This window comes from Oncorhynchus masou, chromosome 31 (assembly GCF_036934945.1).
Source record: "Oncorhynchus masou masou isolate Uvic2021 chromosome 31, UVic_Omas_1.1, whole genome shotgun sequence".
Classification (NCBI taxonomy): domain Eukaryota; kingdom Metazoa; phylum Chordata; class Actinopteri; order Salmoniformes; family Salmonidae; genus Oncorhynchus; species Oncorhynchus masou.
In genome coordinates this window covers 38140943-38213031 of record NC_088242.1, presented here as the reverse complement: position 1 = coordinate 38213031, position 72089 = coordinate 38140943, and the positions used below count along the sequence as shown (strand labels likewise).

At 43.6% G+C, this 72089-nt stretch overlaps 2 protein-coding genes across 2 annotated transcripts; both read left to right on the top strand.

The window, feature by feature from the left end:
* The first annotated feature begins 10667 nt into the window (after window positions 1–10667).
* Window positions 10668–18144, top strand: LOC135523920 (meteorin-like). Its single transcript, XM_064950942.1, has 4 exons — window positions 10668–11027; window positions 11739–12175; window positions 15439–15498; window positions 16013–18144. Exons 1-4 carry the CDS (start codon window positions 10927–10929, stop codon window positions 16324–16326), a joined length of 912 nt encoding a protein of 303 aa, XP_064807014.1. The 5' UTR covers window positions 10668–10926; the 3' UTR covers window positions 16327–18144.
* Window positions 18145–49211: 31067 nt separating this feature from the next.
* On the top strand, window positions 49212–66858 carry LOC135523919 (transmembrane protein 204-like). The gene is made up of 3 exons (XM_064950940.1): window positions 49212–51145; window positions 51858–52013; window positions 65537–66858. Exons 1-3 carry the CDS (start codon window positions 50857–50859, stop codon window positions 65779–65781), a joined length of 690 nt encoding a protein of 229 aa, XP_064807012.1. The 5' UTR covers window positions 49212–50856; the 3' UTR covers window positions 65782–66858.
* The last annotated feature ends 5231 nt before the right edge of the window (window positions 66859–72089 follow it).

Here is a 72089-nt window from a genome sequence, read left to right as displayed (position 1 = left end):
TGACATCGGGTGCTGTAGATGTGCTGGAGTGCAGGTAGTTTGCGTTGTGCAGACCGCACTACCGTCTGGAGAGTCTTGCGGTTGAGGGTGGTGCAGTTGCCATATCAGACGGTGATACAGCCCGACAGGATGCTCTCGATTGTGCATCTGTTGAAGTTTGTGAGTGTTTTAGGTGACAAGCCAACAAGCCAAAGAGGCGCTGTTGCACCTTCTTCACCACACTGTCTGTGTGGGTGGACCATTTCAGTTTTTCCGTGATGTGTACGCTGAGGAACTTTCCACCATCTCCGCTACTGTCCCATCGATGTGGATAGGGGGTGCTTCCTCTGCTATTTCCTGAAGTCCACGATCATCTCCTTTGTTTTGTTGACGTTGAGTGAGAGGTTATTTTCCTGACACCACACTCGGAGGTCCATCACCTCCTCCCTGTAGGCTGTCTCGTCATTGTTGGTAATCAAGCCTACCACTGTAGTGTCGTCTGCATTTTGGTCCTCCTCTCCTTCCACAAACGAGAAACGGTACAAATATAGGCTATCTCAATAAACAATCATTTTTAAAAAAAGAGAGGGGGGGGGTTCAGTGTGAGAATGGGGACCCTGGGGAAAGAAAGGTTGGGAACCCTGTGTAGAACAATATTGCTGCTTAACATCTACTGTATGTCTATGGTTTATGTTTAAGATTCTTTAAAAAAAGACAGAAGTTGTTTATTTCTAAAGTTTTAACTCCTCTACTTCTTTGAATAGAATAATTAGTGTTTTCTCTACACTCAATCTAGTTATTTGTTGTCATGTAAAGTTGCTGAAAGTAGCATGTCTTGATCCTAGAAGCGTGAAGCTGGCAGATCCCAAACTGAATGGTAATCAGATCACTGAAAGGAGTTTGACAAACGACCAGTGACAACCACTGGCCCCCAGAGGATGTGAAGGGTCACCAGATGTCAAGGCTGGGGGCCAGGGGTCAACCCATTCAGAGCCGCTCAATTATTAAATGGCATCTTTGTGCCATCTTGAAGGATCTCACGGTATGGAGCGGTTCCATTGGATTCTTCCCAGTTTCCAACAGGAAAATCAATATAATTGTTTGTGTCTATAATTGCTTTTGTCTGTGAAGCAAACCACCATTTTGAACAACCCAAATATCTTATCTATTGAAGATTTCCAATTTTCATAGTGGGCCTAACACAAAAAATATATACTGGTGTGTCATTGTGTCTATGCAATTAAATTCATGCAAAATGGAAACATTTCAATACATCCGCAAAGCCTTTTGTTGAAGAGGTCATGAACTAAATAAAAGGTGGTGTTACTGTAATATGGTCAAGGTTAGCTAATTATGCATCAAGTAAAACCTAAAACACAAAACTATTTTTACATCTCGTTGATTTTCTATGAAAACAACCTTCTAGTGTTGGACTTCACTGAAAAGAAACATGCAAAATTCTTGATGACATCTCACATTTGGGGACTTTATATTGCATTTGGTGATTTCTCGTGTTATCTCATGTGTAAAGTATGTCGTCTCTTGGGCGTTTCGATCTTTGTTGTCCTGCGCCTGCCGCCCAAATTTCCATCATAAATATTTCACCCTGGCTGACCCAGTGCCTTTCTCCCCATTGGAGGCCCCTGATGAGAACGCACACATGCATGTGCAGATAGACCCAGCCGCAAGGACAAAGTCAGTGTGTGTGTGTGTGTGTGTGTGTGTGTGTGTGTGTGTGTGTGTGTGTGTGTGTGTGTGTGTGTGTGTGTGTGTGTGCGTGTGTGTGTCAGAATTTCAAGACAAATGCATAGCATACCCCTTTTAATATGCTCTAATTATTCAACAAGCCCCCTTTCTTTCTCTTTATCCTGCATTCTCTCATCCCAATTCACTGCAGCAGACACTGTTGGCTCCAGAGTGACTAACTCTATTGAAAAGTCACTCAGTCAGAGAACAGACTGTGTTTTGTCTGCTCTCTCTCTCATTCTCTCTCTCCCTTTCTCCATCTTTTTTTGTCCTCTCCCAACCTTCTCTGTTCTACAGCATTGAGGTCAGATGCCAAAAAAGCCAAATGATCACAGAATTGTGAGATATTGATCGTTCTTGAGACGCTTTCCTGAATCCTAAATATCTATAAATTAGAAAAGCATACAGATGTCTTATCTTAATTTGATCACTCTGTTGTTGGTGAGATTTGTCCAAGTGTTGAGCTTACCGTGAAATGCTTACTTACAAGCCCTTAACCAACAGTGCAGTTCAATAAGAGTTAAGAAATGATTTACAAAATAAACTAAAGTAATCTGGGGACCCATGGGGACCCATGCCAAATCTTTTCAGTCTCCTGAGGAGGAAAAGGTTTTGTCGTTCCCTCTTCACGACTGTCTTGGTGTTTGGACCAGGATAGTTTGCTGGTGAGGTGGATACCAAGGAACTTGAAACTCTCGACCCGCTCCACTACTAGCCCTGTCGATGTTAATGGGGGCCTGTTCGGCCTGCCGTTTCCTGTAGTCCACGACCAGCTCCTTTGTCTTGCTTACATTGAGGGAGAGGTTGTTGTCCTGGCACCACACTGCCAGTTCTCTGACCGCCTCCCTATAGGTTGCTCCATCGTTGTCGGTGAGCAGGCCTACTACCACTGTTGTGTCGTCCGCAAACTTTAATGATGGTGTTGGAGTCGTGTTTGGCCACACAGTCGTGGGTAAACAGGGAGGAAAGGGCAGTGTGGAGTGCGATTTAGATTGTGTCATCTGTGGATGTGTTGGGGGAGTATACGAATTGGAGTGGGTCTAGGGTATCCAGAAGGATAATGTTGATGTGAGCCATGACCAGCTTTTCAAAGCACTTCATGGCTACCGACATGAGTGCTACAGGGCAGTAATCATTTAGGCAGGTTACTTTTGCTTTCTCGGGTGCTTTCAACCTCTCCCTGACTCGGTCAGGGAGAGGTTGAAAATGGCAGTGAAGTCACTTGCCAGGTGGTCAGCGCATGCTTTGGTAATCCGTCTGGCCCCGCTGCTTTGTGAGTGTTGCTCACATCGGCTACCGACAGCGCTATCACACAATCATCCAGAACAGCTGGTGCTCTCATGCATGCTTCAGCGTTGCTTGCCTCGAAGCGAGCATAAAAGGCATTTAGCTCATTTGGTAGGCTTGCATCACTGGGCAAATCACGTCTGGGTTTCCCTTTGGATTCCGTAATAGTTTGCCAAATGGAGGGCAGGGGAGAGCTTTGTATTCATCTCTGTGCGTGGAGTAAAGGTGGTAAAGGATTTTTTTCCCTCTGGTTGCACATGTGATACTGGTAAACATTTTATAAAAGTGATTTAAGTTTGCCTGCATTAAAGTCCCCGGCCACTAGGAGCACCGCTTCGCTTCTGGATGAGCATGTTCTTGTTTTCTTATGGCCTTATAGAGTTGGTTGAGTGAGCTCTTAGTGCCAGCATTGGCCTGTGGTGTTAAATAGACAGCTATGAATAATATATATGAGAACTCTCTTCGTAGGTAGTGTGGTCTACAGCTTACCATAAGGTACTCTACCTCAGGCGAGCAATACCTTGAGATTTCTTTAATATTAGACATCGCGCACCAGCTGTTATTGACAAAAAGACACACACCCCCACCCCTCGTATTACCAGGCGTAGCTTCTATGTTCTGCCGGTGCATGGAAAATCCCACCAGCTCTATATTATCCATGTCGTTGTTCAGCCACAACTCGGTGTAACATAAGATATTACAGTTTTTAATGTCCTGTTGTTAGGATAATCGTAATCGTAGATCATCAAATTTATTTTCCAATGATTGCATGCTAGTCAGTAGAACGGATGTCAGTGGGAGTTTACACGTTCCCCTACGGATTCTCAGAAGGCAGCCCGACCTGCGCCCCGTTTTCCTTTGTCTTTTCTTCGCGCAAATGACGAGGATTTGGGCCTGTTCCCGGGAAAGCTGTATATCCTTCTAGTCGGACTCGTTAAAGGAAAAAGCCTCTTCCAGTTAGTGGTGAGTAATTGCTGTTCTGATGTCCAGAAGTTATTTTTGGTCATAAGTAGCAGCAACATTATGTACAAAGTAAGTAAAATAATGAGTTACAAACAATGCAAAAAAACGAACAAAATAGCACAGTTGGTTAGGAGCATGTAAAATGTCAGCCATCCTCTAAAATCACAGAAAACCAACAGTCTCTTTTTCTCTCGTTCGCTCGCTCACTCAAAAGCTAAAGCAAGGACAGAATAGATGCCCTACTACTGTGGGATCTACTACTATGACATTTAAATGTACAAAAATGGATCTGAAATGTTTTATACATTTTCAAAAAATTCTGAAACCTGTTTTCACTTTGTCATTAGGGAATATTGTGTGTAGACGGATGAGGAAAACATATTATTTAATCCATTTTAGAATAAGGCTGTAACATAACATTTTTAAAAAAGGGAAGTGGTCTGAATACTTTCTGAATGTACAGTATATACAAAAGTGTGTGGACACCCCTTCAAATTAGTGGATTCGGCTATTTCCGCCACACACATTGCAGACAAGTGTATAAAATCAAGCACACAGCCATGCAATCTCCATAGACAAACATTGGCAGTAGAATGGCCTTACTGAAGTGCTCAGTGACTTTCCATGTGTAACCGTCATAGGATGCCACCTTTCGAACAAGTCTGTTTGTCAAATTTCTGCCCTGCTAGAGCTTCCCTGGTCAACTGTAAGTGCTGTTATTGTGAAGTGGAGATCGTTGTGGAAGAACTAGTTCCAACTTCAAGTGGAAAGCCTTCCCAGAAGAGTGGAGGCAGTTATAGCAGCAAAGGGGGGTCCAACTCTATATTAATGCCCATGATTTTGGAATGAGCAGGTGTCCACATACCTTTGGTCATGTAGTGTAAATTATGCACTTGTTAATTGTATTGTATATATTGTATACATCCAATAATCTTTCAGCTATAAGATTTTGATGCTGCAGTTGGTTAAGTTTAATTTTTAGTTTGGATAGCTTTCACATACAAACTCAATATATGCATATATTACAGTATGAATCAGTAGCCTAATTCAGAATTCATTTGCTAATTATTCTTGTTAAATTTACAACATTTTGGCAGCAATTCATCTCCATACTCAATACAATTTATCTCCATACTATATACACACTTATCCCACTATTGTGGGAAGGAAATGCAAAGTAGGCCTCCACTTATGGACACATAGAACTGCTAGCTATATATACAGGTGCACACACAGATTAGCCCTCCAGCTATGGGAAAAGTGCTCTGTAGCTTGGGTCTTTGATCCAGGGAGCAGCACCAGGAGAGGTCCTGGGCCTGGGAAAGACTGACAGAGATGGTACTAGACCTGCTCCAGAGTCAGGCTTCCGTAAGCGTCAGGTAAAACTACACTGCCCTCCTCCCAGCATACACACACACACACATACATACACAAGCATATATGTATTCACGCATATATATACAGAGGAATAAATATACCAAATACAGTTTGGCCTGGTAGCCAGGTCTAGGATGAGTCTTTGTGGTTCCAAACTTCTTCCATTTAGGAATGATGGAGGTCAATGTGTTCTTGTGTTCTCTTTTTAATCCATTTTAGAATAAGGCTGTGACGTAACAAAATGTGGATAGAGTCAAGGGGTCTGAATACTTTCTGTATGCACTGTAAACAAAGTGCACACACACACAAGTATGGAGAGAGAGAGAGAGAGAGAGAGAGAGAGAGAGAGAGAGAGAGAGAGAGAGAGAGAGAGAGAGAGAGAGAGAGAGAGAGAGAGAGAGAGAGAGAGAGAGAGAGATACGAGAGAGAGAGAGAGAGAGAGAGAGAGAGAGAGAGAGAGCATATACCAAATAAATATACACAGTGTTTAAAATACACATGCAAAGTGTCATACTCACAGAAGGACAGTGTTTAAAGATACTGCATTCACAAGCCAGTGAGTACTGTGAACACAGACTCATGAGAAATGAGTAAACTCTACAACAGAGAAAATCTGGTTCACTGTTTGAAGCATGGGAACCTTTGTTTTGTAATCAATGAAAACATTGTGCTAAGAATGAGGACAATTTACAATACTTACACACTCACAAACACCGCTGACTACTCCCTAAATTGGCAAAAGCATCCTCTCTGTTCTCTGAAACTGTGTTGTGTGCTGAACTGCAGGTGTAAACTGGAACTGCAAAAATACAACGTGTAGACTTCACCATGAAATACTTACGAGCCCTTTCCCAACAATGCAAAGTTAAAAAGTAAGAACATTTGCACCAAAACAAAAGCTATATACAAGGAATAAAGTATGGAGTCAATGTCCTGAGGATTGAGGTAATATGGACATGTAGGTTGGGTTAAAAGTGACTAGTTAATCAGGATTGTGTGTGTGTCGTCAATATGCATGTGTTTTGTGTGTGTGAGCGTGTGAGCGTGTGTGTGTGTGTGTGTGCATGCGTGCGTGCGTTGGAGTGTCAGTGTAGTATATGTGAGTGTGTGGGTAGAGTCCAGTGAGTGTGCATAGTGCAGTGCAAGAGAATCAGTGCAACAACTAAAAATAGTATGTCAATACAAATAGTCCGAGTAGCCATTTGATCAACTGTTCAGCAGTCTTATGGCTAGAAGCTGTTCATGAGCCTTTTGGTCCCAGACTTGGCACTCCAGTACAGCTTTGAAAAGCGGTAGCAGAGAGAAGTCCATGACTTGGGTCGCTGGAGTCTGACAATTTATAGAGCCTTCCTCTGACACGCCTAGTATAGAGGTCCTGGATGGCAGGGAGCTCGGCCCCAGTGATGTACTGGGCCGTACGCACTACACTCTGTAGCATCTTGCGGGCGGATACCAAGCAGTTTCCATACCAAGCGGTGATACAGCCAGTCAAGATGCTCTCAATGATGCAGCTGTAGAACTTTTCTGAGGGCCCATGTCAAATCTTTTCAGCCTCCTGAGGAGGAAGAGGCATTGTTGTGCCCTCTTCACGACTGTGTTTGTGTGTTTGGACCATGATAGGTCCTTAGGGATGTGGACACCGAGGAACGTGAAGCTCTCAACTATCTCCACTACAGCCTCGTCGATGTGAATGGGGGCTTGCTCGGCCCTCTGTTTCCTGTAGTCCCCGTTCAGCTCTTTTGCCTTGATGACGTTAAGGGAGAGTTTGTTGTACTGGCACCAACTGCCAGGTCGCTGTCTCATCATCGTCGGTGATCAGGCCAAGCATTGTCGTGTCGTTGGCAAAATTAATAATGGGGTTGGAGTCGTGTGACGGCCATGCAGTCGTGTGTGAACAGGGTGTACAAGAGGGGACTAAGCACGTTCCCCTGAGGGGCCCCTGTGTTGAGGGTCAATGTGATGGATGTGTTGTTTCCTACCCTCACCGCCCGCTCTCATGCATGGTTCAGTATGGCTTACTTCGAAGCCAGCATAGAAGGCATTTCGCTCATCTGATAGGCTTGTGTCACTGAGCTGCTCGTGGCTGGGTTTCCTTTTGTAATCAGTGATTTGCAAGCCCTGCCACATCCGACAAACATCAAATAGTAGTAGTTGATCTTTGTCCTGTATTGACGCTTTGCCTGTTTGATTGTCCATCGGAGGCCTTAGAGGGATTTCTTATAAGCATCCGGATAAGTGTCCCGCTGCTTGAAAGTGGCAGCTCTTGCCTTTAGCTCAGTCGGATGTTGCCTCTAATCCATGATTTGTGGTTGGGATATGTACGTATGGTCACTGTGGGAATCATTGATTTTATGGATACGCATGTACTGTACAGTGTGTGTATTCATATGTTTGTGTGCAGGATGCACAATGTGCAAATGAATGCATATTCATAGCAATAGTGCCCATGACTAAGTTTAACCACTAATATATTCATATTGTCATTGACTCTTACCCTCCGCCTCTGTTTCCTTGAGATGCTGATCCTTTGAATTTCCCCAGGGTGAACAAAGATCTGTCCTCACAGAGACAATGGTGTCTAAGGCATTGTCATAACTCAAATCAGAAGAAGGCCTTTCCCTGCTTTTCAACACACGCAGAAATGCATGCAGACACACACACCATAGGCCGTATAAAACACACACATTGCAGAGAGAAACAGAAGCATGCACACACACATACGTACAGTATCAGTCAAAAGTTGACACACCTACTCATTCCATTTTTTAAACTATTTTATACAGTGTAGAATAATAGCGAAGACATCAAATCTATGAAATAACACATAGAATCATGTATTAACCAAAAAAGTGTTAAACAAATCTAAATGTATTTTATATTTTAGGTTCTTCAAAGCTAGCCTTTGCCTTGATGACAGCTTTGCACACTCTTGGCATTCTCTCAACCAGCTTCATGAAGTAGTCACCTGGAATGCATTTCAATTAACAGGTATGCCTTGTTAAAAGTTAATTTGTGGAATTTATTTTATTCTTAAAAACTGTTAGCCAATCAGTTGTGTTGTGACAAGGTAGGGGTGCTATACAGAAGATAGCGCTATTTGGTAAAATGTCAAGTCCATATTATGGCAAGAACAGCTCAAATAAGTGGAGAGAATCAACAGTCTATCATTACTTTAAGACATGAAGGTCAGTCAAAGCGGAAAATTTCAAGAACTTTGAACGTTTCTTCAAAACCATCAAGCGCTATGATGAAACTGGCTCTCATGAGGACCTCCACAGGAAAGGAAGACCCAGAGTTGCGTTTGCTGCAGAGGATAAGTTCATTCGAGTTACCAGCCTCAGAAATTGCAGCCAAAATACATTTTTCACAGAGTTCAAGTAGCAGACACATCTCAACATCAACTGTTTTTATTTCATCTTTATATAACTAGGCAACTCAGTTAATAACAAATTCTAATTTACAGTAACAGGTTAGGAACAGTGGGTTAACTGACTTGTTCAGGGGCAGAGAAACACATTTTTACCTTGTCAGCTCGGGGATTCAATCTAGCAACCTTTCGGTTACTGGCCCAACACTCTAACCACTAGGCTACCTGCCACCCTAACCACTTGGCTACGTGTTCAGAGGAGACTGCGTGAATCAGGCCTTCATGTTCAATTACTGCAAAGCAAACACTACTAAAGGACAACAATCATAAGAAGAGACTTGCTTGGGCCAAGAAACATGAGCAATGGACATTGGACAGGTGTCATTTGGTCTGATGAGTCCAAATTGGAGATTTTTGGTTCCAACTGCCGTGTCTTTGTGAGACGCAGAGTAGGTGTACGGATGATCTCCGCATGTGTGGCTCCCGCCGTGAAGCATGGAGGAGAAGGTGTCATGGTGTGGGGTGCTTTGCTGGGGACACTGTCAGCGATTTACTTAGAATTTAAGGCACACTTAACCAACATGGCTACCACAGCATCTTGCAGCGATACGCATCCCATCTGGGTTGCGCTTAGAGGCACCATAATTTGTTTTCAACAGGACAATGATCCAACACAGCTCCAGGCTGTGTAAGGGCTATGACCAAGAACAGTGATGGAGTGCTGCATCAGATGACCTGGCCTTCACAATCACCCGACCTCAACCCAATTGAGATGGTTTGGGATGAGTAGGATCGCTGAGTGAAGGAAAAGCAGCCAACAGTGCTCATTATATGTGGGAACTGATTGAAGACTGTTGGAAAAGCCTTCCTCATGAAGCTGGTTGAGAGAATGCCAAGAGTGTGCAAATCTGTCATCAAGGTAAAGGGGGCTACTTTGAAGAATTTAAAATATGTTTTGATTTGTTTAACACTTTTTTGGTTACTACATGATTCCATATGTGTTATTTCGTAGTATTATTCTACAATGTAGAAAATAATAAAAAATAAAGAAAAAACCCTTGAATGAGTAGGTGTGCCCAAACTTTTTGACTGGTACTGTATATAATATATAATTTATAATTATATAATATAACATATATACCTACATTCAAAGTCACTGTTTCAGCCCAGGAAGATAGATGGGGATACGAGTACAAAATAATGTTTGATGAGGTTATAATACTGCCACATGAAAGAGAACCCCAGCTGGGTGAGGGCAGAGGGCACAGCACCCAGCGGGTACACCATCCATCTCCTCTTCATCAACTTCATGGCCATGGGTCTTGTCAAAAGTTAGCTATGAGTAACGGATGAAGCTAACCAAGGAGTTAAACCTTTCTAAGTCCTTAGTTAGCATTAGCACAATAAGGAAAACGTCTCTGCTCCATCCACACTGTTTTGTCTCTAGGTTTAATTTTCTTTGTCAGTCTTGCTTGTGTTTCTAACATTTGTTTCTAAACCTCTTCTTGTTCATGATGTAATCATTGTTTTCCACTGAATGGTTTCTTCTACTTTTGAGGAGGTGGGATCCAACACATGTAGTCCTATATTGTCAAGAACATTCAAGCCAATATATTCACTCACCCTGATAAAATATGTTTTCTGTGATTTTGATTATTATCTGTCAGAGAAAATACGAGGACATAGAGACCTCACATTTCAACAAAGGAGGTCAGATTGGGTTATCATACCGAACTCCTATTTCTGCCCAAGCAATTCATTATAGTCCTCCTTTGTGCACGCTTGTTTGACACAATGGTAAATGCCTATCTATTACCAACAGTTTATTATTGCATACTGATAGATCATTCTTCTTCTGTCACATGCAACAGATCACACTCCTCCCCCTCTACCATGTGAGTGGTTTAAAGTTGATCCTCTCCAACTCTGATTGGTCGGCCAACTTCTGCTCAAAGACAAAACCTTCAGATGACTCCTCTCTTTATGCACTAGGATCAGTGAGTCAGAATAGAGGTAGGGACACTCCTTTAAAACTGTAGCTGGAAATCAGCAAGAAGAGGAGGGTACCGTGCTATGGAGGTTGCCAAGAACAGCAAAATACAATTTGCTTAGATGGGGGATGGTGGAGATTCCCATGCTTAAAGGTTGAAGGGACTGCATCTTTGGAACATTTACAGTTTTCTCATTTGTAGCACGTACTGAAGGAAATGGCTATTTCTTGGATTTACAAAGTTTGGATCCTACTCTTACCCATTGTTGACTGCGCTCTGTCCAGTTATTCCGAAGACCAATGCAGCTGGAGGGGGAGGCAAGTATCACTTTAGAATGATTTATTCAAGTTTGATTTGTTTTATGGTGAAACCTTCAGATTTTTTTCTCAAATGTAGGAAGGTGCAAAATAAAATTGCTTTTTTATTCATTCTGAATGTACTTGAAGACTTCCGTTCAGCTTTGGTGGTCAATTATCAGACCTTAATCGGATCAAGACCAGACAGTTGTTGGGCGCAATGAAATGTTTCCAGTGCCTTTGCAACAAAGTATCACTCGCGCTTTGGGGTTACAGTATTGCAGAGTGAGATAGTTTAACAGCATAACACTATGATTTATGTTAAAATGTTAATTCCACATGGCACGGACGCGGTCCTTCGGTGACCAATAGGCAGTTCAATGTGCATTTTGAAAGAATGTTTTAATAGTTTTCAAATGATGCACTTAAAATGAGTGAAATGCACTCCATGCAAAATCGCAGGCTTGAAAGGTTAATCTGTCATTCATTTTAGCCCGATTTCTTTGATGTTGCAAGCTCTCCCTCAGTCCCTCAAGTTTCCCCCACATCTAAAGCCCTACACCAAAACCACATATCCTGCAAGGTTTAGTGCAATTTCCTTACAAGCGGTATATTGGTGACTCCAATTTTCAAGAGGACAATTTCTGAGGATGAGTCTGTCTGGCTTGGAGGTCATAGAAGTCCACTTGTATAACTATCTCCTTTCTCTCCCTCCATCTTTCCATCCCACAGTGGTCTGTCCCAGCAGCAAGGCAGTGTGGAGCAGATCTCCCTCCACTGTTCTGAGGGTGCTCTGGACTGGCTCTATCCTAAGGGGGCGCTCCGTCTCAGCCTGTCCCCCAGGTTGCCCTCTGCGGCAGTGGGGCCTGGGGGAAGCAGCTCGGGCCTGATCACGGCCTGCGTCAAGCCCTCCGAGCACTTCCACGGGGCCCAGCTCTACTTGGAGAGAGACGGGGTCCTGGAGCTCCTGGTAGGGGACCGTCTGGAGGAGTCTCCCCCAACCCGGGTGCGTTGCTTCAGCCGCCTGCCCGGCGAGAAGGTGGCCCTCTTCCTCCAGGCCACTCCCCACCAGGACATCAGCCGCCGCATTGCATCTTTCCGCTACGAGCTGAGAGGGGATTGGACTTTGCGCCTGTCACTCGACTCAAACCCCGTCAGCAGTAATGAAGGTGAGTTGGACCTAGGAGGGAGGCAGCCATGTTGGATCAAACCCCCCCTAAAGATGTTTCCGTACAAACAGACCTGCTTTCTGGTGTTTATTTTCTGTTTTCTTAGTGTCCAGGCAGAGCAGAGTGGGGGAAGTGTCCTCTAGTTTCCCTGGAAGCATAGGCCTTCAGGCCGTGTCCCCTGGTTTAGATTTGAAGGCGAATGGAGAGAGGAGGGGGAGTGTTAGGGGGGACAAAAGCCCTGTATGTGGAGCCTTCTCTCCAGAGTTTACAGCTCCTTTCAATGGAGAGTGTTCTGAGATTACTGCCATTGCCTTGGCGACAGGGAGACCTCTGCCCCAGCTGAGATGCTCCCCTCTTTTGTTGAGCGGCCCCTCTTTAAAGAGGCTTGGTTCTAGGAATACACCCCCTCCCCACTCTAGAGTCTACACACACACAGTTATTCTGGTTGGGCATGTGGGGAGGTTCTCTATGGGCCAGGGAGGAGGCAGAATGTCATTTATCAGACATTTTCACTAAGGGGAATGTGTGGAGGGGGCAGCTAGGTGGGTTGGGGGGTGTACTTCTTGGAACTTGCAAGGCCAGCAACTTGCAAGGCCAAAACAAATGCCAGGGTGTTTTTGTACAATGCAGTCAATTCAATGCAGCCAGGGTTTGGTTTCGCTCTGTGTACCTTGTGGCCATCTGTGGACTGGGTCCTTGTATGAAACGGAGGAGGATGTATTTGAAGTTGTTTTTGAAGTTTTTAAACTGAGTAACAGCTGTGAACAGTAGTGGTGCGTGGGTAAAATCACTGGGGAAGTCAAGCCAGGAAAAAAGCCATATTACAACCGATTTTGTGATAATTGCGTTGTTTGCTCTATAACCCATCCATTCATACACCACCGTGATGGACAATCGTCTGTAATCTGTTTGTTAACTTGGCGTTCGAAGACCTTAAAGGCAGGGTAGGATAGACATAGGTCTGTAGCAGTTTGGGTCTTGAGTGTCTCCCCCTTTGAAGAAGGGGATGACTGTGGCAGCTTTCCAATCTTTGGGGATCTCGGACGATAAGAAAGAGAGGTTAAACAAGCTAGTAATATGGGGTTGCAACAATTTTGGCGGATCATTTTAGAAAGAGGGTCCATATTGTCTAGCCCTGCTGATTTGTATGTGTCCAGATTTTGCAGCTCTTTCAGAACATCAGCTATCTGGATTTGGGTGAAGGAGAAATGGGGGAGGCTTAGGTGAGTTGCAGTGAGGGGTGCAGGGCTGTTGACCGGGGTAGCCAGGTGGAAAGCATGGTCAGCTGTAGAACAATGCTTTTGAAATGATCAATTATTGTGGATATATCGGTGGTGACAGTGTTTCCTATTCTCAGTGCAGTGGGCAGCTGGGAGGAGGTGCTCTTATTCGCCATGGACTATACAGTGTCCCAGAGTTGGAGTTAGTGCTACAGGATGCAAATTTCTGTTTGAAAAAGCTAGCCTTAGGAAAGCTAACTGCCTGTGTATATTGGTTATTAACTTCCCTGAAAAGTTACATATTGTGGGGGCTATCCAATGCTAATGCAGTACGCCACAGGATGTTTTTGTGCTGGTCAAGGGCAGTCAGGTCTTGAGTGAACCAAGGGTTATATCTATTCCTGGTTCTATTTTTTTTGAACGGGGCATGCTTATTTAAGATGGTGAGGAAAGCATCTTTTATAGAATAACCAGGCATCATCTACTGAAGGAATGAGGTTAATATCATTCCAGGATACCCGGGCCAGGTCAATTAGAAAGGCCTGCTCGCTGAAGTTTTTTAGGGAGCGTTTGACAGTGATGAGGGATGGTCGTTTGACCGCATCAAATCAGCTAGGCTATATATATTGTATATGATTAGCCGAAGACAGCGAAAACAAACTTAAAGATATCAACTTTTTAGTCCAGTGTTGCTAAATATCATTTGAGTAGAAAAAACATGTTGACCTATCCTACTTGTGGACTCGATGAACACCAATGCCATACTCCTTGCTTTCATGTTGGCACAAGGGTCTGACTGTCATACAGTAGTTTGCACTTTTTTTACACCCTAGGGGGCTTGCTAGCCTAACTATCTCGCATGTGCAACAATGAACCAGCTAAGTTAGCTTGTTAGTTAACGTGAGCCTGCTACATATTGAACTTCAATCGTCTCAAGCCAGTGGCAAAAGGGATTCATTTATGGTTAGATCAGAATAGCAGTTATAATCATTGGCCTGTTTGGAGAATAAGTAAAAACACCAAGTTTTAAGATTTTTTTTAGGTAGCTAGGTACTTCAGGACAACTATTTTGCCTCCCTATGTAGGCCTTTTGCTGCACCAGAACCACCAACCATTGAGCTCAGCTCAATGCTGATTGGCTAATTATTTATAAACAAATGTATCAACTGAGGCCAAATACTTGCTGGCATCAATCAATCAAAATGCTTCGGCGGAAACATGTCACACTATTTTTGTCCAGACAGCATCCAGATGTATGGGCTACACATATCTAGACAGAGGTGCTCTTTCCCTCGCTTGGATGATTTCTCCAGTAAGATACAACCAATTGCGAATTGAAGGAATATTATGAAAACACAATGAGACGAAAGATACATTTGACCAATACATTTTTTGGGGGGAAGCCTGGCTTCGCTTGGCATCCACGAATACACGCCACTGGCTGTGAATGAAGCCGTCACAACACCTCGGAAGGAAATGCTTTCTGAAAAAGTGTAGAAGTGGTGCTCTGCCCATTTAAATCTTTTAAAGTTCTCCACCCTCCTCTCTTGGCCCTGTCTGGTTCTCTTTGATGAGGTGTGGGTGCAGACACCCTAGCACGATCTAGGTGGGAGGTAGGGTGGCTGATTCATTTGGCTTTAAAAACGTTTGGGGCCAGTGGAGTCTCACACCTTTTTAAGTTTCACTGGCCTTCCTTTCCAAACCGCAAAAGTAGCCGCTGTCTGAACACCGCTGTGTGTATCTCTCTGTATGGTGGTTTGTTCTGGCTATTCATATCCCACCTCCAGAGCATTTGATCTTCTTTATAAGCTCATCTCCACCCTTTTTTTGTGTCCTTTGTGTGCAACAGGATAGGTTAAAGCACAACTTTTTTTTTTACATAAAGCTTTGAAATATAATAACTTAGCCATGTCATACCTACTTTTTTTGTTTTATGTGATTTACAATATCAAACAAGGGAGTAGGCGAAGAGTGGATGGAATTGGCATTGTTTGATTAGTGGAGCTCCAACTGACTGGTTCTTTCTTCCCCCTCTCTCCCCAGGTGCCTGCAGACCCTGTAACAACACAGAGCTCATTATGGCTGTCTGCACCAGTGACTTTGGTGAGCTCTCCTCTTTTACAACCTGTTGTTGTCCGGGCTGCCATTATAACATGCCAGACAAGGAACTCCCCCCCCCCCCCACCCTTCTCGAGATACTGTAGTGGACTAATCCCAACCCCCCGAGACAGTGCAGTGGACTAATCCGCATGGCTCTAATTCTGACATAATCGGGCTGAATTATGCCGGGATTATGGAACTGTTCCAGGAAGTTCTCCAAAACTCATTTAACTGACTCTAATAAACATTAGCCTCTGATGGGCTAGGATCCTAGTTACTTTTTTATTACTTCAGCTGTTTTTTTTACAGCGAAATCATGACTGGTTTCCCAGCAGTTTCAAAAATGTTTTTAGAAGGTGAAGAGTAGGTATTCAAGAAAAGTACATTAATTCAAATATATTTCCTCCAACTTAGTCCACATTTAGTTGAATTATGATCTTTATATTTGTAACTGCTGTTACAAACTAATCTGGGCAATAAGAGCTTGTGACTAACTGGTGTCTCTTCTCCCCCACAGTGGTGCGTGGTAACATCGAGGCGGTGGATGAGGACAGCGAGTTACGGGCGGCGGTAATAAAGGTCAGCACCACCCGAGTATTTCGCCAGAAATATGCCCTGTTCACCGGGACAGGACGCCTGACCCTCTCAGGCGAGATCAGGACCCTGCTGCAGTGTGGTGTCCGGCCCGGGGCAGGAAGCTTCCTCTTCACTGGCCGCATACACTTCGGCGAAGCGTGGCTGGGCTGCGCGCCCCGCTACAAGGACTTCCTCCAGGCCTACACTCAGGCCAAGTTGGTCCAGCAGCTACCCTGTGAACTGGCTGTGGACTGAGCAGACCACCCCAAATCTCGGCTGTCTACTTCCCTGTAATAGGGCTTGCCTCACAATATAGCCTTAACTCATTCAACCTGTCCTCTGGTTTGCCAAACCTCTGAGTGAAAGGTGAGGAAGATGGAAGCTCACCCGATAGTGTAGCTTCTTAGTCTTCCCCAAAGGACTGTCCATGCCCAACAACTCATTCTTAGCAACATTCCCAGTGCAATATGCAGTCCTGTGGTGATATGAAGGACTAGATGAGATTAAATAATTTGGCACGGGACAAATTTTCCAGATGCCAATATGCTTATTCGGAATTCTCAGAAGAGCTTTCCGTAACAACAAGCAACAATTTGTCAGGCATGGATTCAGAGCTATTGAGTGTGACTTTGTCTTTTAAACTCAGGAAACTTTGTGAAAAATTCTGTGGTGAAGTTGGTCTGTTTTAGATGTTACACAATTGCTATTCCAGTAATTAACCACACGGCTGTGGTGTTTTTCTATGGTAGTCTTCAAATGGCCACTTATTTTATTCAATGTTTTTTGTTTGGGAGATCTACCATTTTGTGTCCAAGATGTCTGCACAAATGTGTAGTTGAAACAAACAATGGTGGACTATTCTTAGTGTTACGATTCATTATTGGAGATTAGGGAGGGGATTTCTCTTTTTCAAAATTTTATTTTATTTTATTTTATATCGTAATTTGCACTGATAAGGGAATGATCTGGAAAGTCTTGATGCTGCAAGCACTGAAAACCAAAATGAAAAGCTGATTTTATGTAGCGTAGAAGAGGTGTGATCAGAACTTAATATATGTACAGATATTGCTAGCACATCTTCATGCTAGGCTAGGGCTGGCACATGTTAGTGCTAGTGTAGAAGGTTCAAAGCTCGCTTCGCTCTAGTGCTGAAAGCACTTTCACAACATTAGTCAACTCAGAGAAAAATAATCTCAAGGTACACACAAGGTAATTCTGCCTTTTAGAACCCTGCATAAATATTTAATGAAGAGTTTTTATGATGCTGCTGACTTCCAAGATTTCATTGTTATCTCAGTTTGGTTGAAAAGTTTATATGCTGATTTATTTTAATTTGAAACTGTTTTTCCAGTTGAATATAATTATTTTGCAGTAGTGTTTCCCATTGCAGCCATTTTGTAGTTATTTATACCCATTTTCCACATAAAAAAATACCACCTGTAAGCATAAGAAAGCTGTCTGCAAAATTCTAACAAAACGGATGTCTTGATATTGAGATGCTGTAAAGCCTACTGGCCCCAGATTTGTGTAATTGTTACTGTATTAATGGGAGTTTGAGGACATTTTTTATGTTTGTCAACAGTTGTAGTCCCACAACAGCAATATTCCCCTCTGTATGGAATATGTCTCAAAGCTGGCAGAAAGAGTTGCAATAGCGATCTAATTTTCACAAGCATGTGTCCGAAATGTTGATTACCATGTTGAGCCGTGAAAACCTCAAGCAATTTTGTCCAAATATCAATACTGAATTCTTCAAGCAATATTCAATGTATTTGCATAATAGTCTTTATACCAGTTTTGGGGTTAGCAGTAAGTATGTCTGGGATAAGGTACGAGGAGGACAAAACAGGTTTGTTTGGCAATTCTGGTCAGTCAAAAGATGTCACGTCTTATGTGCACTAATCGATGAAGGAAGCGATTAATATTACATTAACGTGATGTGCTGAAGTGGTATATAAAAAGAAATACGCAATACTGCCATGTTTGCTGATATTGTCAATCTGTTTCTGTGTGATTTTTGTGTTATACCAATGTGAATGTTAATATGTAAATAAGAACATCTAAAACAAACTACTTATGGAGGGGGGGGATTTGTCATTATTGTGGAGTGTTTATGTTGTCTGTGACAAAGTCTGAAAAGCTCATTTGAATCTCATGGATTTTTCTTGGTTGCTTCTTTCACTAACTTTTTATAGTAAAGTTATATAGTTGTACACTTTTATAGTTCTCTCTCTCATGCACACATCTTTAAAACATTAGGCTACCTGAGACTACAGATGACCATGGTTGAAAAACATGGCCCAGTTTCATTACACTGATTTCAAACCACAACCTCTAGTTGTCCCTTGATATATGTGGGAGAAATACAGACTTTTCCAACAATGTTAAGTCACTATAAGTGTCCTTAATCCTGTGTCCTTAATCCAAAATGAATTGCTTGAATGAAAGCGATTTAGAGGGGTGCAAACAGACCTAATGGGTTGCAGGGAGGGAGTGAGAAAAGGACGGTTGGAATTCTGTTGTGCTCTGACTCCCGCTTTCAGGAAGCAATACATTACCATTAAGGGAGCAGTGTTCGGAGCGGGCTGGGAGGAATGGAGATGCCGCTCACTCTGTCCTCATGCCAGTCAGCCAGGTTTAAAGGGTTATATACTCACTCTCAATCAACAGAAAGCAAGACTGAACACATAGTGTCTTAAATTAAGTCATTTTTTTACGTTACAACCTTATTCTAAAATTGATTAAATAGTTTTCCCCCCTCATCTATCTACACACAATACCCCATAATGATTAAGCAAAAACAGGTTTATAGAAATGTTTGTAAATAAATAAAAATCCTAGTCTCTTCATGGGTACGATTCTACAAGCTTGGCAAACCTGTATTTGGGGAGTTTCTCCCATTCTTCTCTACAGAACCATTGGGTTCTTGGTCACCTCCCTGACCAAGGCCCTTCTCCCATAATTGCTCAATTTCGCTGGGCGGCAAGCTAGAGCTTCCTAGAGGAAGAGTCTTGGTGGTTCCAAACTTATTCCATTTAAGAATGATTGAGGCCACTGTATTCTTGGGGACCTTCAATGCTGCAGAAATGTTTTGGTACCCTTCCCCAGATCGGTGCCTCGACACAATCCAGTCTCGATGCTCTACAGACAATTCCTTCGACCTCATGGCTTGTTTATGATCTGACATGCACTTTCAACTGTGGAACCTTATACAGTGTTGACAGGTGTGTGCCATTCTAAACATTTGAATGTATTGTACTACAGGTGGACTCCAAGTTGTTGAAACATCTCAGGGATGATCAATGGAAATAGGATGCACCTGAGCTCAATTTTGAGTCTCATAGCAAAGGGTCAGGTAGTTTTTTATAATTAATAAATGTGCAAACATTCTATAAACCTGTTTTCACTTTTATATTATTGTGTGTAGATTGATGTTTTTTATTTATTTAATCAATTTTAGAATAAGGCTATAACGTAACAAAATGTGGAAATTGTCAAGGGGCCTGAAAACTTTACGAATGCACTGTATATTTGTATTTATTATAGATCCCGATTAAGCTCCTGGTATCTGGCAAAATGAAGGCAGTTATACAATTGAAAAACATTACAATACATTCATTGCAGAATTCACAACACACTGTGTGCCCTCAGGCCCATACTCCACTACCACATATCTACAACGCAAAATCCATGTGTACGTGTGTATAATAGTGCGTATGTTGTCATGTGTGTGTAAACATGTGTCTGTGCCTATGTTTGTGTTACTTCACAAATCCCTGCTGTTCCATGTAATCATGGCTCTATGTAGTACTGTGTGCCTCCCACAGTCTGTTCTGGACTTGGGGACTGTGACAAGACCATTGGTAGCATGTCTTGTGGGGTATGCATGGGTGTCAGAGCTGTGTGCTAGTATTTTAAAAAGACAGCTTGGTACCTTCAGCTTGTCAACACCTCTTACAAAAACAAGTAATGATGAAGTCAATCTCTTCAACTTTGAGCCACAATTCTATTTCTGAGATCTACGGACAGTTCTTTAGACTTCACTATAAGTGTCCTTATAGATTGTTTCTTTCAATACTGAACAGAAATATAAACACAACATGTAAAGTGTTGGTCTCATGTTTCATGAGCTGAAATAAAAGACTCCAGAAATGTTCCATACATGCAAAAAGCTTATTTCTCTCAAATTGTGTGCACAAATTTGTTTACATAGTGAGCATTTTTCCTTTGCCAAGATTATCCATCCACATTCACAGGGGTGGCATATCAAGAAGCTGATCAAACATCATGAAACATATAAGATGCCAGGAATGGTATTTATAGCGGATTGTGAAAAGGCATTTGATAAAGACTGGATTTTATTTATAAATGCCTGGATTTTTTCAGTTTGGGTAATTCTCTTATAAAATGGGGAAAAAATAATGTATAGCAACCCCAGGTGTAAAATAGTAAATAAAGGTTACTTCTCAAGAGTTTTGAATTGTCAAGAGGAGTTATTCGTTATGCCCTCGAAATGCTAGCTATTAAAATCAGATCCAATAACAACATTAGAGGATTAGAAATCCAAGGCTTAAAAACAGAGAGGTAAATACCTGTCCATTTATGGAAAAATTGCCCTGATTAACTCCTTAGTCATATCTCAGTTTACTCACTTACTCCCGATTCGTTTTCTAATCATATGAGCAAAAAAATATTTCGCTTTATCTGGGACGCTAAACCAGACAAAATAAAACGAGCCTATCTAGATAATGAATATGAATTGGCTGGGTTGAGATGATTAAGTATAAAAGCACTAAACCTCTCTCTAAAAGCTTCACTCATTCAAAGGTTTTATTTGAACGCTGAATGGTTCTGAAGTAGATTAATAAGAAAAGCTCTTCCATTGTTTAAAAATTGCCTTTTAGCCTTTGTGCAGATTGCCATGTCTCATTTTCGATTAATAGAAAATGAAACTTTTTTCAAAGTATCTGTCTTTTTCAAACAAGCACTGCAGAGCTGGCTACAATTTCAATTTCATCCCCCTGAAAAGATACAACAAATATTACAACAAATATTATGGCTGAACTCAAATGTGTAGGGTTGATAAAATACCTGTATTTATGGGAAAGATGTTTGAAAAGGATATTTTAAATTATATTGTAAATTGTAATGGCAGAGTTATGTCCTTCATGGAGTTGTACTGAAAGGTCTGCTCAATCCAAGAGTACAACCAATTGATGACAGCATTGCTCCAAAATGGAGCAGGCAGGTGGCAGCGGGAAGAGGTAGGGAAATGGTCTCTCTGCCCAATATAAAGGATCAAAACTGGCAGAGGAATAAAAAAATAGTATAAAAAGGAAAGTATACCAGTTTCATTTGAGGACCAGGATGTTGACAACTGTGCCATACAGATTGCAAAATAGTTGGGAAGAGATTTTTTTATGTACCGATTCCATGGTACAGGGTGTATGAGTTGATATACAAAACAACGCAAAATTCAAGACTTCGTGCTTTTCAGCTAAAACTATTATATAAATCAAATCAAATCCAATTTGTTCATCACATACACATGGTTAGCAGATGTTAATGCGTGAGTAGCAAAATGCTTGTGCTTCTACTTCTGGCAATGCAGTAATAACCAACGAGTAATCTAACCTAACAATTCCAAAACTACTACCTTATACAAGTGTAAGGGGATAAAGAATATGTACATAAAGATATATGAATGAGTGATGGTACAGAATGGCATAAGCAAGATGCAGTAGATGTTATCGAGTACAGTATATACATATGAGATGAGTAATGTAGGGTATGTAAACAAAGTGGCATAGTTTAAAGTGGCTAGTGATACATGTATTACATAAAGATGCAGTAGATGATTTAGAGTACAGTATATACATATACATATGAGATGAGTAATGTAGGGTATGTAAACATTATATTAAGTAGCATTGTTTAAAGTGGCTAGTGATATGTTTTACATCAATTTCCATCAATTCCCATTATTAAATCAAATCAAATCAAATCAAATTTATTTATATAGCCCTTCGTACATCAGCTGATATCTCAAAGTGCTGTACAGAAACCCAGCCTAAAACCCCAAACAGCAAGCAATGCAGGTGTAGAAGCACGGTGGCTAGGAAAAACTCCCTAGAAAAGCCAAAACCTAGGAAGAAACCTAGAGAGGAACCAGGCTATGTGGGGTGGCCAGTCCTCTTCTGGCTGTGCCGGGTAGAGATTATAACAGAACATGGCCAAGATGTTCAAATGTTCATAAATGACCAGCATGGTCGAATAATAATAAGGCAGAACAGTTGAAACTGGAGCAGCAGCACGGCCAGGTGGACTGGGGACAGCAAGGAGTCATCATGTCAAGTAGTCCTGGGGCATGGTCCTAGGGCCGCGGTTCAGTTGAAACTGGAGCAGCAGCACGGCCAGGTGGACTGGGGACAGCAAGGAGTCATCATGTCAGGTAGTCCTGGGGCATGGTCCTAGGGCTCAGGTCCTCCGAGAGAGAGAAAAGTGGCTGGAGTTGAGTCAGTGGCCCTCTTGAAGCATGTGGGAACAGCAAACTGGGATAAGGATTGATTGAATACAGTGGGGCAAAAAAGTATTTAGTCAGCCACCAATTGTGCAAGTTCTCCCACTTACGAAGATGAGAGAGGCCTGTAATATTCACCATAGGTACACTTCAACTATGACAGACAAAATGAGAAAGAAAATGCAGAAAATCACATTGTAGGATTTTTTATGAATTTATTTGCAAATTATGGTGGAAAATAAGTATGCGGTCGACATTTGATTTTGAGGAAGTCAGGTGAACAGAAGGACTTGTGTGTGTTCCTGTATGTTGTTATGATCACACCACGTCTCGTTAATCATAAGGCATACCCCCCCTCCCCTCTTCTTACCAGAAAGATGGTTGTTTCTGTCGGCGCGATGCGTGAAGAAACCAGCTGGCTGCACCGACTCTGTTAACGTCTCTCGAGTGAGCCATGTTTCCTTGAAGCAAAGAAAGTTACAGTCTCTGATGTCTCTCTGGAATGCTACCCTCGCTCGGATTTCATCAACCTTTTTGTAAAGAGACTGGACATTGGCGAGTAGTATGCTAGGGAGTGGTGCACGATGTGCCCGTCTCCGGAGCCTGACCAGAAGACCGATTAATTTGCCTCTTTTACGACATCGTTGTTTTGGGTCACCGGCTGGGATCCATTCCGTTGTCCTGGGTGGAAGGCAGAACACAGGATCCGCTTCGCGAAAGTCATATTCCTGGTCGTAATGATGGTGAGTTGACGTTGCTCTTATTTTCAGTAGTTCTTCCCGACTGTATGTAATGAAACCTAAGATTACCTGGGGTACCAATGTAAGAATAACACGTAAAAAAACCAAAATACTGCATAGTTTCCTGGGAACGCAAAGCGAGGCGGCCATCTCTATTTGGGGCATAAAATCATTGAAGTTCTGCAGATTTTGTTGTGAGGATACAGAATCAATAGACCACTTATATTGCCCTCAGGTAGCCTGTTTCTGGTCTCAGGTTCAGGAATGGCTGAAGCATTGATCTAAAATTTACCCTAGAAATAGTACTGTTAGGAGATCTGGAGAGACCGGGTCACTAAATTACTAATATACTCTTAGTAAAAGTATTTATCTTCAACACGAAATCTGTAGATTCTATTCAATTAGATTTTTTTACGTGAAACATCATAGCATAGTTGGAAGATATGTGTTGCGTAGAAACACGAAGTGGGTGGCCAGCAGAGATAGATGGGATGGGCTGAGGGAAGCTGAGGGTTGGTATGTGAAATTGGAGACAAGTGGGAGTGAAGTTATTGTGTGAGAGAGAGAATGACAATGCATTGTTGTTTGCTGTTTTCTTCTGTCTTTTCCTTTTTTTTCTTTAGTTCATTCTCTTGGTTGTTGTTGCATTGGGGGGTTCTTTGGGGTGGGGAATGGAATTAATTGTATATTTTTTTTCAGGGGGGGACTGTGGGAGGGGTCTCGAATGGTTGAGGGACAGCAATTGGGGAACTGTGGGGGGATCTTGGAGGGTTCGGGTTTCACAAGATTGTGATCATGAAAAAGGAAACTATGACATAAATTTTATATCACTATCATACACACGCACCCTCACACATAAGGATGGCTCTGCTGCGGAAAGACTGATACATGTTTGATAGTGTCTTGATGCTGTATTGTTTGTCCTTCATGTTCTAATAATTTAATGTTACCCCTTCCTTGTGTTTTTTGTAATACATTTTTTTATAAAAAAAAGCTGATCAAACGGCATGATCATTACACAATAAAATAATAATAAAAGTCCACTCTAAAATGTGCAGTTTTGTCACAACACAATGCCACAAATGCCTCAAGTTTTGAGTGTGCAATTGGCATGCAGGAATGTCTACCAGAGCTGTTTCCAGAGAATTTAATGTTTATTTCTTTTCCAATAGCTGCCTCGTTTTAGAGAATTTAGCAGTATGTCCAACCGTCCACACACAACCGCAACCTCGTGTAACCATGCCAGCCCAGGACCTCCACATCCAGCTTTACCTGCGGGATTGTCTGAGACCAGCACCTGGACAGCTGATGAAACAGATAACTATTTATGTCTGTAATAAATCCATTTTGTGGGGAAAAACTCATTCTGATTGGCTGGGCCTGGTTCCCCAGTGGGTGGGCCTATGCCTTCACAGGCCCACCCATGGCTGCGCCCCTGGCCAGTCATGTGAAATCCATAAATTAGGGTCTAATTTATTTATTTCAAATGACTGATTTACTTATATGAACTGTAACTCAGTAAAATTGTTGATATTGTTGGTTGTCAAACACTTGAATAGAATGCCCCAGCGCTTTTCCACACGACGACCTAACTTGATCATCAAGGGGCAAAAGCAATCTACTCCTGTTGACCAGAAGGGTGGTTTAAGGAGGTGCAAGCGAGCAGGGGGTAAATCTGCCATTTTGGGCACCGTAGCTCCGGCCCGCCATCTCTGACATTCTAAGCAGGCGTATTGGTGCTTACGAATGGCTCCTCGTCCTCCAATTATCCAGTACTTCCGCCTCATCTCCCCATAGACCCTCTCTGGCCCTGGGTGGAGAAGCCGCTCATCATAACTCTTGATGAGGAGCCTGGTAAGAGGGTGTCTGGAGTCAAGGATAATTGGGTGGATAGCATCTGGGTCCAAAACCTCTGCTTGGCGCAGCCTCCCTCTCCGACTCTGATCACTCCAAGGATTGGATCATATTCTGGGGCAAGAGAGAGAAGACGGCTGTCCTTAGCCACTTCCCTAACAGGTTTTCAGAGCTTTTAACTCCTCAGGGAAGCTAACCGCTTGTGCTTGCTGGAGGAGTAGCATCTCTGCCGCGAGGGAGGTGGGTATAGAAGCCACCCCATCTGAGGTCTGGTTTGTGGCGGTGATCAGATCCGGCAGTGTTTGGGATTATGTCAGGTCAGGGAGAGCCGTTCTTGGTTCCGTAGAAATGCTGTAGCATTGGGCGGACCTCCTTAACTCATGAGCTTCAGTTGGTTGCGGAGGGGCCGTACGCCTGGGGGCTGTCGGCCACTCGTTCTCTTGTTGAGACAAGAATGGTGGTCCCAAGCTCCAGCGATGGGGTTGAGCCAGTTCCTGAAGGGTTTTATCTCTAGTAATGTCATCAGCAGGATTGTTTATGCTATCAACATACCTCCAGTCCTGGACTTCTGTTAGGTCTTGGATTTCCGCAATGCGAGTTCCAACGAACACCTTATACCTGCAGGACTCCGACTTGAGCCAGGTCAATACAGTGGTCGAATCACTCCAGTAGATGACCCTTTGGATTGACAAGGTCAGCTCGGCTCGCAAGGTAGAGGCCAATTGGGCTCCGCTCCGGAAAGGGCAGCACTGAGTTCCAGCCTAGGCATTGACAACTGCTTCTTGGGTGCGACCCTGGACCTGGCCATGACAAAGGAGACATGGGTGTTGCCTGCCTTATCCTCCACTCTACGATAGGAAACCACCCCATACGCTCACTCCGAAGCGTCACAGAACACATGCAGTTCCAGGCATGATCTCGGTTGGTCAGCACAGGATGGTACATAACATCTTGGCATTTAGACATCAGAGAGCTCCGTTAACTCAGTTTCCCAACAGATGCATCGTTCCACTAGGTCAGCCGGGTGGATTGGTTCATCCCAGTCCCTCTTGGTCTGCCACAGGTCCTGGTCTAAGAATTTGGCCCGTGTTGTGTATGGCAGGATATACCCAAGGGGATCGTATTGACTGGCCAGGGTCCGATAGATGGTGCGCAGAGTGGGGGTTTCGGTACTCGGGGATGAGCGGTGCTTATACCACAGGGTATCCGGTATGCAGCTCCACCTCAGTCCTAGAGTGGGCTCTTCTGGGTTAGCACCCGACTGCGTTAGCCATAGTTCACTGCTACTGGACCTAGCTTGTGGCGGGAGATGCTGGATAACCTCCGCTCTGTTACTAGCCCACTGTCGGACCTCAAATCCCCCTTTGGACAGGAGATTCCGTATTTTATCAAGGAGTGCTTTCGCTTCAGCCGTGGATGGGATGCTCTGTAAGCAGTTATCCACATAGAAGGCATTTTCCACTGAATCCAATACTTCTTGGTCACTGTCTGGATGCTCCCGTGTGTGTCTCTGCAGAGCGTATATGGCACAGCAAGGACTGCAGGTGGTGCCAAATGGGAGTACCTGCCATTCATAGATTGTGGGCTCTGCTCGTTCCATATCTCGCCATATGAACCGGAGCAGTGTGGTGTCGGAAGGCAGTAAATGAATCTGATGAAACATGGCTTTGATGTCTCCACTGATGGCTGTAGAGTGCTGCCGGAACCGGAGAAGGACACCGAGCAAGGAAGGACCTAATGTTGGTCCGGGGAGTAGACAGTCATTCAGGCTTTGACCAGCAGCTTGGAATGAACAGTTGAAGACAAGTCTATACTTCCCACCATGTTGCTGGATAACATGGTGAGGGATATACCAGGATTCACGGAGTGCATTTCCCTCTTCATGAGCTGTCACTTCAGTGACGTAGCCTGCCTTCACAAGGTTATGAATCTCTCGGTTATGAACTTCTGCAAGCTCAGGATTCTTCACCAGGCGTAGTGGGAGTACAGCCCGTGTCGTGGTTGCCAGAGGAGGATGGTTGGGTACCCGTAGCAGTGGAGTTGCATACCTGCGAACGCCATCCATTTCAGTGGTGGTGGTGCTCTTCTCCAGGTGGTCTAATGCATAGGAGTCATGTTTCGAGCGAGTGACCTCCTGTAGCTTCCGGTTGGAGAAGGTGTCCATCTTGCAGAGCATCTCAACATTCCGGAGGTCAGTGGCTGCATCTGGATTGCTTCTGGTGAAAAGACTTGCTGTGACTGTACAGCCTTGGTCGAGAGAAGTAGATGGGATGGACCTTGCACAGCCCAACCCAAGGATGTATGGACAGCAATGGGCCCTCCTTCTGGTCCAGCTCGTATAGGCTCAGTCGGGGTGACGAGATGTGGGTGGTCTGACCCGATCAGGATAAGTGGCACTACTCTGGCCAGGTTAGGAAGTGGTAATCCTCGTAGATGAGGATATTGTTTCTGTAGAACACTTACCTGGCAGGAGTGCTCTGCGAGATTCAAGCCATCTGCCGTGAAGGCATTGGTGATGTTATAGGCCTTGTCCCTGTTTCCTGAAGGTGAAATGCTAAAGGTTACAGCAGAGCCTTTCATTTGGATAACATCATGTCGCACCGTTCTGAGATTAAGGGTCTCGGGGGTCCCCTCCAGGTTAAGCTGACGGGTGGCTGCCGTGAGAATGATTGTTCTTTCTGACCCATCATGCTTCTCCCTTCACTTTGCAGAGTGACCTTGACCACTTTCAACATGACCCTTGGAGACCGGTTATGCTGGTCGAGGTACAGCTCCTTTGCAGCTCCTACCATGAGCATACTCTGCTCCTTCTGTGCTTGGGGAATTAGATCATGCAACACAGTGAGATGGATTTCTTTACAGCGGTTGCAGGGTTTCCTCAATGTGCAGGTCTCTGCCTTATGGCTACGGGCACACTTGTAGCATCGCTCGCCTGAAGTGATCCAGGCCTTCAATTGAGTTTGAGTGAGCTTTTTTACCCTGGGGCATGAGCCAAGGAAGTGCCCCTTACTATTGCAATATGGGCAGTAAGGCTGGAATTTGATGTTCTTGCTCTTGAGAGGGTTCTTCTTCCTGGGTTCCTCCCGGCTTCACTATTTAAGTACATGGTAGTGGGATTTGGCCTTTTCTGTCCCTCCTGGCGTTCAAACTCCTTCCTTCCCCCGGTGGCTATGGCTGAGATTGTGGCCTGGTGAGCGATGCTCTTCTCCTTTGCCTTCACCTCCAACGATGCGGCCAGGTCTCTAAGAGCATAGGTGCTTCTCGAGCCCTCTTTCAGGATGCCCTTTTCAAACAATGTTCAATGAAACTGTCTCTGAGGTACACTGGAAGTTTGCTAAGAAGCCTGTCCACGTGGGAGCCACATTTCAGCTCGTTCCCGTCTTCGCCTTCAATGGATTGAAGCATCGAGGTCAGGGATTGGACAGCCAGGGAGAATTCTTGAAATTCAACAGGTTTATTCAAGGAATTCAACAGGTTTATCATTCAGTGCAGGGTCCTTGGATTTGATGTGTCGAGGCAATGAAGTAGTTTCGTTAGATAGCCTATCTCCACATACTACGCACAGGGGGCTTGAAGCATGCGAGTCACCTGTTGCAATAAAGCCATATTTTAGGTAGGACTCATCATATTTTCTATTGTATTTTTTGCAGTCTCAGACTCTGTCTCTGCATTATCGACATTGTCGTTGGGCCTTTTTTCTCCTTTACCTCTTCCAAAAAAGCTCTCCAGTGACGTTTGTTTGTTGTTATTCATGTCAGCTAACGTAGCTAGCTAGAACAAAATTTGCGGACAACACAGCTTACGCAGACCGTGATGAACTCCCCGCAAGCACATTAACTCAAGTTCAAAATCTGTAAACTGTTGTGTGCGTGACAGAGATATTAAAGTGGTGAGAAAAGGACCAACAGACTGCATCAAGGACCAACAGATTGCTGGGGTGTGGACGTCCGTGGGCCCCAGAGGGAGTCCGGGGGAAGATGCCACAGCCCAAGCCCCAGAGAGGACTCCAAAAACAAGTTGACCGACAAAAACTTCCATGGACACTACTAAATATGTAAATCATGTTAAGTAGCCTAATAATGAACTCATTTATTGATGTGAAAACAGATTTGTATTTATTTGAATTGATCTATTATGTTTGTAAAAAATATATATTTTTTAAATACTTTAATAAAGATGATTAAAAAATGTTTTTAAAGAAAGTACAGATGGGGCCAAAGTGACCCAGGACATTCTCTTGAAGTCAAGTACAACAACAAGTGAACACACAGGGAACAGGTCCAGTAAACTGAATGTGAGGCAAGATCTCCAGATTAGACTAGCGTTTACACCATTGAACTTAATTGTCTCTGCGTTGATAAAGTAAATCCATTAATCATTTATGTCTGATTGGGGAAAGCTGCAGCTTTAGTACATACATTTATGATGTGTCAACAAATAGTCCTATTATTTTCTATTCAAAACTTTGCTGGTATAGCTGAGAGAGATGGCTTTGGTCTGTTCAATTAACCTTAGACCATGTGGTAAATTGTGGGTGTTATTATGGTACAGTGTATGAGTATGTTTTCTGCCTCTGGTGACTGATGAAAAAAATAAAATAACCTGCAAACTTCATAAATCTTCAAATTAAGGTGCTTAAGTCACAGGACTACAGCAAATAGATGGCAAAGTGCAAATCGTTGGTTTAGTAACTGTAGTTAGCCTTTCAGCTGGTTTTTGTCACCCTTTGTGGCACATCTATTTTCTGGTTCACAGTTTGCCCAGCAGTTTCTGCTTCATGCCCAAGACAATGATACTGCCTGCTGAATCCAGGGTAGTGTTCAGTAGGTCACTCACGTAGCAAAACATTTTGCAAGACAAAAATAAAATAAGTGTTTTCAATAGGACTAAGTCATTCAGGTACGACAAAGACATCCTTTGAATTCAATGACATGCCTTTTGGGCTGTGCAATGCCCCCAGTACATTGTAGCGTCTCATTTCACTCAATTTCATTACTTGTTCTGCCTACGGAACACAACACTTGTGGATAATGCCCCAACAACTCTCAGTTGTCAGCAAGTGCCCTGACTCTCAGTACTCACTGCCCAGTCTATCCATGCACTCTGCTGCTCCTCAGTCAACTCAGCACCAGCTGAGAGTGGGGTTTAAGACCATGACCACACCAGACCCATGCATCCCAGCTGACAACGTCTGATTCCCAGACCAGTTCTGAACAGCCATTTGTGGTGATGTAACCCCAAACACCTGTTTGTACAGTGCATAGTTTCCAAGGACAATCTGAAAACACCCAATAGTAACCACCAACAAGCTAATGCAATTGTAGGCTTACCAAATGAAGACATAATGAGATATGTTTCAAACTCGGCGGTCGTCATCTCCAGCCTACTAGCTGCCACCGATCCATTTTTCCTTTTTGTTTGTGTCTGTCTGTATTGTTTACACCTGTGTCTTGTTAGTTGATTTCGGTGGGCTGCCTGCTAGTCTTTGTGCGGGATTGTTTTCTGTGGTTACGTTATTGAAGGGTGTGTGTCTGCACCACAGGGTTTCTTTTCTCACGGTAGTTGTGCTGTTTGGTGTTGAGTTTAGGAGTAGAGGTTTCTCCTCCATGTGTAGTGCTTTATTCCCTGTGTGTGTGGCAACCTCGTTTGGGCGTGTTTCAGTCCCATGTTGTAGTTGAGTTGGGACTGCTCAATAAACTATTTGCCACTTGGATTTCATTGCTCTCCTGCTCCTGATTCCTGCACCTGCCTTCGTTTGTAGGCACTTAACACCCTGAGTGAAGTATTCAAGTATGTCACTTGAGAGGGCAGTTGAGAGGTCTCAGGTCAAGACAGAGCTGTGGCTTAGAGCTCCTGTATCTTTTGTACAATATTATTAGATTTTTGTTGCATTTTTTATTAAACTTTAACATGTTTATATGTCTGAGTTTTGACCACACACAACCTGCGATCTTGACTCATTAAGTTGCAGGACAATGATGGCAGGTCTGTTTGTTGGGCTTGTTAGCTTACTAGCCAGCTAATGTGTTTTGATAAAAATTTCACAGAGGAAAAGGATCTGTTTTTTTGTTTCACATGACTATGTGTGGAGATGTGATGGCTGATGAGGCTCCTGGGGACTTTTCTGAACCACTGTTGATGGGTGGTGTGGTTTGGTGCTTCAGCTGCCGAGGCTTCACCTAGGTGGGTGCTACGCTTAGACCATGGAGGACAAGAGACCAATAGAGGAGTGTCTACTCAAATCAAATCAAATGTTATTTGTCACATGCACCGAATAAAACAACCTTACAGTGAAATGCTTACTTACAAGCCCTTAACCAACATTGCTTTAAGAAGTTAAGAAAAACATGTAAAATAAGTCTTAAGTAAAAAGACTGAAAATAAAAGTAAAAAAATAATTAAACAGCAGCAGTAAAATAACAAGCGAGGCTATATACAGGGGTACCGGTACAGAGTCAATGTGCAGGGGCACCGGTTAGTTAAGGTAATTGAGGTAATATGTACATGTAGGTAGAGTTAAAGGGACTATGCATAGATTATAAACAGAGAGCAGGAGCAGCATAAAAGAGGTGTCTGGGAGGTATTTTGATTAGCTGTTCAGGAGTCTTATGGTTAGGGGGTAGATGCTGTTAAGAAGCCTTTTGGATCTCGACTTGGCACTCCGGTACTGCTTGTCGTGCGGTAGCAGTGAGAACAGTCTATGACTAAGGTGGCTGGAGTCTTTGACAATTTTTAGGGTACTACATCAAGGTGCCCTGATGAAGAGCCCTGAGCACCTGTCTGTCAGACTGACTGTTTCTCTTGGCCGTACTATCGATGACCAATCTGCTCAAGCCGACTGCCCAACAACTCGCCTCAAGCCCTGCCTAACAGCTCCACTCGAGCCAACTTCCCACAGATGATGAGCATTACTAGCTACTTTCATCTATTTAATTAATTGGTTATGACCTTCCTTTTGCTTATTGTGCTTTAGTGTAATATTTTCCCAATGACCCATGCGCTTGCAATTCAGCTTGTTACTGCCAGTTGTACAATGTCTTGTTGAAGTGATAAAAACTCTCTCTCTCTCTCTCTCTCTCTCTCTCTCTCTCTCTCTCTCTCTCAATGCAGAGTGAGGGAAGTTGGGCCATTAGCATGTTTATCTGGCCGTGTTATCTTTCTGAAGTACTGGGTGGTGGAGGGAGACCAAGGAGCCACTTGTGTTCCTCAAGAGTCTGCAGATGGCTATAATCCGCGGCAAAAAGGGAACCGAAAATCAATCAAGACAATGGTGGACATGGTGTGTGTGAGTGTTTGTGGAGGCAGGAGATAGAGAAAGACAGTTCTTGTGGAGGGGGTTCCAAAGTTTCTAAAGACACACAAGTTGGGGCAGGCCAGTGTCTTGAGCGCTTTGGGTATGTTTCCCGCCAAAAACCGGCATTGTAATGTAGTGACAAGGAGAGTGAATTGCGACCCCCTCCCAGGGCTGTGGCACTCCCCCACCCACCATCCCATCTCAACAGGCCACAGCTGCTTAGTCCAGGACCTGAGCTTTGGGCTGTAACCTACAGGAGGGGGGTCAAAAAGGCCTGGGAGAGTGGGAGCGTTCAGCACTCACATCAGAGACACAGGGTCTTTAAGCAGCCTTAAGCAGCCTAAAGCAGCCTTTCAGTGTGTCACAGTGTGTGGAATCACAATCACATGGAAGGAGGCTTGAGAGAGGGAGAGAGCCAGGGAGAAACATGGGACTAGTTATGAGGTCCATACATACTGAGAACTATGCTTTTGAATGATTGCCTTTTTTTGTAACAATAGGAAAATAGGAGTTGCCGTATTATTGGTTTCTGTGCTAATATGAGAGTTATGTGCATATATGCTAAGTGGTATAGTAGTTTTGCATTATTGTTTTGCTCTTGCTCTGCTTCATAAGCAATGAATACATGAAATGAATAAGTGTGTATTGTATAGGGAGTTTATGATGCTATTGTTATGAGGAAAGGGGGGAAGTGGGACCCAGGTCTAGGACTTCCTCTCTCGTGCACTGCAGTATGGAAAGTCAAAAATCTTTGTACAGTGAGACTCTGTCCCAAAATCTTAACATCAAAAGGTTGGACATTGAAACTATATTTCTAACATAAATATTGTGGGAAATGGTTGGTGGGGCTCCAAACAATAATCATGTCAAATCAGTTGTTGTTTTGTGATATCATTAAGGATGGTATAACTAAATAACTGTAACTCTACAAATGTATATGTCCCAGTTATCAGATTTACATCTAAATGTTGTAAAATGTATATGATTAAATATGAAACTATTTGTGATTTTAGCCTTCTAAATGAGAATTGTTTTTCATGTAAAGTTTTACTCAGTCAGTAACCACACCCATGTGAGCACAGACATTATGCCAAAAGGATGGAACGCCCCTTTTGCAAGAGTGCTTATTAAGGACTCCTAAGGAACTAATATGTTAGACCAGAAAACATGTAGCGGTGGCTACACGTTAAAATGATTTCAATTCAAAGACAGACCAGTGACAGGTTGCTACTGACATGTAAAATGGTTTAAAACTACTAGACCCTCTGAAACTCAATGAATGAAGAATGAAGAAGATTAAGACGAGGACCATTGGAATGTCTGATGTATCCAGTCTAACGAGCACTTCCAGAACAAAGAAAGCTACTACTACAACAACTAAGGACATTGTGACGTCTAATGGGCAACCAGAGACTTACACAATTAGAGACTTTCTGTCAAACTATTCGTCACAGACGGATTGGGCGATTTCAATAGAGAGAGATAAAAAACATAAGTGTAAATATGTACATTGCATTTCTAAATCCGAATGAACGGTTGTTGGGGTGCTAAATATCCATGTTTACGATGAGCGTATTATTCAACTGTATGTACGCTAGTTGAATTCCTTTGGCTCTCCTTCTCCTGCTCTTTCTTTCCACAGCCCTTTCATTGTGCAACCAGCCGTCATATTGGGTTAGTCCACTAGGGACTTTTCATTGCATTACATTAGTAATCAATTCAACCTATTCTGTGTGTGTGTTTATGTATTTCTGTGAAATTATTTTGTTAGTTAGTAAATAAATAATTAAGCTAATGTGTGTAAGCTGAGTCAACATGTAGATTAGGGTTCGTGCAGATGTATAGAATATTACGACGTTCAGAATGAGAGTGGTATGAGGAAAAAAATACATTAATTTGTGACTTATCTATAGATATGAATATATCTTATAATAGTTTAATTTGTGAGATAGTAACTCATTAAATACATGTTCCCGTGCTGCCCCAAGTTACTGAGTTAATTGTTACATGATTCATTTAATCACGTAATCAATTAAACATAGTTAATTGATTTGATAAGATAAGTCATTGCATTAATGATAGTCACGTCATGACACTATTCCTAGCAACACCTTCATATGGTCATACAAAGGGCAGCAAAGCTGTTTTAGGTGGGGATCTCAAGAATAGATCTGGTTTTAGTTGTTTGTTTTATGCATCTATTAGTTGCTTGTGCTGTGCAGTACACATAGCTAAAATGATCAGTACATCAGTCATCCTTCTTTTTTAATGATCCTAAACTTTGTGTCATTAGTATCTAATCTCGGTAACCCAGAAATAAAAGCTTGCATAATTGAGTCAAATGCTAAATTAAGTACTGGGGGGAGATGTTAAGTGAAAGGTACTAACTGTAACGGTAGATCTCCTCTTCGTCTGAATAGGAGTAAGGATCGGACCAAGATGCAGCGTGGTAAGTGTCCATAACTTTAATCAAAGAAAGCACTGAACACTGAATACAAAAATAACAAAAGAACCGTGGAGAAACGAAACCAAAACAATACCGTGTGACGACAAACACTGACACGGAAACAAACACCCACAAACCAACAGTGAAACCCAAGTATGATTCTCAATCAGAGACAACTAACGACACCTGCCTCTGATTGAGCACCATACTAGGCCGAAACAGAAACCAAACATAGAAAAACAAACATAGACTGCCCACCCCAACTCACGCCCTGACCATACTAAATAAAGACAAAACAAAGCAATAAAGGTCAGAACGTGACACTAACGCAAGATGCTACTACCATTAATGTTACATGTATCTGTCCACGAGAGAATACAAATGGACAGAAAGACGGAAATACATTTTAAGCACATAACAATACATTCAGCATTTTCGGGCTTTATCACAAATAGTTAAAATATTTATAAATAGTATTAAAATTATATCATAATTCTGCAAAAATTGTTTCCACATATGTTACTCCACAAGGCCAAAACATGTCACACTCTCATGTCCTTGTTTTTTTTTTTTTGTCAGCCCAGGCCACTGGTAAGCCCCAGGCTGAGAATCTATCCAGTATCCACTCCACGAAAAACACAAATGGCCCTGCTGTTACGCACTTCTAGGAGTAGTGGGTGCGGAGTCAGGCGCAGAGAGCAGAGGGTAAAGGACAATGTGTTTATTCCGCACAGAAAATGGTCACGCCAAAACACCAGGCACATACAAATGACCGGCCCAGAAACAGGACCCAAACAGTCCGGCGAAAACAAGAAAATAGCACAACCACAACAATGAACAGAGGAACAAGCCCGCACAAAAGCAGGCGGGCATAACCAGCTTAAATAGCACTAACCAAAACCTAAACAAGAAACAGGTGTAATTAATAAGACAAAACTAACAGAAAAGGAAAAGGGGATCGGTGGCAGCTAGTAGACCGGTGACGACGACCGCCGAGCGCCGCCCGAACAGGAAGAGGAGCCACCTGCTCTGCTCTAAAACCCGGCAATTAACCACCAAGATTGTGGTTTTCACACACAAGGATAGAAACTACCCTGAGAGAACGTTCAACCCTCTCAAAACTCCCTCTCTCTCTTTCTCTAGTTCTGCAACTCATTCCTATGTTTCCCTCTTTAATCCTATAAATACTAAAGCAAAGCCTTCCTTTTTTTACCTCCTGTGGGAGGGGGCAAGGAAGGGGGCAAGAACAAAACTGCCAATCATGTTTGTTTTTGTTGTTGTCTCTTTACCTGCCAGTATCTCCCCCTCTTCTCTTTATGTTTTTGCTGTAGGGCCTCAGGACTAGATACCTTACAACAAAAGATTGCAGTATAAGTGCAGTAACTGCAGTCGACTGTGGTATTTTGGACGCAGCAATTGCAGAATAACTGCAGTTATACTGCAATGCACCCCAGTCATACTGCACTCTGACAGCAATATTTTTCCCTAAGGGATAAGTCAACAGCATAGTTTATCACCAACTTTTTGCCATGTGAACCATGATATAACTATTTGATACGTGATATGCATTATATTATTTTATAAAATGATTTGGAAAACAACCTGATGCATTTATTCATGTCGCTACATTTGAACTGCAATATATTAATAGCTCATCAACTGAGTAGATGGAATATGAGGAGTTACATTGAGTGGAATCTGTACTTTTAGAGTAATAATGGAGTCAGTGCTTTTAAAGTTAGAATCCCAGGAGATGAGAGGGTAAGGGGGAGAGAAACTGTGACCAGCCACTGCCATTTGACCATGAAATGTGTTGACTGTGCGGTGGCATGTTATTCTAACAGAGTGCACTCATACATGTCTGACCAACCGGCTCTGGCCTGCTGTATCTCCCATGTGTTAGTTCGCGCCCGTTCTTCTAGCCTTCCCCGTCCATCCGTCTGCTCTCATTCCAGGGAAACGTGTGCGCTGGAATTCTCTCCCAATTAAGACAGGGATTAGCCGGGCCACTGTGGGAACAGGGCAAAGTGTGGGAACGCCGTGCGGGGTGGCTGCCTGTCCCCCTCTCCTTCTCGCCCTCTCTCTCACTCTCCCACTCCATCACTCTTTTTCAGTGCCCCTCTGCCTCATTCTCTCCCTCTCACTTTCGTTCCTATTTATCAAACTCCATCCCTCTCTAGTCTTTCTTTCTCACCATCTCTGTTCCCTCATCTTCACTGTAATTCTCCTACTGTCTCTTTATTTCTCACCCTACTGTATATTCTCGTCAATCTTCTCCCTCGCTTCCTCTTAGTAGTGCTTCTTAATTGCTGTCAAACTCATCTATCCTTGTCTATCGGTCATGCACTTCTCTTTCGTCCCATCTCTCTTTATTGTCTCTATTAATTCTTCCCCTCCATCATGCTATAATACTGCAGACCCCCCTCCCTCCTTCTTCTAACCCCTTTATTTTCCCTTTCCCTTGCTTCTCATGTTTTTCTCTACAGCTTTCATGCTTAATTCTCTCAGGCTTGCTGGAGTGCACCAGCTCCTCTGTTCTCCCCTCCCTTTCGCTCCCTCTCTAGTTCACAGTAAAAGGCTCTGAGGGGTGTTGGAGAGTCTCACATGAATGGCTCAAACTTCAGGGCTGAAACATGGGAGAGAAGAAAAGTTTAGTTTATCTTATTTCTGACTGAGAGCAAGAGGTTGACTTGTGAAAATGAACCAATTCAAAGTGATAATATGGCATTACTGAATTATCACACTAAGTGAGACTACAATTTTATGAGGATCATAAGTGATAAACAGTACAAACATAAGAAAACTATAAGCCAGAGTTATAGATTTTGTTTTAATTTAGATTGTCTAATATTCATGTGATTAATATGTATTTGGTAAAGGTCCAAGAGAATGCTTTCATTGAACTCGTCGTTCACTCTGACCTTGTCCTTCTCCGATTTCTCATGAACTTGCAATTTTTCCATTCATTATCACACAGAATTTATCTCTCACCGCCTCTGCTACATTCCTCCTCTCCATTGTCACCTTTTTTTCCACACTCCCATTCTTTCTTTTTTCATGGAGTTCCCACAAACCCCTTCCCTCTCCACACAAGGCTTGTCCGTTCCAATTATGATATGAGCGTCCAGGCCACAGCTCACACACACCACCAAGCAAGCAAGCACCCACACACACCCACACACACACACACACACACACACACACACACACACACACACACACACACACACACACACACACACACACACACACACACACACACACACACACACACACACACACACACACACACACACACACACACACACACACACAGAGCCCTGTTCTCATTAAGCCAGTATCAATTAGGCGTTAGCCCCCTAAAACAAAAAGCCTCTTTTACAAGTGCCCCGGCGGCCCACCATCGGTCCGTGTGAGGTACTTCCTTTCCAGCGATACACTACACCCTGCTTCCTATCCTCAGAAGGACACATTCATCAACACTTTTCCCACTAGAGTTGTCCCTGGCCAGTCTGTCTCCTTAGCATCCAGTTAGCATATTTAGCCTATAGAGGTCTACATTAATATACATACTGTATTTTGCTGCAAGTTATTAGTGTTGGATTAATTCGAGTAGAGATGGTTCACTAGTAAAGATACAGTAGGTGCTATTTATGTTCATATGAGCTCACAAATGTATGGACCAGCATCTTACATCATCTTCATTTGATGCCATGGAAATTATAATCCAAAAATAAAGGATAGAATTGTCTTCAACCCAATGGAATTAGGGGGTTATTTGTCAATCTACTGTATATCAAATATTTTGTGAGCCAACTGGTTTTATATAACGTCTTTCATTATCTCCAACTCTACTGCAGAAGCCTGATACATTCTCTTTCCGTCAACACAGCAAAAAGATAACTCTCGGTCTTATCTTTTAATAAAAACCTCCAGTTCTTTTTTCTCTTTTAATTTCCTTACTGCCTATACAGTAAAGTGCTGCTTGTTTGCGGAGGCCTCAGCAGCACAGTACAGTACTTAGCCCTTTGTCTTTGTTGGCTCACCCGTAGCAGGCCACCTGGTTTTGATTTTCCCACAGATCTGCTGGTGAGAGAGTATCATCCCCTCTTTGGCACAGTGACTATGTTGGCACCGACCCAGCCTGTACACCCCCCCCCCCCACCCCTCCCTCCCACACACACACACACACTTTTTCCCAGGGGTCCTGGGAGTGAAATACATTACTGACAAAATCCCACTTCCCATTCCCCCTCTGTCCACACCACAGTTGGCAATGGTATGACCCCTAAAAGGGGGATTGAGGCGATGTGCATGATATGACTCTTCCTCTTCTCCCTCCTCTCCCATTCTATAGCTCCCCCACTCTTTCCATTCCTCGGTCTTTTTTTTTGCATCCCTCTCTAGCTCTTTTTCTGTTATGGTGTTGAGTCACTCCTAACTGTTATTGTTACAGATTCCACCATTCCAATTAGGCTGAGGAAGTGTTACTGAAACATTCACAAAACTCTGATCATGTCAAATTGTAACAGGGCAGGTTGATATTGCACTGTTGGTATGCCAACTATGGCGACGGAATGAACTGTGTCAAGGTTGTGGAACAAACAAATGCAAGGTGCCTTTCACTGTTAAATGGATTTAAAAGGAGTATTCATTTGTTCCTCGTTCAAAATAACACTGTCTATGTCATCAATTCTCAGAGGGCCTACATTCTCGGAGGGCCTGGGGTTGTCTGGTTCGGGATTCTCATCTCACCCTCAGAGGGACCGTATTCACGGCTGTGTGTGTCTGGATAACATTTAATGACATTATTCTCACCGGGGTGATCATTCATAGTCAGCACGCTTTCTTCTCCCTAGCTCGTGAAATTGATATAAGCTTTACAACCATTCCTTGCATTTTTTCTCAAGGCTGGATTTCTACGGGCTCTTTATAGAGGGAACAAGTGGCGTGAGCATCACCCTGTGGTGATAATGTATGGAAACATTCATCCAAAGAAATATTTATTTGGTGAAATACCATTTCTAACAATGTAAGCTGTTTTACTGCAAGCTAAATCAGTGGTGGTTGGTGCTGTTTAATATTTTACCTTTATTTAACCAGGCAAGTCAATTAAGAAGAACTTCTTATTTTCAATGACAGCTTAGGAACAGTGGGTTAACTGCCTTGTTCAGGGGCAGAACGACAGATTTGTACCTTGTCAGCTTGTGGATTTGAACTTGCAACCTTTCAGTTACTAGTCCAACGCTCAAACACTAGGCTACACTGTCGTAGGAAGGATGATCTTTTTTTAGTGCATTCGAGAAAGTATTCAGACCCCTTGACTTTTTCCACATTTTGTTACGTTACTGCCTTATTCTAAAATGTATTACATTTAAACAATCTACACACAATACCCCATAATGACAAAGCGAAAATTGTAAACACCTTCTTTACACAAGAACCTTTGCTATGAGACTTGAAATTGAGCGCAGGTGATTTGGAAAGGCACACACCTGTCTATATAAGGTCCCAAAATTGACAGAGCATGTCAGAGCAAAAACCAAGCCATGAGGTCGAAGGAATTGTCCGTAGAGCTCGGAGACGGGATTGTGTCGAGACACAGATCTGGGGAAGGGTACCAAAACATTTTTGCAGCATTGAAAATCCCCAAGAACACAGTGGCCTCCATCATTCTTAAATGGAAGACGTTTGGAACCACCAAGTCTCTTCCTAGAGCTGGCTGCCTGACCAAACTGAGCAATCGGGGGAGAAGGACCTTGGTCAGGGAGGTAACCAAGAACCCAAGGGTCACTCTGATAGAGCTCTGAAATTCCTCTGAGGAGATTGGAGAAGCTTCCAGAAGGACAATCCTTTCTGCAGCACTCTACCAATCAGGCCTTTATGGTTGAGTGGCCAGACCGAAGCCACTCCTCAGTAAAAGGCACATGACAGCCAAGATACTTGGTCTGATGAACCAAGATTGAACTCCTGAATGCCTGAATGCCAAGCGTCACGTCTGGAGGAAACCTGGCACCATCCCTACGTTAAAGCATGGTGGTGGCAGCATCACACTGTGTGGATGTTTTTCAGTGGCAGGGACTGGGAGACTAGTCAGGAACGAGGGAAAGATGAACGGAGTAAAGTACAGAGAGATCCTTGATGAAAACCTGCTTCAAAGCACTCAGGACCTCAGACTGGGGCGAAGGTTCCCCTTCCAACAGGACAATGACCCTAATCTCACAGCAAAGACAACCTAGGAGTGGCTTCGGGACATACACAAGACTCAAGGCTGTAATCGCTGACAAAGGTGCTTCAACAAAGTACTGAGTAAAGGGTCTGAATTCTTATGTGATTGTGATATTTCAGTTTTTTTATTTAAAATAAATTAACAAAAATGTCTAAAAAAAAACATTTTTGCTATGTCATTATGGGGTGCTGTGTGTAGATTGACATGTGAAAAAAACAATTTAATACATTTTAGAATAAGGCTGAAACGTAACAAAATGTGGAAAAGTGAAGGGGTCTGAAAACTTTCCGAATGCACTGTATATATAATTCCTTCTCACAACTATCTACTCACTCTCCTCCTCTCACCTTTTCCCTTCGCTTGTGGATTTCAGTGCACAACAAAACATGTCTGTGACCAGATGAAAAAACCTTTCCAAGCCAAACCTTCATATCATGACGGCTAACTACTACACACAGCCTACATCATTGGCATGTCATAGTCAACATACTGTAGCTACTAAATCTAACCCGTTTGATAACCCGCAGCAATCATGCAGTACGGTCAGAAAGCAGTTAAGCAGTTACACCAGCGGGCCCCGGTGGCAATACATTTAAAAACCAAAAGCTTATCTTGACATGGAAGAGTTCCAGTGTTGGATAGCTATAGCCAGCTAGCTAACATAGCATCCTCTCTGTTTGAGCCGGATGATTGAGTAGGCTAAACTAGCTAACTGCAATCACTAGCTAAGTGAAAGTTTTCAAGAAATACAACCAAATATAGCTCTCTCTCCCTCTCTCTGTCTCTTGCTTCTCCTGAACTTTGGAAGAAGTTAATTTGTTCAAACTGTTTCTCTCTCATTCAGTCAACTACTTGCCACTTTTTATGAATTGCAGTGCTAGCTAGCTTTAGCTTATGCTTTCAATACTAGATTCATTCTTTGGAAGTTGTCATAATTACTGTACAAGTCTATGGAAGGGGGTGAGAACCATAAGCCTCCTAGGTTTGTATTGAAGTCAATGTACCCAGAGGAGGTCAGAAGCTAGCTCTCCTCCGGCTACACCATGGTTCTACCCGAAAGAGTGCTGCTGAGGGTACTGTAGACCTTCATAGCAAAACAGTGTGTTAATCAATTATTTGGTGACGTGAATATATTCATTACAGTTTAATCTAAAAAGGATTACTTTTTTAGTTTCCCTATTTGTATTTTTATGAAATTCAGTGAGGATGGTCCTCCCTTCCTCCTCTGAGGAGCCTCCACTGAGCTAAATACATAAGCTATATGGTAGTTTCATCACTAGAAAGCAACATTAGCTCGTACATCAAAGTTCTGAAAAACAGCAGTGAGTGTAGGAATTGAATTTTATTTCTTTTTTCATGTCTTTCTTTTTGCATTTCAGTTGATGACTGACGGTTATGATCACTGTGTGCTTGTAAAATAAAACGACTAATACAATATCTGAATGATTCATCCTTTATTACTGAAGATGAAGTCAAAGGTTGACAAAGTTCTCTGTTGGAAAACAGTTATCAAAGTTGAAAGTAGGCAATATTAATGAAATGATCTATTAATACCAATTAATACAATTATCTATCATTTAGTATAGATCAATCAGTGATTTTAATTAAATTCACAGTAGGGCCATCTGAACCTTCCCCTCCCATCTCTAATTTACTTCAGCCTAATTCCATTTCTACCTTTTCATTAAATTGCTCTGACTACTTTCTCCGTTTCCCTTCGCAGTTTGTAGAATACATGTTGAGAACCAGACAACACTCCCACCTGATGGTCAAATAGACTAGTGGTTAAGAGTAAAAGTGCAGGGCCAGTAACCGAAAAGTCACTGCTTCAAATCCCTGAGCCGACTAGGTGAAAAAAAAATCTGGCAATGTGCCCTTGAGCAACGCACTTAACCCTAATTGCTCCAGGGTCGCTGTCAATGATGGCTGATCCCTGGCCGTGACCCTACTCACCGAGGGTGTCTCAAGGGGAGCGGGATATGCAAAAAAAACAACATTTCCAGTCCACACGTGTGAAATGGGACAAACCTAATTATTATAATAAATATGCAGGCATTTGTATCTCAATATCAAATGATTTCTGAGTAACAATTAAGTAACTCACTGTGATTGTTTTCAATTAAAATGGTCAAAAACAAACAAAAATATATTCTTAGCAAGAACAATTTCTCTTACACTAAAAGGGCATTATCATAAGCTTCACAATTTCACAGTATTATTCCAAACCCATAGTGTTGAAAAATAATTATGTAAAACTCAGAAAAATCTGTTTTTTGACTGCACTGGGCCTTTAATATAGAGCCCAGTCAACAAAGTTATATCTTCAGCCTTTTTCCCCACTCATTTGCGGTGCTCTCGTATTTTAACTGCTCTGATCAACTACTATTACCAAGAATATTTTTGTTCTGTCCACCTTCAAACAACTCTCTGACCTGGGCCTCTGCCTCCTGGAAGGTCTGCCTGCTGTAGAAGCTCTCTATGTTTCCTGACACCATCTTCTCTACTTGGTCCAGCAGCTCTAGAAACCTGACTGTTATGTGCCATCATGTCATGTCACATTCAGTCTCATCTCCTCCAGATAGAGTCATGGGCCGAACCAGTCTGAAGTGTCTTTTCGACTAAACCAGTTTTTGGAACAAATTAAGAAACTGAACTGACAAAAAACTTGTTGTATCTGACATACAAAATGGGACTTATCTAGAACACGGCATCATAATCATCAGTTAAAAAAGTTAAATGAAAAAAATGATCATTATGATGTCTCATGACAAATTTTGTGTGACAGCATGATGCTGTCCCTTTGGGGTGAACATTTACAGACTAAATTCTGCATCTTCAGTTTCAGCTCTGTGTCTGTAAGTGATTTAATCTCCCTCATGTTTCCTGTGTTCAACTGCTTTATTATAGTGAGGAAATTAGTCAAGGAGACTACAATACAGCTTTGCACATGGAAATATTGTATAATACAATAGAAATGTAAAGACAAAATACTCAAAATTATTATTATTACTTTAAATTGATCATATTTCACAATTGAATAAATAGTGATATGCAATTACAATGTCATCCTTTAATTAAAGTGGCAATCTGATTCAAGCAACAAAGCTGTCACAATGCCACTAGAGGGCGATTTCATCATTTGTCTGCATGGTGCAAGTCATCAATGACATTTGGATTCTGCGCAAATTATTATAGCAATTGTGAATATTTCAACAGACCTGCGACCCTGCTGACCACAACTCCATTTTGTTGATCCCTGCCTACAGACAGAAACTAAAACAAGAATCTCCCACGCTAAGGTCTGTCCAACGCTGGTCCGACCAATCTGATTCCACACGTGGACTGGAATATGTTTCGTATTGCGTCAGACAACAACATTGACGAATACGCTGATTCGGTGTGCGAGTTCATTAGAACGTGCGTTGAAGATGTCATTCCCATAGCAACGATTAAAAAATTCCCAAACCAGAAACCGTGGATTGATGGCAGCATTCGCGTGAAACTGAAAGCGCGAACCACTGATTTTAATCAGGGCAAGGTGACCGGAAACATGACCGAATACAAACAGTGCAGCTATTCCCTCTGCAAGGCAATCAAACAAGCTAAGCATCAGTATAGAGACAAAGTAGAATCTCAATTCAACGGCTCAGACACAAGAGGTATGTGGCAGGGTCTACAGTCAATCACGGATTACAAAAAGAAAACCAGCCCCGTCACGGACCAGGATGTCTTGCTCCCAGGCAGACTAAATAAGTTTTTGCCTGATTTGAGGACAATACAGTGCCACTGACACGGCCTGCAACGAAAACATGCGGACTCTCCTTCACTGCAGCCGAGGTGAGTAAAACATTTAAACGTGTTAACCCTCGCAAGGCTGCAGGCCCAGACGGCATCCCCAGCCGCGCCCTCAGAGCACGCACAGACCAGCTGGCTGGTGTGTTTACGGACATATTCAATCAATCCCTATACCAGTCTGCTGTTCCCACATGCTTCAAGAGGGCCACCATTGTTCCTGTTCCCAAGAAAGCTAAGGTAACTGAGCTAAACGACTACCGCCCCGTAGCACTCACTTCTGTCATCATGAAGTGCTTTGAGAGACTAGTCAAGGACCATATCACCTCCACCCTACCTGACACCCTAGACCCACTCCAATTTGCTTACCGCCCAAATAGGTCCACAGACGATGCAATCTCAACCACACTGCACACTGCCCTAACCCATCTGGACAAGAGGAATACCTATGTGAGAATGCTGTTCATCGACTACAGCTCGGCATTTAACACCATAGTACCCTCCAAGCTCGTCATCAAGCTCGAGACCCTGGGTCTCAACCCCGCCCTGTGCAACTGGGTACTGGACTTCCTGACGGGCCGCCCCCAGGTGGTGAGGGTAGGCAACAACATCTCCATCCCGCTGATCCTCACTGGGGCCCCGCAAGGGTGCGTTCTGAGCCCTCTCCTGTACTCCCTGTTCACCCACGACTGCGTGGCCACACACGCCTCCAACTCAATCATCAAGTTTGCGGACGACACAACAGTGGTAGGCTTGATTACCAACAATGACGAGACGGCCTACAGGGAGGAGGTGAGGGCCCTCGGAGTGTGGTGTCAGAAATAACCTCACACTCAACGTCAACAAAACTAAGGAGATGATTGTGGACTTCAGGAAACAGCAGAGGGAACACCCCACTATCCACATCGATGGAACAGTAGTGGAGAGGGTAGTATGTTTTAAGTTCCTCGGCATACACATCACAGACAAACTGAATTGGTCCACCCACACAGACAGCATCGTGAAGAAGGCGCAGCAGCGCCTCTTCAACCTCAGGGGGCTGAAGAAATTCGGCTTGTCACCAAAAGCACTCACAAACCTCTACAGATGCACAATCAAGAGCATCCTGGCGGGCTGTATCACCGCCTGGTACGGCAACTGCTCCGCCCACAACCGTAAGGCTCTCCAGAGGGTAGTGAGGTCTGCACAACGCATCACCGGGGGCAAACTACCTGCCCTCCAGGACACCTACACCACCCGATGTTACAGGAAGGCCATAAAGATCATCAAGGACAACAACCACTCGAGCCACTGCCTGTTCACCCCGCTATAATCCAGAAGGCGAGGTCAGTACAGGTGCATCAAAGCTGGGACCGAGAGACTGAAAAACAGCTTCTATCTCAAGGCCATCAGACTGTTAAACAGCCACCACTAACATTGAGTGGCTGCTACCAACACACTGACTCAACTCCAGCCACTTTAATAATGGGAATTGATGGGAAATGATGTAAAATATATCAATAGCCACTTTAAACAATGCTACCTAATATAATGTTTACATACCTTACATTATTCATCTCATATGTATACGTATACACTGTACTCTATATCATCTACCGCATCTTTATGTAATACATGTATCACTCGCCACTTTAACTATGCCACTTTGTTTACATACTCATCTCATATGTATATACTGTACTCGAGACCATCTACTGTATCTTGCCTATGCTGCTCTGTACCATCACTCATTCATATATCTTTATGTACATATTCTTTATCCCCTTACACTTGTGTGTATAAGACAGTAGTTTTGGAATTGTTAGTTAGATTACTTGTTGGTTATTACTGCATTGTCGGAACTAGAAGCACAAGCATTTGCGCTACACTCGCATTAACATCTGCTAACCATGTGTATGGGACAAATAAAATTTGATTTGATTTGATTTGAACATGCATGCTTTCTATAATTACATAAGAAGACATGTATTGTAACAGTAACCTCAATATGTGGCCATCAATGTTTTACTCATTTTAAGGTTGAATAAATACTGTTACATTAGTTTGTAAGATAGCCTTAACATTAGGCTATTTACTGTCTTACAAAAGTAATATTGAATTGTGTTTGGTTAACAATGCAACTAAATATCAATATTTTAAGATGTTTCTTCCTCTTGGATTACTTCATCTGTGCCACTGAGTCTGGCTTTAATTCTGGTTTGTCAAAACATTGATCATTTATATGTTGGATTGAAGTCTCCATTACAACCAAAAATCTAAGTTAAAGAATATGACTAAGTCTAATCAAATAAAACATTTACTGTATTATTAACTTGTAGATTCCATTTAAGATCAACCAACGCTTGCAACCCTAGACCTACTGTAAAAGTAAAAAGTTTGGACATAACTACTCATTCAAAGGTTTCTACATTCAAGCGTTTCCAATTGAGCCAATTGATCAGTTCAATGAATGACTAAATTCAACACACCTGGTCTTCCAGGTTGGTTAAATCAAAAACATTAAGTAACTGTGGCACTCCATGACCAGGGCTGCCCACCCCTACTACGTTACATTAGTAAGAATCAATGAAATTACGTCGAACCACCGTGGAATAGACTTTGAATTGACGTCTGTGCCCAGTGGAACTGTGCGTTTGCCTTGGTTCTGGACTGTGAAGAGACCTCTGGTGGCATGTTTTGTGGGGTATATACAAGTGTCTTAGCTTTGTGTTAACCCAACCCAGTTAGCACATTTGTTTCCTTGGAAGTTGGGGGAACGTATGTTTTTGTTTCCCCATTGGTTCTGGGAATGAAGCCATATGATTCCTGATCAGTTTAACTGTTTTTTTTTACATTTTGAGAAAGGAAGGGAACATTTTGCCTGTTTTGGGAATGTACATTTTACATTTGCAGGGAGGTTTTGAAAACATGTTACTATGGTTCCCTGAAAGTTTTCCTGAGAGGTTTTATTAACTTTCTGAGAAAGGAAATTATAGGTTATTTGAAGGTAATTAAATAATGTTCTGAGAACATGTTTCAATAAGATTTTTAATAACACTGCTAGCTTATTTTGGGTTAATTGTTTTCCATTCCAAGCACAGATAAGAAACATGGAAATTCAATTTCTTAGACATTAATTATGCAAACACATGTATTTTTTTTGATGTTGTGGACAGGTGTCTTTTATACTGATAACAAGTTCAAACAGGTGCCATTAATACAGGTAACAAGTGGAAGACAGAGGAGACTCTTAAAGAAGAAGTTACAGGTCTGTGAGAGCCAGAAATCTTGCTTGTTTGTAGCAACCATAATGCAATAGAAAATGGAAAACTATTGACTAACATAGCATTGGAAAAAGGAAAACATTGTAAACCACTTCCATTTTGATTCAAGGTCATTCAGTAAAACGTTGAAAGTATATGTTATAGCCATTTGATTTCTTGCATATACAGGTCAGCCATTGATTTTTGGCACAATGCCTAGGCTCCACTTTCAACACCGAACCAAATCAACATCTCTAAATCTCTTCTAAACGGCTTTAACACATAAACATTGATTTAAATCACAGACAGCGGTATAAATTTGTGCGTGGGAATCCAGACCCAGAGCTCAGGGCAGGAAGCCAAGTCTTGGATATATGCTTGCGACGGGGGATTAGGCATAGAATAATGATTGCAGGGAGATCCAACTCAACTCTCTCACAAACACACATGCATGCACACACACACTTATTCTCTCTCGCTCTCTTTCACATCTACGTCAACCTCAATCCCCCATTCACTCAGCCACCATTACAGATTCCACACCCATCTGGACCCTATTTGTGTTCCCCCTCCTCCAACTTCTCTCTTTAGCTGATACAGATGTGGGTTTGTTTATTAAAGTTAGGCAACAGGAAATTCCCGGAATCTTTAGGGGCCTTGGGACTCACTGGCGGGGGAAAATGAGGCCAAGCTTGCCTTGCAGAGACCCATGCAATGTAGCACTGCACTGGCAGCCAAAAGCCTGCTCTCTATGGCCACAGACCATACAAACACAGCCCCTCAAATCCCCACGGCTCTATCGTTCTCTGAATCCACGTCTTACACAGATGTTTCAGAGCCAGAAAATAACTATAGTAGGTTTGGTGACACAGAGAGAAAGACAGAGAGAGGGTAGGTAAACAGACAGAGATAGAGAGGGTTTACGAGAAAAAAAGGACAGAGGAGAGGGTCCGCCTTTTGCCCCCCTCTGACCATTTTCCTATCAGGAAACGCATCCTGTTGCTGGTCCGGCTGTGGGGGCCAGTGTGTTTGTCGCTGTCACACACAGGCAGAAGAAGAGCTGCAGCATCTGGAACACCACTTAGGCTCTATGGGCTGTCCTCTCTGAGTGTGTCTCAGGAGCGCAAATTCTCACAAAGAGAGTGAGGGAGGGAGTTGTCTGGTCAAACTTGTCGGAGCCACAGACTGATATCTCCCACCCTGAACCCTTTATTCTAATCCTTTTTTGACCGCTGGGACTGAGCTGTACCAGGAGCACCAACTCTTTCCAGAGAGAGAGAGAGAGAGCAGGAGCACCAACTCTTCCCAGAGAGAGAGAGCAGGAGCACCATCTCTTCCCAGAGAGCGAGAGCTGGAGCACCATCTCTTCCCAGAGAGAGAGAGAGCAGGAGCACCATCACTTCCCAGAGAGAGAGAGCAGGAGCACCATCTCTTCCCAGAGAGAGAGAGAGCAGGAGCACCATCTCTTCCCAGAGAGAGAGAGAGAGAGAGAGAGAGAGAGAGAGAGCAGGAGCACCAACTCTTCCCAGTGAGAGAGAGAGCAGGAGCACCATCACTTCCCAGAGAGAGAGAGAGAGAGAGTAGGAGCACCATCACTTCCCAGAGAGAGAGAGAGAGAGAGCAGGAGCACCAACCCTTCCCAGAGAGAGAGAGAGAGAGCAGGAGCAACAACTCCTCCCAGAGAGAGAGAGAGAGAGAGAGCAGGAGCAACAACTCCTCCCAGAGAGAGAGAGAGAGAGAGCAGGAGCAACAACTCTTCCCAGAGAGAGAGAGAGAGAGAGAGGGAGCAACAACTCCTCCAAGAGAGAGAGAGAGAGAGCAGGAGCAACAACTCCTCCCAGAGAGAGAGAGAGAGAGAGAGAGAGAGAGCAGGAGCATCAACTCCTCCCAGAGAGAGAGAGAGCAGGAGCAACAACTCTTCCCAGAGAGAGAGAGAGGACGGTCAGAAGAAGACTAGAGCTTGCGCAGTGAAGCTTGCGCTCTTCCAGCTGACAAAGCCCTTTCTTGGTTAAGCCTCAGTGAGCTGAGCAACACGATCCAGACGATCTGCTCTGCTGCTCTACACTGCTTCTCCATTTTCCCGCTACCCCTGGTGTAGAGTCTGAAGAAAAAAACACAGAAGAACGAAGAAAGAAACTGAGGGGAAAAAGAGACAGGCGCTTACACAGAGAATAAAATAACTTGAAATTGCAGAGAACCAACGGTGAGGAGGGCAGCCAGAAGAAATCAGAAGTGGAGAGAAAAGGGGTGATAAAAGTGGAAAAGGGACGGTTGAAGAGAGGTTCGAGTCCGAGAGTCAAGCTGCATTCAGTCACCAAAGCCAGTGGAATGGACCTCGGTGTCGATCGGATTAACCCATGCCTGCCCACTGTGCACTCTGAGGAGGAAGGCTGAACCAACCCACCTCCACCACCAAAAACAAATGAGGATGAACGGAGATGTTCTTTAGCTGAGCTAACAACACGTTCCCTTTTTTCTTCAGCGGTGCGACTGCCTGGGGTTAGCATAAGCCGCTAGCTGCCTGGCAGTGGAGGTGGAGGAGAACCGGGGTGCCCCAAGCGCCGCTGGTGTTGCTGCCCAGGAGAGGCAGGGCAGCACGGGAGAGGAAGAAGGGGACGAAGAGAGGGAGGAGGTGGTGGAGGCAGAGGTGGCGGGCGGGCAGCGGTGCATGGCCGTGCAGCGGCTGGTGGCGGTGGCGGTGATGGTGGCCCTGCTGTCCCTGGTACTCAACAACGTGGCAGCTTTCACCCCCAGCTGGGTGCTGCAGGCCCTGGAGGATGGACGCAAGCGCAACGTGGGGCTGTGGAGGATGTGCCCCGTCATGACTGGAGGAGAAAGGGGCCGGGATGAACCTCGGGGGGGCGGGAGGAGAGGTCAGGGGACTCAGATGCCGTGTGAGGGTCTGGGCTGGGGCTCGGAGTATGCAGGCTACCAGGAGTCCCGCAGCACCGTCAAATGTAATGTGTGTTTGTGTTTCATGAGTGTGCTTCATTCCAAATTCCTTAGTTAAGAGTGCACCTAATTGATGTGCATGTATGGGGAGATGGATAGTGTAGGCCTATTGGGCTCCTGAGTGGCGCAGCGGTCTAAGGCACTGCATCTCAGTGTTTGAGGAGTCACTACAGACCTTGGATTGATTCCAGGCTGTGCACAATTGGCCCAGCGTCGTCCGGGTTAGGGTTTGGCCGGGGTAGGCCTTCATTGTAAATTAGAATTTGTTCTTAACTGACTTGCTCAGATAAATAAAGGTTAAATAAAATTAAATAAATAAATAGCAAAACCCAGAGGCAGCAATATCCTGACCCCCAGGCCAGCTGCATAAAAGCAGCGGCAGTCCAGGGGACCTCATTCAGTGAAAACAAATAACAATAATAATAATAACAAACAAAAATAACTCTCAGAACTCATAGGGTATTGTCGACAGATGCAAAAACAATGTTGATTTGCAGTGAATCCATCATTCCATTAAGCCCTTGATAAAGGCTACACACAAAGATGCATCATTGTAATGACATTGATCAGCTCAGCTCATGAATTCTTATTTGCTATGACGCATTGGACTCTGATATCAACAGGTGTCTTCACATGATGTTGCCCTAATGTCTCTGGTTTAGTTTGAGATAATAATTTGCCATATTCATAATTTCTCCCCCCCCCCCCTCCCTCCAGTGCAGTTTGACATGATGCGAGCGTGTAACCTGATGGCCACGGTGGCGCTGACGGCCGGTCAGCTGATCTTCCTGCTGGGCCTGATGGAGCTGCCCTTTGTCACCCAGGACTCCCAGTGGTGGGAGGAGGCCATCGCCGCACTCTTCCAGTTGGCCAGTGAGTACTAAACATCCACACCAATATGTTTAATACACTGCACAACATGACATATAGCCTAGCCTAATGTCAGCAACCTCTGGTCCGCGGACCGGCACTGGTCCCTAGAATGAGGTTTACCGGTCCCTGAGATAGTTAGGTGTACCTGATTATTATTTATTTTTTCTCAAGTGATAGTTTTTAATGTCGGCAGTCCTCCAAAAAGGGAAGGCAGGGCAATCGCTTGCCAGTCATTGGCACAAAAAAAATGGTTGAGAAACAGTAACACTGGCCTATACTATGACTCTGACATGATTACACGTGTCTGGCTTTTGATTTCAACATTGAAATGTTCAATAGAGTCGCTTGAGGCTTTTCTGAGCGTTCCTCAGATCTAAAAATGGTCACGGTGTGTTGCTGCAAAGAAACATAAAAGTCCCCTGTTGTTCCCCAGTGGAGCCCAAAAGAGGAACCCTTGGAGCTTTGAGGATTGGCTTGAGGACAAAAAGCATAACTTAATCCAGAGCAACCAAACAAATCAAACTAGGGGGGTGACTAGGAAACAGAAAAGGAGGGGGAAAAAATTGAATCGTCCCATATCGTTCCAAGAAGGAATTTTCTTGGAAAGTCAATTAAAGACGATAACAACCAGGAATAGCAATGGGAAGAAGGAGAGGAGGTGGGCAGTAAGGGCAAATCAAGACCCCTCTCCTTCATCCATCCCAGAGGGTTGTGCAGCAGTGTGGGCATGTCCTTGTCCCAGTGCCCCTTTTGAGGAAGTGTGACGTTGTCACATTTTGTTGAGTGCACAGCTTGTTGTTTAGGGATGTCAGCCCCGGGCAGTATTGTGGCACAGCAGGCGCAGCATCCAAGGGTCTGATGGCTAAATATAGCAGGCCGTCAGTCTGGGCTGGTGGGCCGGCCGGAGTTCCAGCAAAAAGGGAGCGACTGTCGGGCGCCAGGAAATCCCTGCTCAGGACGAGGAAATGCCTGCGACTACCTGTTATGCAAACCCCGAGCAGAGGAGGAAAGAGGGGGAGAGCAGACATGAAAGACAGTTCGACAGGGACTGACTGGGTTCTGGAAGTGAGGGTGTGTGTGTGTGTGTGTGTGTGTGTGTGTGTGTGTGTGTATATGTGTGTATATGTGTGTGCGCGTTTGTTGGGTGAGTTGGTAGAAAAATGCTGTAGGGTGGGGACAGCTGCTGTCCAGATAAGCTTGGCCTAGCTTTTATGCCTGTTTACAGAATGTCCAGGAACAGGGGCAAATAAAGGCTCCCCTCTTCGGCAGGCATCGCCGGAACTTTTATCTGAAGGTCTTAGATGGGACCCACCCAAATAATCACTGATTCCCTTCCAAAAGAACCCACTGAGACAAACTATTGTTTGGCATGCTATAAAGTGTCACTCATGGTAAAGAGATAATGCATCCCCATAATAAAAATCATGAAACTCCTGTCATTTTGGTGAAACCCTATGCTCTATCTGTGGGTAAAATACAAATTTCCCCCCTTCGATATGGTCCGTCTGTGAAATTAGTAGGAACGCATCATAGCTAGAGTCCATACGGAAAGTATTCAGACCCCTTGCCTTTTTCCACATTTTGTTACGTTACAGACTTATTCTAAAATGAATTAAATATTTTTCCCCCCCCTCATCAATCTACACACAATACCCCAATGATGAAAAAGTCAAAACATGTTTTTAGAAATTGTTGGAAATGTAGCTTGGTTGGATGGGGAGCGTCGCTGCACAGCTATTTTCAGGTCTCCCCAGAGAAGTTCGATCGGGTTTAAGTCCGGGCGCTGGCTGGGCCAATCAAGGACATTCAGAGACTTGTCCCGAAGCCACTCCTGCGTTGTGGCTTCTGTCTGGCCACTCAACCATAAAGACCTGATTGGTGGAGTCCTGCAGAGATGGTTGTCCTTCTGGAAGGTTCTCCCACCTCCACAGAGGAACTCTGGAGCTCTATTAGAGTGACCATCAGGTTCTTGGTCACCTCCCTGACCAAGGCCCTTCTCCCCTGATTGCTCAGCTCTAAGAAGGGTCTTGGTGGTTCCAAACTTCTTCCATTTAAAAATGATGGAGGCCACTGTCATCCTGGGGACCTTCAACACTTTTTTTTGGTACCCTTCTCCAGATCTGTGCCTCGACACAATCCTGTCTCGGAGCTCTACGGACAATTCCTTCTACCTCATGGCTTGGTTTATGCTTTGACATGCACTGTCAACTGTGGGACCTTATATAGACAGGTGTGTGTCTTTCCAAATCATGTCCAATCAATTGAATTTACCACAGGTGGACTCCAATCAAGTTGTAGAAACATCTCAAAGATGATCAATGGAAACCAGATGCACCTGAGCTCTATTTTGAGTCTAATAGCAAATGGTCTGAATACTAACGTAAAGAAGGTATGTTTTTTGTTTGTATAATAATTTAGCCAAAATAATTATCGAAAAACTTGTTTTTGCTTTGTCATTATCGGTTATTGTGGGTAGATTAATGAGGAACATTTTTTTATTTAATACCTTTTAGAATAAAGCTGCAATGTAACAAAATGTGAAAAAAGGGAAGTGGTTTGAATACTTTCCGAATGCACTGGACATGTTTCTTGTCACTGGCGATAGGGGATAACGCTTTTAAAACAATATATATATTTTTAAATATATATTTTATTTCACCTTTATTTAACCAGGTAGGCAAGTTGAGAACAAATTCTCATTTACAATTGTGACCTGGCCAAGATAAAGTAAAGCAGTTTGACACATACAACAACACAGAGTTACACATGGAGTAAAACAAACATACAGTCAATAATACAGTAGAAAAATACGTCTATATATGATGTGAGCAAATGAGGTAAGATAAGGGAGGTAAAGGCAAAAGAAAGGCCATGGTGGCGAAGTAAATACAAAAAAAAGTAAAGTAAAACACTGGAATGGTAGATTTGCAGTGGAAGAATGTGCAAAGTTGTAACGCTCAGTGAGTGAGTGTGTGTGGAGTCAGGCTCAGAGAGCAAAGGATGCGGGAAAAAACACGATTTAATGTCCGTAATCAAAAGATCAAAATAGTATTTACCCAACACAGGCAAAACTATAAAACAAATAGGACCCTTATGGTAAAATACTAGGACAGCGTAAAACCCAACACAAAATACTAACACCTCTCACAATACAGTAGAACAAGCCCGCACAAACAGAAGTGGGCTAAACCAACTTAAATAACCCCACCCTAACAACCAAACAAGGAACAGGTGAAACCAATTAGACAAAAACAAATGAACACATAACAAAGGATCGGTGGCAGCTAGTAGACCGGCGACGACGACCGCCGAGCGCCACCTGAACCAGAAGGGGAGTCAACATCGGTACTATTCATGGCAAAAGTAGAAATAGAAATAATGGGATGCAAAGGAGCAAAGTAAATAAATAAATATATACAGTAGGGGAAGAGGTAGTTGTTTGGGCTAAATTATAGATGGGCTATGTACAGGTGCAGTAATCTGTGACCTGCTCTGACATCTGGACATCATGCTTAGAGCTAGTGAGGGAGATGTGTTTCCAGTTTCTGAGATTTTTGTAGTTTGTTCCAGTCATTGGCAGCAGAGAACTGGAAGGAGAGGCGTCCAAAGGAAGAATTGGTTTTGTGGGTGACCAGAGAGATATACCTGCTGGAGGGCATGTAACAGATGGGTGCTGCTAAAGTAACCAGTGAGCTGAGATAAGGGGGGACTTTACCTAGCAGGGTCTTGTAGATGACCTGAAGCCAGTGGGTTTGGCGACGAGTATGAAGCGAGGACCAGCCAATGAGAGAGTCCTAGGTATTTGTAGTTGTCCACATGTTCTAAGTCAGAACCGTCCAGAGTAGTGATGCTGGACGGGTGGGCCGGTGCAGGCAGCGATCAGTTGAAGAGCATGCATTTAGTTTTACTTGTATTTAAGAGCATTTGGAGGCCATGGAAGGAGAGTTGTATGGCATTGAAGCTCGTCTGGAGGGTGGTTAACACAGTGTCCAAAGAAGGGCCAGAAGTATACAGAATGGTGTCGTATGCGTAGAGTTGGATCAGAGACTCACCAGCAGCAAGAGCGACATCATTGATGTATACAGAGAAGAGAGTCGGCCCAAGAATTGAACCCTGTTGCACCCCCATAGAGACTGCCAGAGGCCCGGAAAACAGGCCCTCCGATTTGACACACTGAACTCTATCAGAGAAGTAGTTGGTGAACCAGGCAAGGCAATCATTTGAGAAACCAAGGCTATCGAGTCTGCCGATGAGGATGTGGTGATTGACAGAGTCGAAAACCTTGGTCAGGTCGATGAAGACGGCTGCACAGTATTGTTTCTTATCGATGGCGGTTACATGATCGTTTAGGACCTTGAGCGTGGCTGAGGTGCACCCATGACCAGCTCTGAAACCATAGCGGAGAGGGTGCGGTGGGATTCGAAAGAGTCGGTAATCTGTTTCTTGACTTGGCTTTCAAAGACCTTAGAAAGGCAGGGTAGGATAGATCTGTAGCAGTTTGGGTCAAGAGTGGGTCCCCCCCATTGAAGAGGGGGATGACCGCAGCTGCTTTCCAATCTTTGGGAATCTCAGACAACACGAAAGAGAGGATGAACAGGCTAGTAATAGGGGTTGCAACAATTTCGGCAGATAATTTTAGAAAGAAAGGGTCCAGATTGTCCAGCCCGGCTGAATTGTAGGGGTCCAGATTTTGCAGCTCTTTCAGAACATCAGCTGACTGAATTTGGGAGAAGGAGAAATGGGGAAAGCTTGGGTAAGTTCCTGTGGGGGGTACAGTGCAGTTGACCGGGGTAGGGGTAGCCAGGTGGAGAGCATGGCCAGCCGTAGAAAAATGTTTGTTGAAATTCTCAATTATAGTGGATTTATTGGTGGTGACAGAGTTTCCTATCCTCAGTGCAGTGGGCAGCTGGGAGGAGGTGTTCTTATTCTCCATGGACTTTACAGTGTCCCAGAACTTTTTTGGGTTTGTGTGGCAGGAAGCAAATTTCTGCTTGGAAAAGCTAGCCTTGGCTTTTCTAACTGCCTGTGTATATTGGCTTCTAACTTCCCTGAAAAGTTGCATATCACGGGGGCTGTTCGATGCTAATGCAGAACGCCATATGATGTTTTTGTGTTAATTAAGGGTAGTCAGGTCTGGAGAGAACCAAGGGCTATATCTATTCCTGGTTCTACATTTCTTGAATAGGGCATGCTTATTTAAGATGGTGAGGAAGGCATTTAAAAAAAATAACCAGGCATCCTCTACTGATGAGATGAGGTCAATATCATCCAGGATACCCGGGCCAGGTCGATTAGAAAGGCCTGCTCACTGAAGTGTTTCAGGGAGCATTTGACAGTGATGAGTGGAGGTCGTTTGACCGCTGACCTATTATGGATGCAGGCAATGAGGCAGTGATCGCTGAGATCTTGGTTGAAAACAGCAGAGGTAGAGGGCAAGTTGGTTAGGATGATATCTATGAGGGTACCCGTGTTTATGGCTTTGGGGTGGTACCTGGTAGGTTCATTGATATTTTGTGTGAGATTGAGGGCATCAAGCTTAGATTGTAGGATGGCTGGGGTGTTAAGCATGTTCCAGTTTAGGTCGCCTAGCAGCACGAGCTCTGAAGATAGATGGGGGGCAATCAGTTCACATATGGTGTCCAGAGCACAGCCGGGGGCAGAGGGTGGTCTATAGCAGGCGGCAACGGTGAGAGACTTGTTTTTAGAGAGTTGGATTTTTAAAAGTAGAAGTTCAAATTGTTTGGGTATAGACCTGGATGGTAGCACAGAACTCTGCAGGCTATCTCTGCAGTAGATTGCAACACCGCCCCTTTGGCCATTCTATCTTGTCTGAAAATGTTGTAGTTAGGGATGGAGATTTCAGAGTTTTTGGTGGTCTTCCTAAGCCAGGATTCAGACACGGCGAGGACATCCGGGTTGGCAGAGTGTGCTAAAGCAGTGAATAAAACAAACTTAGAGAGGAGGCATCTAATGTTAACATGCATGAAACCAAGGCTATTACGGTTACGGAAGTCATCAAAAGAGAGCGCCTGGGGAATAGGAGTGGAACTTGGCACTGCAGGGCCTGGATTCACCTTTACATCACCAGAGGAACAGAGGAGGAGTAGGATAAGGGTACGGCTAAAAGCTATGAAAATTGGTCGTCCAGGACGTCCGGTACAGAGTGGAGGATTCTGGGGGTGATAAAATAGCTTCAAGGTATAATGTACAGACAAAAGTTATGGTAGGATGTGAATACAGTGGAGGTAAACTTACCTGCACTCTAAATCAACAAATCAGCCAATAGATGGTATAGGCATTCTTGTCTAGAACACATCCATCCATTCATATCGTTATGAAAAAGTATATACTTTGATTAGATGTGCTCAATATAAACAGTGAACTAAATTATTCAACACAATTTCTCCTTCAAGTACCATCTCGCAATGCGCCCTGTGTGTCTGTGGGAAAGTTTTGTTGTTGCCATAGCAACATACTCTGCACTAGTGTTTTTTAACACCGTTAATGATAGGAATTAAGTGTTTGGGGTGGATTATCCCTTTAATACGATGGCAGAATGATTAGGTATGGATATCTATGGCGGCCGTTGGTAACTGTTTTCAAAAACAGGCCATCTACTATAAACGCCCTTCACACATGTTGACCTTAGTAAGAATAGTGACACGACTAATGAGTCAGACAGACACATACACACCTACTTCCACCAGCTAAAAATACATGCTGCTGGAAAAATATAATCTTCCTTTGTACTCAAATGCCACTATCTGAAGACTTCACCATATTTGGTCAACAAGACTGAGCAAAACAATAGATGACTTGCAATGACCCTTGGTGAGGACTTCATAGCAGAAGAGATAACAATGGTTACTAGGTATCAGTGTTCCCAAAGCTACTCATTTCCTTATTATACACTTAGTGTCCAAAAAATGAAGATCCACTGCTCTTTCCAAGACATAGACTGACCAGGTGAATGCTATGATCCCTTATTGATGTCACTTGTTAAATCCACTTCAATCAGTGTAGATAAAGGGGAGAAGACACATTAAATAAGGATTTTTAAGCCTTGAGACAATTGAGACATGGATTATGTATGCGTGCCATTCAGGGGGTGAATGGGCAAGACAACAGATTTAAGTGCCTTTGAACGGGGTATGGTAGTAGATGCCAGGCGCATCGGTTTGTGTCAAGAACTGCAACGCTGCTGGGTTCTTCATGCTCAACAGTTTTACGTGTGTATAAAGAATCGTCCACCACACCAAAGGTGGGAGGCATTGGAGTCAACATGGGCCAGCATATCCCTGTGGAACACTTTCGACCCCTTGTTGAGTCCATGCCCCGACGAATTGAGGCTGTTCTGATGGCAAAGATGGGGGGGATCCTGGATGCTGATTGGATGATAAACATTAGTTATTTTCAAGAATCCTGTTCACTTTACATTTGAATAATCAATGCACATACACTGTCCCGCAGCCCAGTCAGGCAATTCATGAACGTAATCTCCACTGGAAAAAAATCGAGACATTATTTACAATATGTTTAAAAGCAGCACGCTCAGTGATTTCCCAGCATTCCCAATGCCTTCACTTAATCTAGGCTCAAGTGTAAAAGGCCTTCATTTCCTGAGTTCGGTTCAGTTTAGTATACCTCCACCACTCAGCAATTCATCCCTCGTTCCTCTCCTCCCCCACTGAGAATTGGCTTCTCTCTCTCTGCTGTGAATGGGAGTTATTTTTACCAGCAGCCAGTCTTTCTCGGGAAAGAATGCTCTGTTTGCGTTTTCAGATGAGCCAAAAACCTCAGCTATCACATGCAGACAGTGGGATAACAATATCCAATTCCATTCAGTGATATCTCAACACTGCTATCGGCAGGTCTGAGTCTTGGCTGAGTATAACACCGGCCCTCTTTCACCCCTTGAGACTGATATGCTCAGGAATGTGTGACGGAATGGAGAGTCAAGATCAGAGGGTCAATGGTGAAGGGTAATGTGCGTTTGAGATTCAGGTTTAAACTCTGTTGCACTTAAGCCGGTGGGGTTACAGCTGTCACCATGCCCAAACTGTGGCCTTGGCAGTTGTGTCTCCCCTACACAACGGGGCATTGGCACAACTTAAACAAAACATACCAGGTGAAAATGTGCTTCTTTCTGGAGGGATAGAAAAGCAAGTGAAAAGCGATAGGTTAAGAAGTCAGAGAATTTGAAAGCCAGGACCTCTTAGTCTTGTGGGTGATGTCACACCACAGTTGAGTGCACAGCAAATTAAGTTGAGGGCATTTACTGGGCTGGTTTACATAGCACTATTCAATTAATAGAAAACTACTGGTAAGTAAATTCAGGCATGACATAGTTTAGATATGAAAAGATTTGGCACGGGTCTCCAGATCCTCTAAAAGTCTTACAGCTGCATCATTGAGAGCATCCTGACCGGTTATATCACCGCCTGGTATAGTAACTGCTCGACATCTGACCGTAAGTCGCTACAGAGTGTAGTGTGTACGGCCAGTACATCACTGGGGCCAAGCTTCCTGCCATCCAGGATCTACAGTGGGGCAAAACAATATTTAGTCAGCCAACAATTGTGCAAGTTCTCCCACTTAAAAAGATGAGAGAGGCCTGTAATTTTCATCATAGGTACACTTCAACTATGACAAACAAAATGAGAAAAACAAATCCAGAAAATCACATTGTATGAATTTTAATGAATTTATTTGCAAATTATGGTGGAAAATAAGTATTTGGTCAATAACAAAAGTTTATCTCTATACTTATATACCCTTTGTTGGCAATGACAGAGGTCAAACGTTTTCTGTAAGGTTTTTACACACTGTTGCTGGTATTTTGGCCCATATCCTCCATGCAGATCTCCTCGAGAGCAGTGATGTTTTGGGGCTGTTGCTGGGCAACACGGACTTTCAACTCCCTCCAAAGATTTTCTAGATCTGGAGACTGGCTAGGCCACTCCAGGACCTTGAAATGCTTCTTAAGAAGCCACTCCTTCGTTGCCCGGGCGGTGTGTTTGGGATCATTGTCATGCTGAAAGACCCAGCCACGTTTCATCTTCAATGCCCTTGCTGATGGAAGGAGGTTTTCACTCAAAATCTCACGATACATGGCCCCATTCATTCTTTCCTTTACACGGATCAGTCGTCCTGGTCCCTTTGCAGAAAAACAGCCCCAAAGCATGATGTTTCCACCCCCATGCTTCACAGTAGGTATGGTGTTCTTTGGATGGACCTCAGCATTCTTTGTCCTCCAAACACGACGAGTTGAGTTTTTACCAAAAAGTTATATTTTGGTTTCATCTGACCATATGACATTCTCCCAATCTTCTTCTGGATCATCCAAATGCTCTCTAGCAAACTTCAGACGGGCCTGGACATGTACTGGCTTAAGCAGGGGGACACGTCTGGCACTGCAGGATTTGAGTCCCTGGCGTAGTGTGTTACTGATGGTAAAGCTTTGTTACTTTGGTCCCAGCTCTCTGCAGGTCATTCACTAGGTCCCCCGTGTGGTTCTGGGATTTTTGCTCCCCATTCTTGTGATCATTTTGACCCCATGGGGTGAGATCTTGCGTGGAGCCCCAGATCGAGGTTGATTATCAGTGGTCTTGTATGTCTTCCATTTCCTAATAATTGCTCCCACAGTTGATTTCTTCAAACCAAGCTGCTTACCTATTGCAGATTCAGTCTTCCCAGCCTGGTGCAGGTCTACAATTTTGTTTCTGGTGTCCTTTGACAGCTCTTTGGTCTTGGCCATAGTGGAGTTTGGAGTGTGACTGTTTGAGGTTGTGGACAGGTGTCTTTTATACTAATAACAAGTTCAAACAGGTGCCATTAATACAGGTAACAAGTGGAGGACAGAGGAGTCTCTTAAAGAAGAAGTTACAGGTCTGTGAGAGCCAGAAATCTTGCTTGTTTGTAGGTGACCAAATACTTATTTTCCACCATAATTTGCAAATAAATTAATTTAAAATCCTACAGTGTGGTTTTCTGTTTATTATTTTTTATTTTGTCTGTCATAGTTGAAGTGTACCTATGATGAAAATTACAGGCCTCTCTCATCTTTTTAAGTGGGAGAACTTGCACAATTGGTGGCTGACTAAATACTTTTTTGCCCCACTGTATATACTAGGCGATGTCAAAGGAAAGCCCCAAAAATGGTCAAAGACTCTAGTAACCCAAGTCATAGACGGTTTTCTCTTCTACCGCACGGCAAGGGTTACTGGAGCACCAAGTTTAGGAACAAAAGGCTCCTTAACCTGTCTAGGACTGGGGTTTCGCTAGCGCCAACAGCCAATGAAATTGCAGGGCGCCAAATTCAATCAACAGAAATCTCATAAATTCAATTTTCTCAAACATACAAGTATTAGGCACCATTTTAAAAATAACATTCTCGTTAATCCAACCACAGTGTCCGATCTCAAAAAAGCCTTTCAGCGAAAGCAGAACATATCATTATGTTAGGTCAGCAACTAGTCACAAAAAGCATACAGCGATTTTCCAAGCAAAGAGAGGAATCACAAAAAGCAGAAATATTGATACAATTAATCACTAACCTTTGATATTCTTCATCAGATGACACTCCCGGGACAAATGTTACACAATACATGTATGTTTTGTTCGATCAGGTTCATATTTATATCCAAAAACCTCAGTTTACGTTTGGCTTTGCCTCCAAAACAAAATTCCAAAAAGTTATATTAATGGTCGTAGAAACAAATCAAACAATGTATAAAATCAATCTTTAGGATGTTTTCATCATAAACGTTCAATAATGTCCCAACCGGAGAATTTATTTGTCTGTAGAAAAGCAATGGAACGAGAGGTAACTTTCTCAAGACCGCGCGTCACGAGACCGAGGCTGCTGGCAGACCTCTGACTCATTCCCCTCTCATTCAGCCCCCTTCACAGTAGAAGCCTGAAACAACATTCTAAAGACTGTTGACATCTAGTGGAAGCCTTAGGAAGTGCAATATGTCCCATATCCCACTGTATTTTCAAAAGGGGCTGAGATGAAAACGTACAAACCTCAGATTTCCCACTTCCTGGTTGGATTTTCTCTCAGGTTTTTGCCTGCCATATGAGTTCTGTTATACTCACAGACATCATTCAAACAGTTGTAGAAGTTTCAGAGTGTTTTCTATCCAATAATACTAATAATATGTATATATTCGCATCTAGGAATGTGTAAGGAGGCAGTTTACTCTGGGCACGCTTTTCATCCAAACGTGAAAATGCTGCCCCCTATCCATAAGAAGCTCTAAGACAGCTGAACAATTAATCAAATGGCCACCGGATTATTTACATTGACACCCCCCCCCCATTTTGTTTTACACTGCTGCTCCTCTCTATTATCTATGCACAGTCACTTCCTACCTCCATGTACAAATTACCTCAACAAACCTGTACCGGTACCCCCTGTATAGCCTCGTTATTGTTATTTTATCATGTTACTTTTGATTATTTTTTACTTTAGTTTATTTGGTAAATATTTTCTTAACTCTTTCTTGAACTGCACTTTTGGTTAAGAGCTTATAAGTAAGCATTTCACGGTAAGGGCTACACATGTATTCGGCACAGGTGTCAAGTTCTGACCTTAGTTCTTTTGTTATGTCTTTGATTTAGTTTGGTCAGGGCATGAGTTGCATGGGTGGTCTATGTTCCATTTTCTATGTTGTGTTTGCGTTTGGCCTGGTATGGTTCTCAATCAGAGGCAGGTGTCGTTAGTTGTCTCTGATTGAGAATCATACTTAGGTAGCCTTTTCCCACTTGTGTTTCGTGGGTGTTTATTTTCTGTTCTGTGTTTGTATTTCACCTTTCAGGACTGTTTTCATTTCGTTCTCGTGTTTTTTGTTGTTTTTTTCATTAAAAGAGAATATGAATACTTACCACCTTGGTCCTCCTCTCTATCTCCCAACGACGAGCGTTACAGCAGGTGTCAAATAAAGTTTGATTAGATTTTTATTTGATATCAATTGGAGATCAATTGTAAGGACAAGCAGTAATCAGTAAGGTCAGTGAATTTCCAGGACTTTGACTTAGTATGATAAGATAATAAGTGTTTCATTCAATCGGGGCTCTATAGTGCGACCATTTTACTTGCATATGTGGCTACATATTTTTCTGTGCGACCTGGAATTAGAAATTAGGAGCACCATTGTGCCTAAAGATTCTAGCTTTCTTACATCAAATATTTTTTCTTGTGCTCAAAAATGTCTGGGTGCGGCAAAATGTTTCAATTTAGGCGCACACGGTACTCCTTCTAAAAAAAAGTTTGAGGTAGTGCCCTTTCAGTGTCTTTCAGACTGCCTGATAGATATTGTCAAACGTCCCAATATGCAAACCCAAAGCGGGGGTGTGGAGACGGGGGAAGGAAGGAAGGATGGAAAGAGGAAGAAGAGGAAGGAAGCCAGCAAGATTAGACTGTGCCAAAGAAAAGCAGTTCACACAGCCCACCCAGCCTGGAGCCCCAGGACTGGGGAGGTGAAGGGCTTTATGGTTTCTTAGAAAAGGAGTCACACACAGACGGACAAACACTTGCACTCAAATCCAGACACACCTTCACATAAGACACACACACACACTCATAAGTCACACAGGCAAATATACAATTACCTAATGACATCCTCTCATAAACAAAGACCGGCTCACAAATCTGAATGACCCATTGAGAGAGAGAGCCAATTACACAACATTTCAATGCTAGTCCAGCACTGGCACCGGCGTTCTGACCTGCCACAAGAAACTGACTGATTCAAATCCTAATGGGCCATCATCCCCTTTTCCAGCAATTATTTTTGGTGCCTTTATTTATACCAACCCTTGATTGGACATGCTCCGAGATGAGTGTTATTGATGAACTATTGACTGGCTCCAGGCATTACTTAAATCCTCTTTGAGATCTAGGTTAGTGATCAATCCATTGTGGGTGATGGTTAATTTCAGTTACAAATGTTGTCATACTTTGTGGGAGAACAGGGTTGGTTGGGAGGACAGGGTTGGTTGGGAGGACAGGGTTAAATTCCCCCCTGGGGTTATTTCACCAATTCATATCCAAACCTTAACAGTGTGATGGTGACCAAAAAAAGGCAAAAACAGTGAGCTAAAGTTTGTTGATGAACACTGAAATAGTTGACTCTTGTGATCTTCCTGACCTGGATCATAGTGGCGTAGGCTACAACAATGTGTTTTAAGATTAAATCAATAAGGAATTAGAATGGCCTTAAAACTTATTTGGATAGGTTTTGTGAGAAGTATGACATTTTCTTGTGTTTCCTTTGATGCTGAAATCTCAGAAGCCCTCCCAGAGAAAAACCCCATAGATTGTTATTGCTTTAGAAGTTAGCAACAGTGAGATTAGATTTTACATCCCCTCTCCATTAACGTCACTGTTAAAGAAATTCAATTAATAAATTGTTTGAGATGAAGACCAAAATACACATAGGCACTTGAGGAGCTACAGTATTTGTTTCAAATGATTAAGGTCTCATTGAATTAACCCTTCCCTGTCTCTCCCTCCCCAGGTTTTGTGCTGGTAATCGGCTTGGTGACATTCTACCGGATCGGCCCGTACACGCACCTGTCCTACTCGTGCTACGTGGACATCGCCGCCTGCCTATTGGCCACTCTGGCCGCCGCCATGCTCATCTGGAACATCCTACATCGCCGCGACGACTGCCTCACGCCCCGTGTCATTGTTATCAGCCGCTCGCTGGCGTCGAACTTCCACCCACGCCTCGACAACGACTATGTGGAGTCGCCCTGCTGAGCACCCCTGAGCCCTGACCCCATTCGTCAATAAGGACTACCTAACATGCTGAAGAACAGACAATGTTCTGACTGTCTCCTCATATTCTTATCCGGCCAGGTGCCTCAATGAATGACTCTATAGAAGACACTTGTTTTGATGTGACTCTACTGGTGCTGGACTAACATGCTTTCACTGTCGTACAGTTCTACATCTTCTCACGTGATGGCTATCATGTACAATGACTCATGGACTCAAATGCTGCCCTGGACTGAGTAATGCTCCTTGCTGCAAGGATAGTTTCGCCATAAAACATCCATCTAAAATTATGAATGAAAAGTCAGTGTTAAAAACCATAAGCTGTAGTGAATGTATCATTTTAGTAGACATGCTGTAAGCCAATTACTCAAAAGGTGTGCTTGAAGGTTTGTTTGCCCTGGAATTTGTAGAGAGAGAATTTGTATTTCCTCAGCAACACTCCCTGAAAACACCCTGGAAGAGATCAAGCTGGATCTTGACATGTTTTGTTCTATGTGTACTTATGTAATAACATATATTTCCTGCATATTTTTTATATTATTCTTAATATTAAAAGTGATTTAGGTTACAACTCTCTAGTTTAGCATCGACTTGAAAATGAGTTAACCCCATCCAATCCATTCAAAGTATACTTAAAAACTGTTGATTAGGTACCATATTTCTACCTTTATCTTGAGAACACAGTGTTGTCAAGTGAAGTGTACACACATTAATTCATTCTATCCAAGCCACCAAAGGGTGTTTAATGGCAATTTGACAACACATTTTGTTCAGATCCTCAGACCTCTGTATGAATGTCCTGTCATTAATGATTTCAGATTGGCCCAACAGACACAGTAAATACCATAAACATTTGAGCTCTTTTGGTAAGGACGCTTTCCTTTTGATAATCTGCTCACTTGTGGTACATGTACTTAAATTAATTATGTACAGTTGTATTAAAATAATGATCTTATATCATATTGCTGCAAAGAAATCAGCCATTTGTGGAGTAGTCACTTTCAAACCAAACAGTGAGTATGCATGAAAATAATAATAAATAAAACAAATGCAATAGTGTCTAGTGTTGTCTTTTTAAATTACTGTTCTATTGTGTAGGATGTCCAGGATTCTTATAAATTCTGGTATTTGACAAAATATTGGCAACACAAATCAAAAAACCCATGCAAAACTTCACAAACCATAATTTAGAGTAGATTTAGAGTAGACAATTTAGAGTGAAGTTTCATTGAAGTTGGTGATTGGCTTTGATGTGATGGAAAAAAAGACATGAATTGCAGTGTAAGTCATCAGCTGACCCTAACTAAAGTCTCCTAACACCAGCTTTTTATCAAAATTCCATTTTGCTCAGTGTTGCCAACTATCCACGACGATAGATCATTTTGGTCAAGGAATCCAATTCTGAATAGTTTTGGTTCAATTGGGTTTGTTTTGGTTCAAACACTTGTTGCCCACCCCTTGACTTCACTGCCCTGGATTTGGCCACTATGGCTGCCCCTGCCATAGTTATCGCCTGCATGACTCGCATACGACCAACAGCATTTGCTACCCCAGAGGGTTCTTCTAGGGCTGGCCCTGGAATGGATGACCACTTTGTCATGATTCTGCACAACATGCACCCGAGGATCTGCGCCCTGGTAAGAAGACATGATACCTAAGACTGAAGTTTGATTCTGATGCATTGTCTTAATTTATTAATTTAATTACTGCAATTACGTCTCTCACATCTCACTGGAGGGGAAAAACTGACAACCTGCCCAAGTCCTTGATAAGGCAGAGGAGCTGAGGCCCAAGGGGGACGAGGTGTTTGACCGAGCCCAGTAGCTGCAGGCCACCTGGAGAGTCTGCGCTGGAAGGTGGAACACACAAAGGAGGTGGAGGAAGAGGCACACAGGGGCTCGTCCAGGGGTACCATGAGCAGTATGGCAGCCTGAAGCATGAGGAGGTGCAGGTGCTTGGAGGAGATGAAGGAGCAGAAGGAGGTGGTCTTGGAAGAGGCGACCAAAGAGGAGAAGGATGACTGAGTAGGTGAAGCAGAGAAGAGCATAGAAGAGATGAGGAAGTGCCCCAATATTCCTTTGCCATTGATTGTTTTCAATAAATAAATATTTAGTGTAACTAAAAGTATACTGTCATTTTTCGTGATGGTTTTCTTCAAACATATACTTTTTATTAAATTCTATGAGGGACGTTAATGGTTAGAAAATACTTAAAGTTACTGGATTATCTTAAAAAACTGTGGCAAGAGTCTAAAAACTCAAATGCATTAGGGCTTTCTGATGAACGATGAACACAAAACATTACAGTTGTAAAAGTAATTAGCCTATGGTACACAGTGGTCCTCTTGATCTACACCGAAGTGTTTCCTATCGCTAATCTAGAGAAAAGGCTCTATATTGTATCAAGCAATACTGAGACAGTTTCCGGTTCCGGGTTGGAGCGAGCGGTCGCATCTATACTTCGGTCCGCAGGTAGTATAACTTTTCCATTACATTTCATTATAGTACAACGGTTTGATTTGTCTAATCTTAGCAATTTCTTCTTAGCTAGCTACATAGCCGTCTTTGTATCAAAGATAATTGCGTAATTATCGTATTTCGTCGTCCTAACGTAGTCTACACTGCTATCTGCCCAGCAGCTAGCTAACGTCTACCGTCTACTAGCACTGTAGAAACTATTACACTCAACTGAACGACTCAATTAGTGTAGTGTTAGCTAGCTACATAGTTGTCTTTGCTGTCTTCGTATCCAAGATAATTGTGTAGTTTAGAGTGTGTAGACTTAGAGTGATTATCTTAATTTACAGAGGTTAGCTAGCCAGCTATTTGTCATCCTTTAACGTAGGAGATACTGCTAGCTAGCTAGCCAACAGCTAGCCAACGTCTACCGAATTAAACTTCAACAACCCGGTCAACATTCCGCTTCGCTCCACAGGTAGTATCACATTTTCATTTCACTTCATTACAGTACAACGGTTTGATTTGTTTGATCGTAGCTAGCTAGCTACATAGCCGTCTTTGTATCTAAGACAATTGTGTAGTCTAGAGCGATTTTCTAGGTTAGCTAGCCAGCTATTGTCGTTCTTTTAACGTAACGTAACGTAATCAACACTGCTAGCTAGCCAGCTAGCCCCCGAATAGCAGCACTGTAGAAACTATTACACTCGACGGAACGACTTGATTAGTGTAGTGTCAACAACGCAGCCACTGCCAGCTAGCCTACTCCAGCAGTACTGTATCATTTCAATCATTTTAGTCAATAAGATTCTTGCTACGTAAGCTTAACTTTCTGAACATTCAAGACGTGTAGTCCACTTGTCATTCCAATCTCCTTTGCATTAGAGTAGCCTCTTCTGTAGCCTGTCAACTATGTGTCTATCTATCCCTGTTCTCTCCTCTCTGCACAGACCATACAAACGCTCCACACCGCGTGGCCGCGGCCACCCTAATCTGGTGGTCCCAGCGCGCACGACCCACGTGGAGTTCCAGGTCTCCGGTAGCCTCTGGAACTGCCGATCTGCGGCCAACAAGGCAGAGTTCATCTCAGCCTATGCCTCCCTCCAGTCCCTCGACTTCTTGGCACTGACGGAAACATGGATCACCACAGATAACACTGCTACTCCTACTGCTCTCTCTTCATCCGCCCACGTGTTCTCGCACACCCCGAGAGCTTCTGGTCAGCGGGGTGGTGGCACCGGGATCCTCATCTCTCCCAAGTGGTCATTCTCTCTTTCTCCCCTTACCCATCTGTCTATCGCCTCCTTTGAATTCCATGCTGTCACAGTTACCAGCCCTTTCAAGCTTAACATCCTTATCATTTATCGCCCTCCAGGTTCCTCGGAGAGTTCATCAATGAGCTTGATGCCTTGATAAGCTCCTTTCCTGAGGACGGCTCACCTCTCACAGTCCTGGGCGACTTTAACCTCCCCACGTCTACCTTTGACTCATTCCTCTCTGCCTCCTTCTTTCCACTCCTCTCCTCTTTTGACCTCACCCTCTCACCTTCCCCCTACTCACAAGGCAGGCAATACGCTCGACCTCATCTTTACTAGATGCTGTTCTTCCACTAACCTCATTGCAACTCCCCTCCAAGTCTCCGACCACTACCTTGTATCCTTTTCCCTCTCGCTCTCATCCAACACTTCCCACACTGCCCCTACTCGGATGGTATCGCGCCGTCCCAACCTTCGCTCTCTCTCCCCGCTACTCTCTCCTCTTCCATCCTATCATCTCTTCCCTCTGCTCATACCTTCTCCAACCTATCTCCTGATTCTGCCTCCTCAACCCTCCTCTCTTCCCTTTCTGCATCCTTTGACTCTCTATGTCCCCTATCCTCCAGGCCGGCTCGGTCCTCCCCTCCCACTCCGTGGCTCGACGACTCATTGCGAGCTCACAGAACAGTGCTCCGGGCAGCCGAGCGGAAATGGAGGAAAACTCGCCTCCCTGCCCGCTTGACCCTATCCCCTCCTCTCTTCTCCAGACCATTTCCGGAGACCTTCTCCCTTACCTCACCTCGCTCATCAACTCATCCCTGACCGCTGGCTACGTCCCTTCCGTCTTCAAGAGAGCGAGAGTTGCACCCCTTCTGAAAAAAACCTACACTCGACCCCTCCGATGTCAACAACTACAGACCAGTATCCCTTCTTTCTTTTCTCTCCAAAACTCTTGAACGTGCCGTCCTTGGCCAGCTCTCCCGCTATCTCTCTCAGAATGACCTTCTTGATCCAAATCAGTCAGGTTTCAAGACTAGTCATTCAACTGAGACTGCTCTTCTCTGTATCACGGAGGCGCTCCGCACTGCTAAAGCTAACTCTCTCTCCTCTGCTCTCATCCTTCTAGACCTATCGGCTGCCTTCGATACTGTGAACCATCAGATCCTCCTCTCCACCCTCTCCGAGTTGGGCATCTCCGGCGCGGCCCACGCTTGGATTGCGTCCTACCTGACAGGTCGCTCCTACCAGGTGGCGTGGCGAGAATCTGTCTCCTCGCCACGCGCTTCACCACTGGTGTCCCCCAGGGCTCTGTTCTAGGCCCTCTCCTATTCTCGCTATACACCAAGTCACTTGGCTCTGTCATAACCTCACATGGTCTCTCCTATCATTGCTATGCAGACGACACACAATTAATCTTCTCCTTTCCCCCTTCTGATGACCAGGTGGCGAATCGCATCTCTGCATGTCTGGCAGACATATCAGTGTGGATGACGGATCACCACCTCAAGCTGAACCTCGGCAAGACGGAGCTGCTCTTCCTCCCGGGGAAGGACTGCCCGTACCATGAACTCGCAATCACGGTTGACAACTCCATTGTGTCCTCCTCCCAGAGCGCTAAGAACCTTGGCGTGATCCTGGACAACACCCTGTCGTTCTCAACTAACATCAAGGCGGTGGCCCGTTCCTGTAGGTTCATGCTCTACAACATCCGCAGAGTACGACCCTGCCTCACACAGGAAGCGGCGCAAGTCCTAATCCAGGCACTTGTCATCTCCCGTCTGGATTACTGCAACTCGCTGTTGGCTGGGCTCCCTGCCTGTGCCATTAAACCCCTACAACTCATCCAGAACGCCGCAGCCCGTCTGGTGTTTAACCTTCCCAAGTTCTCTCACGTCACCCCGCTCCTCCGCTCTCTCCACTGGCTTCCAGTTGAAGCTCGCATCCGCTACAAGACCATGGTGCTTGCCTACGGAGCTGTGAGGAGAACGGCACCGCAGTACCTCCAGGCTCTGATCAGGCCCTACACCCAAACAAGGGCACTGCGTTCATCCACCTCTGGCCTGCTCGCCTCCCTACCACTGAGGAAGTACAGTTCCCACTCAGCCCAGTCAAAACTGTTCGCTGCTCTGGCCCCCCAATGGTGGAACAAACTCCCTCACGACGCCAGGACAGCGGAGTCAATCACCACCTTCCGGAGACACCTGAAACCCCACCTCTTCAAGGAATACCTAGGATAGGATAATGTAATCCTTCTCACCCCCCCCCCCCCTTAAATGATTTAGATGCACTATTGTAAAGTGGCTGTTCCACTGGATGTCAGAAGGTGAATTCACCAATTTGTAAGTCGCTCTGGATAAGAGCGTCTGCTAAATGACTTAAATGTAAATGTAAAATGTGAGAGAGTTGACCCTAAATTGAGCTTATAGTGAAGGGTAAAGTGCTTTGAAGGAGTCACGCATCTACAAAGAATTATATGAAGTAGCCTATACATTAACTATATTTATAGGCTTACTCACAATCACAGATAAGCACTGTCAAAATACCAAGACATATTGTGTGACCTATTAAATAGTGTTAG

Coding starts and splice junctions, on each gene's coding strand:
- LOC135523920 (XM_064950942.1), top strand. CDS start 10,927: ATGGCTATTTCTTGGATTTACAAAGTTTGGATCCTACTCTTACCCATT. Junction 11,028..11,738: donor CAATGCAGCTGGAGGGGGAG/GCAAGTATCACT, acceptor TCCATCCCACAG/TGGTCTGTCCCAGCAGCAAG. Junction 12,176..15,438: donor CCCCGTCAGCAGTAATGAAG/GTGAGTTGGACC, acceptor CTCTCTCCCCAG/GTGCCTGCAGACCCTGTAAC.
- LOC135523919 (XM_064950940.1), top strand. CDS start 50,857: ATGGCCGTGCAGCGGCTGGTGGCGGTGGCGGTGATGGTGGCCCTGCTG. Junction 51,146..51,857: donor GTCCCGCAGCACCGTCAAAT/GTAATGTGTGTT, acceptor CCCTCCCTCCAG/TGCAGTTTGACATGATGCGA. Junction 52,014..65,536: donor CGCACTCTTCCAGTTGGCCA/GTGAGTACTAAA, acceptor CTCCCTCCCCAG/GTTTTGTGCTGGTAATCGGC.